The 67,520-nt window shown below is 40.1% G+C and overlaps 4 protein-coding genes across 5 annotated transcripts; 1 reads left to right on the top strand and 3 right to left on the bottom strand.

Annotated features, from left to right (window-relative positions):
- The first annotated feature begins 4,648 nt into the window (after positions 1-4,648).
- LOC143723054 (NUAK family SNF1-like kinase 1) lies at positions 4,649-12,646 on the top strand. 2 transcript variants are annotated; one of them, XM_077215040.1, is made up of 7 exons: positions 4,649-4,891; positions 8,342-8,462; positions 8,602-8,753; positions 9,701-9,766; positions 10,699-10,818; positions 11,825-11,957; positions 12,037-12,646. In XM_077215040.1, the coding sequence occupies exons 1-7, from the start codon at positions 4,697-4,699 to the stop codon at positions 12,633-12,635; spliced, it is 1,386 nt and encodes a 461-aa protein (XP_077071155.1). In that variant the 5' UTR covers positions 4,649-4,696; the 3' UTR covers positions 12,636-12,646. The 2 variants fall into 2 exon arrangements, with proteins under 2 accessions (XP_077071155.1, XP_077071156.1); XM_077215041.1 differs by lacking the exon at positions 4,649-4,891 and adding an exon at positions 6,260-6,416.
- A 2,284-nt stretch (positions 12,647-14,930) lies between these two features.
- edem2 (ER degradation enhancer, mannosidase alpha-like 2) lies at positions 14,931-26,084 on the bottom strand. The gene is made up of 11 exons (XM_077213964.1): positions 25,877-26,084; positions 25,469-25,579; positions 24,206-24,245; positions 24,009-24,114; positions 22,988-23,113; positions 21,581-21,792; positions 17,798-17,939; positions 17,387-17,511; positions 17,107-17,251; positions 15,622-15,743; positions 14,931-15,525 (listed from the first exon to the last, which is right to left on the bottom strand). Exons 1-11 carry the CDS (start codon positions 25,981-25,983, stop codon positions 15,070-15,072), a joined length of 1,692 nt encoding a protein of 563 aa, XP_077070079.1. The 5' UTR covers positions 25,984-26,084; the 3' UTR covers positions 14,931-15,069.
- A 145-nt stretch (positions 26,085-26,229) lies between these two features.
- On the bottom strand, positions 26,230-30,345 carry LOC143722576 (uncharacterized). The gene is made up of 5 exons (XM_077213965.1): positions 30,016-30,345; positions 28,546-28,677; positions 28,270-28,326; positions 27,960-28,127; positions 26,230-27,074 (listed from the first exon to the last, which is right to left on the bottom strand). The coding sequence occupies exons 1-5, from the start codon at positions 30,076-30,078 to the stop codon at positions 26,946-26,948; spliced, it is 549 nt and encodes a 182-aa protein (XP_077070080.1). The 5' UTR covers positions 30,079-30,345; the 3' UTR covers positions 26,230-26,945.
- A 1,931-nt stretch (positions 30,346-32,276) lies between these two features.
- On the bottom strand, positions 32,277-59,592 carry prpf6 (PRP6 pre-mRNA processing factor 6 homolog (S. cerevisiae)). The gene is made up of 21 exons (XM_077213967.1): positions 59,350-59,592; positions 58,748-58,910; positions 58,493-58,611; positions 58,331-58,409; positions 57,203-57,379; positions 56,355-56,495; positions 55,429-55,523; positions 55,192-55,348; positions 47,687-47,849; positions 43,062-43,180; positions 42,688-42,906; positions 42,330-42,452; positions 42,008-42,129; positions 41,662-41,800; positions 40,431-40,550; positions 38,720-38,896; positions 38,398-38,531; positions 36,468-36,559; positions 36,266-36,380; positions 35,986-36,112; positions 32,277-32,736 (listed from the first exon to the last, which is right to left on the bottom strand). Exons 1-21 carry the CDS (start codon positions 59,538-59,540, stop codon positions 32,584-32,586), a joined length of 2,925 nt encoding a protein of 974 aa, XP_077070082.1. The 5' UTR covers positions 59,541-59,592; the 3' UTR covers positions 32,277-32,583.
- Positions 59,593-67,520: the final 7,928 nt, after the last annotated feature.

Here is a 67,520-nt window from a genome sequence, read left to right on the forward strand (position 1 = left end):
TTATATATTCATATTTAACATACAGAACATAACTTAACGTCTAATATAATCCCATATTTATGAATGTGTAAATGTCTGACCAAACAATCAAAATCTTAACTATGCAAGAAAACCTTGTGCTTTGGTAATCTGAACCACTTACGTTCGTTGGCTTAAGACATAGCACGAAATACACTCTTTTTCGCCACCTGCTGGTGTATTTATGTAATACGAAGAAATTGTCACTGAACGAATCAGAACGAATAATTTTGGTGAACGAACTGAAAATGAACATATCTCTGGAAAAAATCAAAACTTCCACCACTAATATGTAGCAACGACTTAAGATATGCAAAGACGGTGCACTCGTATTACTATGAATGGGAGAAAGTGCAATGCACAATATGGCGGAATATGTCCCGCCTTATAATAAAAGAGCCAATCGCCTATTGGTAAAGTCACTGCAGCTGCCGTTAGAATATCTGGTTGCTATAGAAACAATGTTCTAAGACATCCGCTTATGACTGCACATGTGCATTGCCTGAGAGGCGTTTCAAAGATGGATGCAGAGTGAAATGACTTGCCTTAAAGGGACTTTGTAAGTTCTGTATGGAACAGAGCCACCAGACACTGGATGCGCTCATTGCGAATCATTCTTGGTAAGAAACTCTGTTCTTGCTTGATTCTCTCTTCAGGGTTGAAAGTTGAGTATCTGCACCTTGCGGTTTGGGTCCCGCAGCTGCCGAGGTGGCAGAGCGGGACCAATCATAGGAATTGTTGGCAGACCGTGGGAAGGAGTCTGCCAGGAGTTTTTCCCTTCTTGGGCTTCTCCTGCTAGCTCTCTTGCTCTCATGTCAGTTCAGTAAACTGCTCTCTCTCCCTGTTGCTGCATCCTCTTTGGAGGCTCCTGCCTTGGTAATGGCAGTAGAGCAAGCTCGGTGAGGGAGCTCCCCTCTCGCTTGACTCTTTTCTTGTGGGATGAGAGTCAAGTGTTTGCTCCTCTCAGTTAAGATCCTTCGATCGTGGTGTTGCAGGTTGGTAGAGTAGAGGCGGGTGTTATCAAATGAGTCCGCCTCCTTGCGGCTTGTGGCAAGGCAAATGTGGCCATTGGGTCTCTGCACATCATGGGATCTGCCCAATCTGCCCAATCCCCTCTCAGCAGTGCTGCCCGAGGGTGGTGTATCAGCTTACGCTGATGTTGCTTTTGTCTTCATGGACCTGTGGGAGTTTTCCTACTGAAGATATCTTCAGCTTTTAGGCTTGAAAAGAGTGTGGACACAGTTAACGTCTGCGCGCTTCTCTAGGAGAACCCAGCTTAATGCTTACATCCTGCTTTTGGCGGGGCTTAAGCACAAAGTATGGACAAATTTTAAGAGCGTGAAGTTGCAGTGAGATTATGCGATCCACTATCTTATCTTATGCTGTTGTTCAGCATTTTCCTCTGGGGCTTAAGTCCAGAGGATGGACTGATGTTAATTGAGAGTGTGAGGTCGCGGTGAGATGAGGTGATCCGCTTTCTTATCTGGTCCAGAGCAGTGCTGTTGTTTAGCATGCTCATCTGATGTAAGGCTTCTGAGGGACGCTGAAGGTGTTAGTCGCGGTGAAAAGATCACTTTTATAAGGTGCCCTCCCTCCAGTATATCTAGGGGTTAGGCAGAATGTGGCCTCGAGGAAGAGGAGGTTTGATGGATTAAAAAGCTATGGTTTACAGCACTTCCATCAGTTCCCTCTTCATCATATTCAGCAGAGAGCTGTTAGTGTAAAAACATTGTCTCAATGTTGGCATTTTTCCCAAAAGTTCTCAAGGAATGGGCAGATTAATATACTGTAGAAGACTTTTGTAAAAGTCCCACTTATTATCTGTATCCCTGTCCAGAGTAGGAGGTGATAGTGCACGCTTCCTTGGTGAACTTGCAGTGATAACAGCGTCTGTAGGGTTGAGATTTACCCTCCCCAGTCCAGTGTCTGGGATTAAAGCATGGTTGTGCTCACTGACGGATATTCTTATGAGTCCAGATAGGTGAAACTGAATGTGGTCTCTGTTCACTCTTTCATAGGCTCACCTCTCAAGGCTTGGTTAGTATACTCATGGTTTAGAGCTGAACAGACGCTAGATGAGGTGGACTAAGCCACACGAAATGGTCCACTCTCTCATCTGTCACCCTCCCCAATCTATCAGAGGACCTATTATGCCCCTTTTTACAAGATGTAATATAAGTCTCAGGTGTCCCCAGAATGTTTCTGTGAGGTTTCAGCTCAAAATACCCAAGAGATAATGTATTATAACATGCCCTAAATGCCCTTATTTGGGTGGAAGCAAAAACATTTTTAAATACAAATGAGCGTGAGCTCCCTTTCCAGAAGAGGGCACCTTATAGCTCGTAGTGCTTCGGACACTCCCACAAAAACAAAAACTAGAGAACCTCCCTCAGCAAATGTGTCAGAAATTGTCAATACAGGTGCCTAGTTGGTGTGAGTGACTTCGAATTTCATCTATGGCCTGGTTTGGCTGCTAAATGTAGTGCTATGGACTTGGCTGAGGCTATCTCTATAGTATTCCTCTTAGCTCTGCTCATAGGGGCTCTGGGCTGTCCTGTAGCTGTGGCTCGGACCAGTCTAATCTAAGAGTCTCCGTTTCATAAACTGCTGAACATAGAGGCTTCAGGGTTTTCCTGTGGTGTCACATGATGCGTCCGAATTGGTTTCTAATGCATTTAGATTTCTCCAGGTTGAGGCCCATTGAGTCCCATTGATGCCCAGTGCTTATGTCTGACAAGGTTGTGGTTGCTGTGGTGACTTTCACAGTGCACAGGCAGGCATTGGTCAGCATGGCATAGTGGGTATTACGTCCCCATAGAGTCAGCTCCTGACGAAGCGGTGAGTTCCCTTGAAAGGGAATGTCTTAGGGTTATGAATGTAACCCGGTTCCCTGAGAAGCATATTGATGCTGGGTTGTGTTCCCATGCTTAGGGTATGCCTGCGCGTCTTCCTTCAGACAATTAAAATCTGATGACGTGTAAGGCAAGCACCTTTTATACGCCCGGGCACTCCATGTGACGTCATTGGTCTGCCGCCAGCAAATAAGATTGGAGTGAATTCACACGTGCTTTAGACACCAGGTTCCGCAGGATGCGCCCCCATTGTGTCAGCTACTGACAATGCGTCTCGTTCCCTTCTCTGGGAACCAGGCTACTTATGTAACCCTATAGACCAATTTCGAGCCGACGTCACAGTTACGTCACGGCGCTAGCTGGAGGCAAAACAAAGGGAAAACTGCAGGCGGCCAATACAAACCAGCACAGATTTGGCTATATAATAAGGAGCTTAAATTATAATTATTATTATTAAATGTCATCTTGTTGTGTTGTTGGGTGCAAGAATCAATGAAAAATGAATATGCTGTATCTGGAATTTTTATTTCTAGAAAATATTCACATCATTAAAATTGCACCGTAATGTCACTTTTTACATTGTCGTCTTCTTGGCACTAGCTAGGCAGAACTGTGGATCGTACCACACAAGTCTTGTACGTGACCATTCATCACATAGTTATAGTCATCTAAAGATGTATATGCCCTCAGTTTCTCTCTACGCTTGGTTTCTCTATCGGATAGGTGTAGAAGTCAGGCCACTCAACCGGAGGTAGTCTAGCGTTAGCGTTAATCCTGTCAGATCATCCATCCATTGAGTGAGTGTGTACGGGTCGGCCAATCTGGTTCTGTCCGCTAAAATTAACTTTTGCAAATAACAATCGCGGTCCTGGACAGTGAGACTTGCACATTAAGATAAAATCGGATTTTCTCCAGTCATTGTTAAATAAACAAGCTAACAAAACTTGCAAACTAACGTTAGGGGAGCGGCCAGAGGAATCGTTCTGCAACCTAAGCTCCGCCCACAAAAACGTCATCATGTTTACCAACTGAAAAGGGTCTATAAGTTACCTTCAAAAGTTGATCTCAGCCATGATGTAGCTCAGTTTGTGCTCCTTTCTAATCACAACAATACTAATAAAAGCTCAATATTATGTTCAGTTGTATTTGTAAATGATCATAATGTCAGTCACTATGATCTTTGACATTTAGGCTACATATAGTTTTTCCCTAGTTACTTCAGCTCCAAACTGTTCATAACAGAAATGCACTGAAAGTGGAGACTTTAGACACATATAGTATAAATACATTATGCTAGACCTTTTCTCACAACTAACACTTTTCTGAGACTTTTTGCTAATTTTATGTGCAATGTTTTGGTGGAATTTTGTCTTCAAAATAAATACAATTAGTTTGATATTTTATAATCCAATGCAAAAACAGACTTCGTCGGTGTGGCCACAGTATAGAAAAATTCTTAAGCAAGAATAAATATAACGTCCTCTCTGAACACAGCAAACCATGTAAAAGGCATTTAATTGCAGTCACACTGCCTGTGGTTTTGTAGGGTTTTCTAAGGTAGGATTGAGGTCAGCAGCCCCATCCGTCAGAGTCTGGCTGCTGGCACTGATGCGCGTCATCTGATGATTGACAGATGGACTACACCCCTCCCATTCCGAGTCTCACCATCCCACCGCATAAATATTGGCAGACGATGTTTGAGACGTTCAACATAAGACAACATACAAGTGTCTTTCCTATTATTTTATCCCCGTAAATGTCAGAAAAACTATTTTTAAGTCCGTTCAAAACTTCCCAGGTGAGCGGAGCCTCCGCGCGCGGTTGCCATGGAGCGGCAGCGGGTCACTGACGCGGCCTCCACACACACACCGGAGGAGCTAGCGGAGCGCCACACTTCATGCGGAGTGAAGAAACACCATCACACACACAGACTCAAGCGCCGGTATGAAGTGCTGGAGACGCTGGGCACGGGCACGTACGGCAAAGTCAAGCGCGCGGTGGCGAGACAGTGTGGAAAGACGGTGAGCGACATTGCTGTTCTTGTAGTTTTTAATTCACATGAAACATTTCAATGATCTATCTATCTATCTATCTATCTATCTATCTATCTATCTATCTATCTATCTATCTATCTATCTATCTATCTATCTATCCTCTTTAATCTAGCTTCATCAGCAATGTAATTACATTTTTTTTACATTTATTTATTTATTTAGATTATTTGAAATTTGCAGTGCATAAAAAAATAAAAATGGAAATATCAGGGTTTTTTTTAAAAAAAAACTTGGTTTCCATAACTGTAAAAATCATGGAAAATCTTAAGGAATTATAGAAATATTCATATAATTTAATGCAATGATTACCAGCCAGAGGAACCCCATAGAGTACTTAAGGAGGTTTAGGGATTTTGATTGTGCTTTGTTAAACCTTGTGATATAGGGTAAAATAGTTTCCTTAACAAATTCAAGTTGGGCTAGGTTCAAGATTTTACATATACTTTATTAGCTGAGATTGAAATCCAGCCCTACAAAAACGGCAAATTGTTTTGCTTTTGTGAAGCATCCGATCTGGTTTTGTGAATTTGTAAATAAGTTCACTGTTAACTTACAAGAAGGTCTTTATTTGAGAAAATTTCAATATGACGTGTTAAAACAAGTGTCTCAGATGTCTCAATGAAGGGAGATGTCTCTGCAAAAGTATTATGCAGAATATGCACGGAAAATGAAGAGTTATGGAAATGTATTGACAAAAGTTCTGACAAAAACACTAAAGTATTACATTTTAAATTTAACTGAAGTAAATTCACAAGTATGCATGAATAAATAAAATCAATAAATGATTTAACTTTAAATGCTTGAGTATTCCCAAAAAAATATGGCGTTAATGTTTTTTTTCTAATTATAGTTCCTATCAATGGCTAAATTTTATGGACTTATTTAATAAAAAATGTATAAAGACTTAATTTTTCTATTTTAAAAGAGTAATATCCATTATGTTCTGGTTACAGTACCCATGTAAGTTCTGACAGCCTGTCTGTCATTCAACACAACTTTACTTAGCAATTCACCTCAGTTAATTACTCTTGGGGTCTTACTTTTGGGGTCATCCAATTGGTCCTTTGTGTGTGTGTGTGTCTACTGTAGTTAGACCTCATGTTAGCACACTTAATTAAATACTTATCACTCAGTCTGTCATTTAACAAAAACAAAGGAGATATTTCCCCCAGCCTGCTGTCTGCACTCTTTCACAGCCTGAAAACATATGAGAGCGTTAATGGAAAAAACTGTCCAATCAGATTAGAGCAGCAGCTGAGCCTCTCTCTCACTCTGTCACTCATCTGGACTCAGAGGTGAAGTATTCCGGAATCCAGGAGCCTTAGCATAGGTGGGATTCCTGCACACAAACACTAACAGCATTCAGAGGGAGTCGGGTGCTGTGTGCATGTGTGACAGGGGAGCGAGTCGTCTCTTCACATCTCCAGATTGGGGTTAGAGGTGCTTGGCAGATTCCCAGATGGCACTGCCAGTGCCGCCATGCAGACAGCAGGTTTCTGTCACCTCCGTTAGAGTTTTTTCAGTGATAAAATTTCGATATTCCACGCTGGAGACCCACTCAGAGTGGGTAGGGCCGATTACTTTGGGTGCCGTGACCCGGATGGGACGGGGTGAGGTTTGGGGGGGTGAGTGTAACAGATGTAGGCCAGTAAGAGCTGTGTATGTAAACCTCACTCCCCTGGCCTTAAGAGGCGCGCTAAGAAGAGATGTATTCAAGTTGATGTTAATTGCTGTATTCCACGCTGGAGACCCCGGTTCGAATCGCGCTCAGGGGTTTCCCGAACAACGATGTAACTCGCTGCTTAACTACTATACATGGATTTCTCGGCGACGTCATCACTGCTTGCGCGCGCAACCAGAAGGCAAAAGACCAGCGGTCTTCATACCATAGACTGTAAAAAATGCTTTGTACCGGAGTAAAGGGTTTAGGCTAGTAGCATAGTGGTGGTGTTGCATCAAAGTATTTGACGAGCTGCACATGACCACATAGCACGTAGTTGTATGCATCAAGGGATTTTTACGCTCTAATCATTTCTCTTGTATACACACTTGGTGTCTGAATTAGATAATCATATATATCAGGCCATACAATTGCTGGCCACTTCTTGTCATCCACAATCCAAAGATCGTCAGGTATTGCGTAGGGATCCGGCAAGATCTCACCATTGCTGAGAGTAAGTTTTTTAATATAATCGCCACCATAGACATCATATAGCTCTATATGATGTCTATGATCGCCACGGTCTTAGGTACTAAGGCTTCCCACATAATCCATCGTCAAATTTTTGATTTACAGTAAAGTAACGTTATATGTGTGCAGTCATGATATGTTGCAGGTCGTAAAGTAACGTAAACAAGGTTAACTTATATAAAAGCAAATTCGGGCTCTATAGAGGCTTTTACATTGCTAACTTAGTCTAACATGATAATTCATACATGCATAACAGTATGTCCGGATTTTGATTAGTAAACAGTTGGACGTTTTACATAATGTTATATTAATATGAAACACAAACAAACATATCCAACTCAGAAATTACAAACTATGTGAAATCTACGTTAATTACAGAACTGGGCATAACAGATAGCGTTTTTTTGCCTCCTGGATGCGCACGCATCCGGTATTGTTTGTATACAAGAAACCCGTGTATAGTACGATGCATCATTGAAAAAATCAACTAGCTAGTCACGACTGTTTCCTGAAACCATATTTTCGCAAATTGGTCGTTCAACCATGTTGGTTAATGACCTCACGCAGGTATTAGAGTAATAACTTCTCTTAATAAATCTGTTTGACATTGAATTAATGCTTGCTAGATGTTTTGCTATAAATTAAAATTACAGACATGACATGTATTTGAAATAAATAGATAGTACTGAATGTCAGCTAGCTTATTTGGCTCAAGATATGTATTTATTGAGTCCACATGTCATGCAAACAAGAAACTGCTTCTAACCACAGGCCGAGAGCTGTTCTTTAGACCACGCAACATTGCGATGCTGTTTGTGAATGTTCGTTAGAACAATGGTTTCGGGAAACACAGACTCGTTGAACTATGCTGATAACGACAGAACTTGGGACCACAGTTGGCTAACGATGCTTTTGGGAAACGCACCCCAGAACGGGTCGAGTAGGACTTATATGTGGTGCCGTGACCCTGATGGGAGTGATGTTTGGGGGGGGGGGGTGAGTGTGAGGGACGTAGGCCAGTAAGAGTTGTGTATGTAAACCTCACTCCCTTGGCCTCAAGAGGCACGCTAAGAAGAAATGTATTCAAGTCAATATTAATTGCATTTTCCATGTATTTTTGAATAACTTAATAAATGAGCATCACATCATTGACCCATGTTCTTACAGACATTCGTGTTTTGTTCAATGATGTGTTTGATTACAATGTGTCTGTTTGTGTGCTTCAGGTGGCTATCAAATCCATTAGAAAAGAGAGATTAAGGGATGATCTGGATAGGGCTCACATCCAGAGAGAAATTGAAATCACCGCCTCTCTTACGCACCCAAATATCATCCGTCTATACGAAGGTAAAACACAACAGTCTCACACTACGAATTAGTTTGTCAAATATCCTAATGCCAAATGCTGTATCATAGAGATTAAGATACTCTCTCTTTCCATTAACCCAACAAATGATTCACGAAATGTGTGTGGATATGTTTTCAGTGTTTGAGAGCGGGGAGAGGATTGTGATGGTGATGGAGTATGCGAGTGGAGGAGAGCTCTATGAGTACATTCAGGAGAAACAGAGACTGTCAGAGGACGAGGCCAGACACTTCTTCGGACAGATCACCTCTGCTGTGCACTACTGCCATAAAGTAAGCACATTTCTGTTCTTAAATTATCATGCCATTCATTCTACATATGAGCAGTTTTTCCTGAATAGGCTTTTTAATCATGACACTTCTCTTGAGTAGATTTAACAGCATTTTATTGATTTTCATGAAATGTAAAGGCTTAGTCTGCTACGCTGCACACAGCTAATGCTAAAACATGCACACAAATACAGGCACTAGGATATGAGCTTCTGCGAGGAAAGTAGGGAGAACCCCCTAGCAGATTTAGGCAGGTGGTGCTGGGGACGGAGAGGGGCGAGGAAAATTCCCATGCAGTTGAGCCAGTTCGGGACGGAATTAAACAAGTTACGTAGAGTGAACAAAAAGATTAATTGGGCATGCAGCCGGCGAACCAATCAGCTGCTCAAAAGAGTTAACTATGCATTTCACCTACAAATGCTACTAAATGTATCAAATGTGCACAGTCAACATTTTACTAGTCGAGTGTAACATCTTTTAATAAACAACATTCAAATTATAGATTGAAGTTCAGTTCAGTTAAGCTGACAAATTTGTTATAAGTAACTTTTATTTCTCCTAAATACACCCTAAACAAAAAAAACATCTGGTTTATTATTGTATTCATCACCTAGATAACAGTGCTGGCAATCAGAAATGCTTGGCAATCTTAGTAATATTACGAAACTGAATAACACTCAAAATACTGCAAATAGACTTTGCCTCAGCAGTTTAAAAAATTAGTACTGTATACAAATTATATATTTATATCTATAGTATATGTAAATTAGTTATATATAGTATATTTTGTATTTATATTTAGTAAGAATTTCTATCTCAACTCAGTCTGTACATTAAAATCAGCCTTGATTAGGACTACACTATAAACACATTACATTTGACAAAAAATTTGTTAATATGATTTTTTACATTTATTTAAAAAAAATAAGAAATCTCTTGTTATCCCTCAGAATGGTGTGGTTCATCGTGACCTCAAACTCGAGAATGTACTTCTGGACAAGGACTTAAATGTGAAGGTAAACAATTGCACGTTTAAATGTCAAACGTAATACACTTGGAATTTTTAAAATCATAAGTACAAAATAACAGAAACACTATATAAAATAAAGACCCTATAGGATCAGGTAGAATTATGCTTAATCATCTTCATTTTCTTCCTGGAATCTGTCAAACACACCTTTAACTCTTTTATTGGACATTAGTTATTCCGCCTATTTTTTGGATGGATGATGAAGTATTCATCGACTTGAACCCCAAACATCCCCATGAAGGTTTAAGGATGTGCAGATCTGGTGGCCATGGAATGCATTTGACTTCATCCTGGTGTTTACGAAATCACGCTTCAATTACTTTAGCACTGTTTATTGGAGCATCATCATCCTGGAATATGGGAACATTATAAGGGAACAATGTTTGCTTTATTATGCACAATAGAACAGCTTCATTCCTTGGTCATTACAAACCGTATAGAGCAATCATTGTATCAGATGACTCTTGCAAAATGCTTAAACCTCACTATGATTCATAGTTGGTAACAGACAGGTTTGAAGGTATCCTTTGTCTCCATATGTTAACTGGATGTAGGAAATATGATGAAAGATGACTTTAATTCATTATTCGTTATATAGAGCCTGCTATGAACAGTTTTTGAGAGTTACAGATGTTTAATTTAATATGTAAGCACAATTTACGTATGTCTAATTGCAAGAAATTCTGCATAAACCTTCATATCAAACATTTTGAAGTGTTTGATGGCCAGTGTAATATGATTCATCTCTGCAGCTGCATTTATGATTTTAATTCTTCAAATCAACCACCTTTCATATGAACGTCTGCTATTTGTATCCACCCTGTGTGAATCAGAAATAGATTATATTAAATAAATCAATGTAAGTCACCCATTTTAACACAGAGCTGATTTATCTATAATTGCTCTGTTTGTTTGTAGCTAGCTGACTTTGGCTTGTCCAACCGGTTCACGAGAGGCCGACGTCTGGACACTTTCTGCGGGAGTCCGCTGTATGCTTCACCAGAGATTGTCAACGGACTCCCATACCACGGCCCTGAGGTGTCGATCAGTCTCAACAGTTTCCTCACCCTTGTGAAAAGAAGTATACAAGCATACTTATAAACAGAGTACTTATTACGGAAATAATATACTTTAAAAGAATACTGTTAATAGCAGTGACATGAAAATGTATTATAGAATTTTATATTAAACGCAATTATTTAAAATTAAGAATGCTTTTTTGATTACATATTTACTGAGATTTACATTTTTGTGAGTGCATATTTACATGTAATTTCATAATTACCTCTATTGTCTTTAAAATTTGGTTTAAAGTGTGCTGCTTAATCTACTGATTATTTATGGTACATTTTATCTATTTATGGTACATTTATATTAATGTAATTTCTATTGAAATGTATTATGTTATGTATTTAAATATATTTGTAATTGCAGATTTGTAATGACAAAGTTGCATTTTAATATATTTATATAATATCAATATTTGTATCTATAATATCTATATTTGTAATATCAAACAACACACTACAGTTAAATTTTAATCAAGTACTTTACATAAGTACTTTATTTATCATCACATCAAAATAAGTACTTCTTTAAAACACAACAAAAGATTATTAAAATATAATGATTTAAAATACACTTTAAATTATTGCACTTTTTAAAAGTGAAAATTCTGTCATCATTTACTCACCCTCGTCGATCCAAACCCGTAAGACTTTCGTTCATCTTCAGAAGACAAATGAAGATATTTTAGATATAAAAGTATGGGAGATTTCTGTCCCTCCATTGACAGTCTACGCAACTACCATTTCAAGCCTCAGAAAGGTAGTAAAGACATCATGAAAGTAATCCATGACTCCAATGGTTTAACCTCAATTTTATCAAGTGATGCAGGTGCTTTGTTTGCTTAAAAAAATTTATTTAGAAAATAATAATCTCCAACGTGCTTCTTATTCACCGGGGCATTTAATACTTGAAATCCCACTGTTCGTACAGTAAACGCGTCATAAACGATTCTGCATGTGCTCCTCTTATGTCCCAGGTGGACTGTTGGTCTCTTGGTGTGCTGTTATATGCTCTGGTTTATGGCTCCATGCCTTTTGATGGCACAAGTTACAGCATCCTTAAAGAGCAGATCCGCCAGGGACGATATAATACCCCTGATATCCCATCGGGTGAGATGCATACACTTCCATATATCTGCTCTCCATCATGAGTGAGAATTTACCCTGACTCTTTCCATTCTTCTTACAGAGGCCTGTTCATTGATTGGATGGATGCTCACAGTAAAAGTAGAGGACAGAGCCACTGTGGAAGACATAACCAACCATTGGTGGCTAAACCGAAACTGTCCCAACTTCCCAGATGCTTCATTCTCAGGAGCTACAGAGAGTAAACCATGTGCTTCTACCCTAGCGAGAAAGAAACACAAGGAAAGAACATTCAGCAGCTCTTTTCTGCTGTCACCTCTTAAAGCTTCTTCCCACAACCAGCACATGAAACTGCCCAAGAAGGGCATCCTGAAGAAGCTCTACCATCCGGTTGAACACGCATCTCTCTCTGAGCACTCTGGGACCGCTGGGAACAGTAAGGCAGACACTAGTGAAGATGTGGAAAGAAATGGGACAGATACCGGGAGAAATAGGAAGGGCATTCTTAAGTGTAACGGAAAGTCCTCCGGTGTTTCTCCAATCACATCGGCTCCTACGTGGTCACACAGTTTCAGCAAAACCAGCCATGAGTCTGATGGAGGTGGACAGCCGGAGTTTGAGATCAAGATCTCCCTGTGGAAAACACACGAGTCTACAGGACTACAGCTTCCCCAGGATTGCTATTTTGATCATTCACACTGACTACAAATGTATGAATTTCTTTCTTCTGCTGAACACAAAAGATATTTTGAAGAATGTCGATAAACAGACAGTTGATGGGCCCCATTGACTTCCATAGTAGGAAAAAAATACTATGCAATAAAAAACAAAAACTATAAAATATCTTCTTTTGTGTTCAGAAATTCATACAGGTTTGAAACAACTTGAGGGAGAGAAGATGATGACAGAATTTTCATTTTGAAGTGAACTAACAGTGAACAGTCTAATTATTAATCTGAGTTAATGCTAAATATATAAATATTAATCTGAGTTAATGCTCATTAATAAACATACTATTGCTAATTGTAATTCATCTTTGTTAATAAAATTTAACTATTGTTAATGATTTAAACCTTATTGTAAAGTTTTGCCAAATATACAGTATATCAACATTCAAAGTTTTGGGGTAGTTTGTTATTTATTAAAAAAAAAACGTTTATTCAGCAAGGAGGCATTAAATTGATCAAAACTGACAGTAATAAACATTTATAATGATAACGATTTCTAGTTCAAATGAATGCTGTTCTTTTGAACTTTAAAACATTTCTGAAAATTGTCATTAGGCAGCACAACTGTTTTCAACATTGATAATTATAATAAATGTTTCTTGAGCATCATATTAGAATGATTTCTGAAGGATCATGTGACACTGAAGACTGGAGTAGTGATGCTGAAAATTCAGCTTCGATCACAGGAATAAATTACATTTGAAAATATATTACAATAGAAAACAGCTATTTTGAATAGTAATAATATTTCACAATATTACTGTTTTTATGGCAGCTTTGGTTCTAAAACATAAAAAAAACGTACCGACCCCAAACTTTTGAATGGTAGAGTATGTGCAAACACACCCAAATCTTGCCTTACATTTTGACTTTTACAAAGGTGAATCATTTGACTTGCAACCCGTTAATCTCAACAGTTGGACAAGCAGCAGAATAACTCGGAAATACCGGAGGCATTACAGCTGCTAAGATAATGTGTACTGTGTAATTGCTAATAACCCAGGTCAATTCGTTTATTTGCCTCAAAGGAAGTTAAAGCAGCAATGAATCCACTAATCCCAGCCCAAAAGAACAGGAGGCTTTGTCCAGAGCTACAGTCGTGCCATTCTCAGTTTGTGCTGGCATACACAACTAGCAATGTTCAGTATAAACTTTATGCTCTCTGGCTCTCGTTGGCTTTCTCACATGAAGAGAAAACACACTTTTTAGACTCGACGCCAGACTGATTAGCACGACACAGTAGCATTAGTATTAAAATCTCGGTTAAGCAGCAGTGTTTAGTCTTGTGTGGCCTATTAAAGGAATAGTTCATTTACAAATAAAAAATTCCAGCATCATTTACTCACTCTCAAGTTGTTTCGAACCTGTATGAATTTCTTTTGTTTTTGTTGAACTCAATGGAAGATATTTTGAAGATCGTCAGTAACCAGACAGTTGATGGACCCCATTGACTTCCATAGTAGGAAAAAAAAAATACTCTGGTAGTCAATGGGGTCCAACAACTGTTTTGTTACCGACATTTTTCAAAATATCTTCTATTGTGTTCAGCAGGGGTGTAAAAATATATCGCAATACAAAAATGCAACAATATGTATTGTGGATAGTGACAAAATGTATCGTGGATATTTCAATCAAAATACAAATTACAGAGTTTAAGTGTCAGTACTACATTAAACTACATAATGTTGAATATAATGTATAATAATACAATGCGGGGAATATTTGTGGGTCCTGATAATGCCAAATGTATTATGTTACCAGGGACCTATATTATTTTAAATGTATCTAGTCAGTGACAGAGTGCAAGCATATTCGTCTAAAATAATTCTGTTTTCAGCTTCAGAATCATGAATATTTTTATTCTGGTGTCACGATTGTCCTGTGCATTGGTTCCCAGCACCAAGCCTATTCATTTACACCCACAATAACATAAAACTTTTTATATTTTTTGTTAACCTTCTACAATATATCTTGGAGTATCGCAATAATATCGTATCGTGAGTTCAGTATCGCGATATGTATCGAATCGTGACATGAGGGTATCGTTACATCCCTAGTGTTGAAGAAAGAAATTCATCCAGGTGTGAAACAACTTGAGGGTGAGAAAATGATGATAGAATTTTAATTTTTGTCTGAACTATTCCTTTAAGTGGATATTTTTTTTCTCCTTTATTCCCCATATTGTATTTCTGAAGGGAAATGTGCAGAATTTTTGTAAAAAAAATAATTTTTTTGAGGATTTGATAAGAACTGTACTGAACACCAACACTTTTTGTTTTCTAAAACTTTTTAATAAAAAGAGTGGTGGGAAAAAATCCACACATTTTTAGAAAACATTTAATCTCTCCAAAGTTAAATTACAAAGATAATCTACATCTTTACACATTGTTAGCAGTGAGAACGTCAGTTCAAGAGTTGTCCGAGAAGACTTGACCCATGACGGCCAGTTTGGCGCTGAACGGCTGCACGGGGCAGGAGAGCGCAGGAGGTTTCCGTTTCTCTCCCGGCTTCAGTGCGATGCTCTCCGAGGCGCCCCGGTCCCCTGACGTCTCCTCTGATTGGTCTGTGGGAGGCCTGAGTGGTTTTGAGAAGCTGAGGAGTACGTCCTGTAGTTCCCTGCGCTCGTCCTGGTATCGGCTGCAGCAGTGGAGTGCGGCGGGGTCGAGCGGGTGAGCCTCCGTGTTAAAAATGTACCCCCCCGCGCTGAGAACGCAGTCCCCCTGCAGGCCGCCGAGCTCAAACTCAGTGCCCGTGTTATGAAGGAAGTTTTCAGGATCGAAGAGGAGGTAGAGGTATTTAATGGTCTCGGCCAGGAAGAAGGACTCCATGCGGTTGTCCAACTTGTGGTCCCTTACGTCCTTCACCTTTGGCGGAAATAAAAAAGACGAGTACGTTTAGAGACCGTGCTGGATTCAGTCTCAATATTGCTGAAGGTTTGAGACTCATTTTGAGACACTCACAGTGGCAAAACCACAGTTCACCCGGCTGATTTTGTCAATCGACTCGATTGCGTCCCGGCCAAGCTGCATGAATGTCGGGTCGCCGGTGGCCTTGTACAGATACATGGCGCTCTCGATCAACTCTGCACAACACAATTAGTCACTTCAAATTTCTTTTATTCATGTAAATTAATCAATCCAGATTTTACAGCAAAATGTGAATGGTACCTGTGCAGAACTTGCTGCCAACATGCCTATTATTTGCAAAGCCATTGATTGCTACGTGACTTTTAACAACAGATTGTAAAACACTAGGCATCATACACTAAAAGACTGAGGATCATACACTACTAGATTTTCAAGTTGTTACAAATACGAACACAACAAACTCACGCAGAAACATCCGCAGGGTTCGTACAGATACTTTATAATGAAATTCCAGGACTTTCAAGGACTTTTCAAGCACTATATTTGGGGTTTTCTAGGACTACAATCAAAGTATTCAATGACTGTGGCAACTCTAAATATGAGAACATGAAAGTCACAGTACTTTCCGTGCATATCCGGCTCGTTGAGTAGACGCATGACAAATGAAAACAACGCGTTTTCTAAAATCAGCTCAAAATATCAAACATGTTTGATCGCCGACGACTGGGTGGAATTAATAGTCTGAAGCTAAAAAAAATGAATAAACAATTAGCAGTTTGTGCCCGTCATAAACTGTGAGATTTTCTGTGAAATCTGTCAACTCAAATCTGAAGACTGCATTTGACTTCCGACACCTAGCGCCCCATCCAGACTGTAAATCAGGCAAAAATCTGGGAAAAAGTTTTTTGAATTGTAATGACATTTTATAACAGTACTGTTTTTACTGTATTTATGATCAAATAAATGCAACCTTAGTGAGAGACTTCTTTCAAGAACATTAAAAATCTTACCAACCCCAAACATTCAAGCGGTAGTGGAAATATTACTTTAGAATGTTTTCTAACGAAATACTCCCATAAACTAACTTTTACGATGAAAAAGATGATCAAATTTTCATGCAATGATTTGTCAATTGGTGTCAGCATAGCGAAATATCGACTTTTGCTCTGCACACCTTCCAGGCTGTAGTTCATTTGATATTCTTTATTTATATCATTTAAATTTGGTGTATAGTGTGTCTAATCATGCATTGTCATGTTTATCAACATTTGTCTCAAAAATACTGTTGTAAAATAAAATTCAGAGATGGAAAAAAAGGCATCAAATCACTTCTAAAGCCACGCTTGATATTGACCCAGAATGCAAAAAGGACTAATATATATATATATATATATATATATATAGTTATATTTATTTACAAAATTCATTTTAAAAATAAATAAACAAATAAATAAATATGTAAGTTATGTTTTTTAGAAAAGCTCTGGAATTGGATATAATGGTTTAAAAGACAACTAATCAATGGTTCGAGGACTTCCCATGCATGTATTGGCCTCTTGTGCAGTGTTTTATAGATACCTGGCCGCAGCGGGTAGCCCTCTCGCTTGTCCACCGTGTAGCCTTGAGGAATGCTGTAGAACTCTGGGAGGCCGCCGAACTGACGCCAAACACTGTAGTAGTTATGAAAGGTCTTTGTGGCACTGGAAATATCACCCATCAAACTCTGATATTAAATAAACACATGTGCATTACTAGGAGTCACAGAAATCTGCTCTTAGATGCAGATTTATAAAATGGTGTTTTTCCATTGTCTTGTGACATACTGGACTAGTGAATGGTGAAAGATCTGCTTTCTCACTTGCAGTCCAGGCCAGAACGCCTCCAGAGACTGAAACACTGGCATTGATACGGTTCCTTTATGCATCTGCACCCACAGATACCAATCATCAAACTTAGTGTAGTTCTTTATGGACTTATCAAATTCTGCAACACACATTTGAAAGTTGATAATGTTTTCACGCAAGCAAGATAAGGAAAGTAGATAAACAGCAATTAGTGGAAATTAGTTGGTGTTATGATGATTATCTAATGCTATCTAAATAAATAGCAATTTAGAAAGTTATCAATTGCACATACACTGGAACAAATTTGGTGTACAAATAGTTTTAATTTGAAACCAAGTGACACATTGAATTAAACATGAAATTTTGTAAAACTATTGTAGAATGCTTGTGTAATACAGCTGCTTTATTAATTATTTAATGTTTACCTTGAAACATTGCCAGCAGCTCCTCATCTTGCAGCAGGATGGCCCCCTTTACGAGATACTCGAAGTACGAGTCCACTCCCGCCCCGATCCCTGCGTCCTGAGCCACCCACTTAGAAGTTATGACATCTATATGATTGCCCACCTGCAAACATGAGATGGTTATGTGATAATGTTAACAAGAACAGTGAATGGTGGAGCCAATAACGGAGTCACAGCACATATTTCTATTTCAAAAATCCATATTTTTCCAGACTTCTCAATCAATTTTACAGGCCATATTTAACAACTAATGAATTATTTTAAAAGCAACATTCTGACCATGTATGCAATCAGAGCAGAGTAGACTAATCACAACAGACTGGGCCATCTGACCAATCAGAGCAAAGTAGACCAATCACAACAGACTGGGCCATCTGACCAATCAGAGCAGAGTAGACCAATCACAACAGACTGGGCCATCTGACCAATCAGAGCAGAGTAGATCAATCACAACAGACTGGGCCACCTGACCAATCAGAGCAGAGTAGATCAATCACAACAGACTGGGTCATCTGACCAATCAGAGCAGAGTAGACCAATCACAACAGACTGGGCCATCGGACCAATCAGAGCAGAGTAGACTAATCACAACAGACTGGGCCATCTGACCAATCAGAGCAAAGTAGACCAATCACAACAGACTGGGCCATCTGACCAATCAGAGCAGAGTAGACCAATCACAACAGACTGGGCCATCTGACCAATCAGAGCAGAGTAGACCAATCACAACAGACTGGGCCACCTGACCAATAAGAGCAGAGTAGATCAATCACAACAGACTGGGTCATCTGACCAATCAGAGCAGAGTAGACCAATCACAACAGACTGGGCCATCGGACAAATCAGAGCAGAGTAGATCAATCAACAACAGACTGGGTCATCTGACCAATAAGAGCAGAGTAGATCAATCACAACAGACTGGGCCACCTACCAATCAGAGCAGAGTAGACCAATAACAACAGACTGGGCCACCTTACCAATCAGAGCAGAGTAGACCAATCACAACAGACTGGGCCACCTGACCAATCAGAGCAGAGTAGACCAATCACAACAGACTGGGCCACCTGACCAATCAGTGCAGAGTAGACCAATCACAACAGACTGGGCCACCTGACCAATCAGAGCAGAGTAGACCAATCACAACAGACTGGGCCACCTGACCAATCAGAGCAGAGTAGACCAATCACAACAGACTGGGCCACCTGACCAATCAGTGCAGAGTAGACCAATCACAACAGACTGGGCCACCTGACCAATCAGAGCAGAGTAGACCAATCACAACAGACTGGGCCACCTGACCAATCAGAGCAGAGTAGACGAATCACAACAGACTGGGCCACCTGACCAATCAGTGCAGAGTAGACCAATCACAACAGACTGGGCCACCTGACCAATCAGAGCAGAGTAGACCAATCACAACAGACTGGGTCATCTGACCAATCAGAGCAGAGTATATCAATCACAACAGACTGGTTCATCTGACCAATCAGAGCAGAGTAGACCAATCACAACAGACTGGGTCATCTGACCAATCAGAGCAGAGTATATCAATCACAACAGACTGGGTCATCTGACCAATCAGTGCAGAGTAGACCAATCACAACAGACTGGGCCACCTGACCAATCAGAGCAGAGTAGACCAATCACAACAGACTGGGTCATCTGACCAATCAGAGCAGAGTATATCAATCACAACAGACTGGGTCATCTGACCAATCAAAGCAGAGTAGACCAATCACAACAGACTGGGTCATCTGACCAATCAGTGCAGAGTAGACCAATCACAACAGACTGGGCCACCTGACCAATCAGAGCAGAGTAGACCAATCACAACAGACTGGGTCATCTGACCAATCAGAGCAGAGTATATCAATCACAACAGACTGGGTCATCTGACCAATCAAAGCAGAGTAGACCAATCACAACAGAACAGACTGACCAATCAGATAAAATACTAAGCCAAATAGCATTAGTTTACATTGGACAATCATTAAACATTAAGCTTCAATTAATAACACTCTGCTTGAGTGATACATTTATTTTTGAGAATTTCTCAATTTCATATCTTAGAAAACAGAATGGGGCAATAGTCTGTAAACAGAAATATTTTTCTTATCTAGACCTAGAAATTACTTAAATTCTCATCCAAGTGGATGCTCACACTGGTGTGGTTGAGGAGAGATCCCCTGATGATTGTAAAGCGCTATGTAAGTAAACAATGTAAGTAAACAATGTATGAAAGTAAGTAAACAATGTATGAAAAAATATGAAAGCGCTATATAATTCCACTATTTAGGAACGCTGTGGTCATATAAAAAATATGTTTGCACGTGTGTGAGCTCAGCAAAAAAACATTGCTACTCATTTAACATGAAAATAGGGTTTACATTGAGGCCCTAAAGCCCCACTTAATTCTCAGGGTCAGAGAGAGGGGGGAAACTGATCACAATAAATAAATAAAATTGCAAATCAATTGCTAACATTATAAACTGATTGATTAAAAATTAAATCAAATAATATAATTAAAAATAATAGACCCTTTAAAACCAGCCTGCAAATATGTCGAGCTATGCAAAATGCTAAACTGTCCATTTAAATCAGATTTGGATCTCTGAATGCTTTATGGTTCTATTGAATACTAAATCCCAATAAACAAAACATGGATTGGGAAAATAATCTGTTTTCTGTGAACTCAAATTCTGTTGTATACAACCAATTCTCCTTGAATCACATGGAGAAACAACATAAACATAGATTTTGCCTCTTTAATCAGCAAGCCACCCTGTCCTAGCAGTTGCTGTTAAAGCGATTAACAGTCTGGTAAGAAAGCAGGGGCTAAAACATAAATATTAATGTTATTAGAGGCATTTGGTCAAAGCTTTTCAGAAGAGACATTTCTGGGTGGTTTAAGTACTACTGAGTGCGGTCAGTAGGACTGTAGTGTACGGGCAGGTCATTCATGATGCATTACACTCATTGTAGTATGGAGTAAAATGTAAAATGTGCTAGTTAATACTGCATTCTGTTAATATTGCATGTGGAGTTAACCCCAAAATTAAAATTCTCTCTTCATTTACTCACCCTCATACCATCTCGAATGTACATGACTTTATTTCTTCAGATAAATACAAACAATGACTTATAGAGTTCATTCACCCCAATGGAAAGCATATTTACACGGCCGTTCACCATGTAGTACATAGTAAATGTGTGAATAAGTGACAGATTTCAGCCACAGCTTCAGCGTCTATTTATAATGTAGGGGGCGGAGCTTCAGATTTTAGAGAGAAATTGATTGGACAGTAAATCTGATGAGAAGCTGAAGCGCAGAGTGATGTCATCAAAATCATTGACCCATATTGGAGGAAGTGAGACTGCTTACATCTTCTAAATGTGAATTTTGTCATTGTTTTTGTAGCACATAGCTTATAGATAACAGTAAGGTTAACATATTCATACTAAAAGCCAAAAAACTTTATTTTGATTTCATGGGGACTTTAAAAAGCCATGTAAACACACAGTTTACATATGCTTACTCCACGAAGATGGAAAACAGCGATACGACAAACATATGTTATGCGGCGTTGTGTTATTTTCTTAGCACAGGTGGCTAGTTCTGATAACAGAGTTCCTGTAACCACCAGGTGTGAAAGCTCTAGATCATTTTCATGTCTGGGTGAACTATCCCTTCAGAACAACATGGCTGTACTACAAACAGCTTGATCCCAGATAAAAAGATTTTACCAGGCCAATTTCTGAGCGTTTCCTCCATAAGGCCCTGAGAGCTTTGCGAGCCACGTTCTCAAACACAGGGTCTCCGGTCAGTCGGCTGAGGGTGGAGAACTCCAGGATGAAGGTGCCCACTCCAGCAGTGCAGGTGACGGGGGTCTCTGAGGGGTCCACCCCCCGCAGCAGGTTCACCGTGCCGTACGGCATCCCTGTGGGCGTCTGGAAAGCTGAGAAGGGACAGAATGGATCAAAACTGACAGCATTATTCAATTATCATGATTCTAATATATGTTTAAATGCCAGATTAGGATTAGTGCATTACATTGAAGGTGACTTAATAGAATTACAAGGTGTTTTGGATACATCCATGCATGCCTTTTGGGCAAATATTGCTCACACATCCTTACACAATTATGAAAGATGCAATTTTATGTGCCAATACTGGGATACTAGCTTAGCTAATGTTTAAAACTACATGTTTTTCTAAATTGTTCTTGTTTTCTGTGAAAACTATTAGCAGGGTAAACTAGTGATGAATGTATGTATGTATGTATGATGTACCAATTAATACTTTTTGATTTAATGGCAGGAAATACATATACTAAAAAAAATGGAGAGTTAAGACAATCATTAAATAAAAAACACTATATACACTAATTAATCTGTGTTATTTTTATATGAATGATATACTGTTAATTAATAAATAAAGTATTTTATTCATATTTTTAATAGTATAAATAGTAATAAATAGCATTTATTCATATTTTGAGTGACCTTTTATTTTGTATTTTAGTTTTCATTTTTAATTGAGTAATTTTGCTGTTTTGTCATTTTTATTAGTTTTATTTGTTTTTTGTTTCCGTTTGAGTAATTTAGTGCTAATAATTTAGAACTTATGTTATTTGCAGGGTTTTTTATCATTAAAGTCCCCAATGAAATCAAATTTGACATTTCTTATTTTTTTTATGGAATATTGCAGTAATTACTATAAATCATTTATCCGTGCACATCATTATTTTTACTTTAAATATATGTGTCCTTGTAATCTTTAATCAAAACAACACCCCTCCCTCTTGTAGCGACATCTCTCTTCTCTGATGATGCGTTTACTGGCGTGAGGGCGGGGCAACCTGTCACTCACAGGATCCACCAATAGTAAACCACAACCATCCAATCAATTCCCCATGGACAAAATCAAGTCCCACCCAACATTTCTTCTTGTTCGAGAAGCTGTTTCACTCAGATATACATCACAATAGTGAAGAAAACCTATTGCAACTTCCATTTCATGCCATCTTTAACAAAATGTATGGTTCATTTTCTGTGGTTCAATGATGAATGCAACAAACGATTCATGCTAAACATGTTTCAGATAGTGATGTAATTTGAATATGGTTTTGAAGTATCCATGCGCTCCCTCACCAGGCAGCAGTTTGCGTGCAGCGTCCTCTGCCATGCGCAGGAGGGGTCCAGAGCAGGGCCAGCCCTCCTCCACCTCCATCCCAGCACGCTTGGAGAGCAGATGGGCCGAGAGAAGCCCACCAACCACTGCAGAGAAACACATTTCATCAAGTCACCAGATTATAAACAGATGCACTGGTGAATCTACCTGAATGCCAATGATCACAGCCCCGTATTACACGATAAACAAAGAAAACATGTCCGGGTCATATGTCCCCCCAAAATCAAAATCTAAATACCAGATCTGTTTTGCATGAAGAAAGTAGTTTTCATGACAATAAAGCACATTCCATATTAAGCAGTAATGCAAAATAATTATTTAATAAAAGTATTTATGCAATTTTATAATTTCAACACACACACACACACACACACACACACACACACACACACACACACACACACACACACACACACATATACATACATATATATATATATATATAGGCCTATACACACACACATATACACTAACGTTCAAAAGTTTGGGTTTTTAATGTTATTAAAAGAAGTCTCTTCTGCTCACCAAGGCTGCATTTATTTGATAAAAACAAAAAAAAACAAAAAAACAGTAATATTGTGAAATATTATTTCAATGTAAAACAGCTGTTTTCAATGTGAATTTATAGTAAAGTGTAATTTATTCCTGTGATCAAAGCTGAATTTTCAGCATCATTATTACTCCAGTCTTCAGTGTCACATGAGCCTTCAGAAATCATTCTAATATGATTATTTGATGCTCAAGAAACTTTTAGAATTATTATCACATTTAATTAAAAAACAAATATTTTGCATTATTATAAATGTCTTTATTGTCACTTTTGATCAATTTAATGCGTCCTTTCTGAAGAAAAGTATTAATTTCTATAAAAAAAAAATCGTATTGACCCCAAACTTTTGAACGGTAGTGTACATATATATATATATATATATATACACACACACACATATACATAAATAAATAAATAAATACATGCCTTACCTCGTATATTCGTCTCAAACACAGATGCATTTACATCCGTGTCAAAATCAACCGTGTCCTGAAGCAGAGTGGCCACGCGCTGGAACTCTGTGTGGTTTCCCAATACCTGTGATCAAGAAGCAAAAACATTCTCTGCATCTGAACTACAGAAAACCACTGTATGACACCGAAGAATCTTGTTGAATTTAATTTCATACCAGCAATGTGTCCAGAGCATCAATGAGTGTGAGGGAAAAACTTGAAGGAGAAAGGGACAAATAGAGAGGTTATAATGATAGAATATGATATGATTTGATATGATAATATGATTATGTGTTCCACTATGAAAGAAAATATATTACAGACAAAGGCTTTTGCTCAAATCCACTGAAAAAAAAGAGTATTTTGTGCCAAAGCATCATTGAATGTAAGTGAGAATTTGACTGACAAAGTTCAATGAAAAGAACCCCATTGCTGTCCATTTTAATCTAGTGAAACATTATTTTTTAACGTCATGTCAGCAGCAAGGCTATCTTCATGCAGAGAACACAGTGAATGACAAAATTCTTACAAATAACAAAAAAATACATAAAACATTTAAGATTAATACAAGACAAATATTCTAATTTTAAAGTACATAATTTAAACTGATCTCTGAGTAAAATGTATTTTTGGATTAAAAACTGTGCAGTCCAGTAAAATACGTTTAACAGTGGAGTTTGACAAAGAAGGCATGTTGATAGTTCTTCACCTTTCAAGAAATAACCATGTGCAAATCTTTTATGACCTAAAATTTTGGCCGATACCGATAGCTCTATAAATCTAAATCCTATAAATCTAAATCCAGGCTGATAAATCTAAATCCAAATTTTCATATAATTTTAACCTGATTACAAAAACAAAAGTCTCACCATTAAAAGCAATGTCCCAAGCACACAATTATAATGTTCTCATTATAATTGTATATAGCCAATATGACAGACTTGCGCTGCACATGTTGCACTGAACCATATTTTACTTTTTTAAGAAATTCCAATCATATTTCAAGCAATTCAAAACCATCATGGTGAACAGTACACATCTGAAGTGTCTCAGCTGAAGGAAATAATCCATTATTTATCGGCTATAATATATCGGCCAATTTTTCTTATTGGGGCGATAACGATTACATGAAAAATTAATATATATCGGCCGATACAGATATGATGGCCGATATATCGTGCATCCCTAATTTTATTTTATTTATTTTTGGGGGGGGGATATCATGTGTTTTCATTGGTTAACTGATGTCTTGTTTGGTGGCCACACCTATTCAGATGTATGTATACATTTTAATATTTGTGACTACCTGCCGAAGAGCGAACTTGTCAAAATGTAGATTGACTCTCATTAAATACAGTTCGAGAGCGTTGTGGCAGTGCGCTGTCCTTGTGTTTTCCTTCTTATTGAAGATCAGAAATGTTTCTACTGTAAGCTCATACCTTCCCCATGTGTCCTGTCCATCACACGTCAGAGGTCTCAACTCATCATAAGGATATGCGTTTTCTAAGTAGCTGTTGTAAGCATGATAAAACATCGACTTTATTCTGTCCCTGCAAAAACAAATAAAACAGACCAAACCGATTTAAACAGGAATGATTGTCAATATTCCTAAAAGCAGTATAAGGTTAGGTATTATGACAGTGACTAGTTTACACATGACCATATGGCAAAGCCGATTGACTGACAGCAAATACCCCTTCCTGACCATAAAGGACATAGATTTATACTTATTATAGCAGTTGTAACTACTCATTGACTCTATATGGCACCCCGATCATCTGGCCCTCTTATTACACATCAATCATTAATGATGAATTTAGCGTAACGTTATCATGAATGAATCTCACCTGTAATGAGACATTTCCTGCTGAGTAAACTCTCTGCCTTTAACATGACTGATGATGGGAGACAGGTATGTGGCGCAAAAAACGGCGGAGAAAAGGAAAGTAAGCATCAAGTAACGAGATGTGAGCAGACATAAACAATACTATAATTTCAAGCGACATGGATATGCACAAATACTACAGTGACAATAGGAAGTGCACATAGTGCGCATGCGCTTGAGGGAATGCTGACGTGCAGGTAACACGCGCTGTCGATTTTAAAATAAAAGCCCTGCGATTGCTACAGAGAAAATATAAAAGTCATTGGTTAAAACAACAACAACAACAACAACAAACCTTAAACATCTATTTCACAAGTCTTTTAAAAAAGCTTTTATTTATTTATTTTTAAACCTACTTACAGTAAAAAGTGGAATAATGGAAAGAATCAACAAAACAAGACATAAATCAGCAGCACCAAAGCAGCAAAATTATGGATAAAGTGATGTCCATAATGACATTCTGAATATTGGAAGTATTGATGTGATGAAATGCCTGACAGTTTCCAAAACATTACACTATCCAATAAAACTTCAAACACTGTAATTCAGACAAATAAACACCTTCGTCTACCCAACACGTTTTAACAGATGAATCCATTGAAATAACACGAGATAAGTTACTGAGAGTATTGTTGTGTATAGTGTTAGTTAGACCCATGAGTACATGAATAACGTAGTCAGCGTTAAATTATTACAGTTGTAATGTTGGCTCAATTTGCAGCACCAGATGTGAGTGTCCATATATATGTTTATCTAACTGTGCATGTAACTGTTTAACATGAATATCATTTGAACTTGCTATGCATAAACCATATTTAGAGCTATCAAATAAAACATATACAATCAGAAGAAAGATATTCATACGATTTCTTATGAGCTTGACACAATCTTAGTTTATCATTTCACTGAAGGAGTATTATACAAAACACTTGGTGTTCTTTTTTCTTTAAGTGAAAGTGAATAAATAATGATAAAGGGAAAATGAATGTGCATACTGTTTTAAATAATGTGGAGTGGAGCTGAAGTGTGATTTAATACGCCGTCACACTCAGCAGCCTCTGCCAGCAGTTTATGAGTCTTCCCATCATTTTCATTCTCCACTGCTGTCTTCCTTTCCGCTTCTTCCCCGGCTCGCAGGATGCTTTCTTGCATCTGTTCGCCTGCGAAGTAATACATTTTTCTAAATCATCTTTTTATTTCAGATTATTAATATTCAGATTAACTTTATTTTGATTATTCAAGCCACAATCAATCAATCAATCAATCAATCAATCAATCAATCAATCAATCAATCAATCAATCAATCAATCAATCAATCAATCAATCTCTAGTAAATAAACAAATAAAATACATTTCTAAAAAAACATTTCTAGATGTTAACCTCTGTTTATTTCAGATTACGATTATTCAGTAAAAAATAATTATTCATTTGACTTTTTGATAAATAAGTAAATACATTTATTTCAGAATATAAATATTCAGATGAATGTTTTTAATTATTCAATCAACAAATAAACAAATTATTAATTCCTAGATTGTTTGTTTTAGATTATAATTAATTATTCAGATTAACTTTATTTTGATAAACAAATAAATATTTTAGATTATGTTATCTGTTGATTTCACATAATAATTCAGATTAACTTAATTTTGATTTTTAAATTAAATTAATTAATTTCTTGATCATGTAATCTTCCGTTTATTTCCAGTTACAGTAATTTAGATGAACTTTATAGTTTGATAAACAAATAAATAAAATAATCTAGATGATGTAATCCTCTGTTTATCTCACATTTTAATTATTCAGATGAGCTTTACTTTGATAAATAAATTAATCAATTTCCTGATCATGTAATCTTCCGTTTATTTCACATTACAGTTATTCAAATGAACTTTAGTTTGATAAACAAACAAACACATTTCTAGATAATGTAATCCTGTTTATTTCACATTATGATTATTAGGATTAAGTTTATTTTGATCATTCAATCAGCAAACAAACAAACAAACAAACAAACAAACAAACAAACAAACAAGCACTATACCAAGCTTTGGGGTCTGCAGCAGTTTTTTCGGATGAGCTGTGCCATCTGTCCCACCACCTTCGCCATGTCCCCGCCTCTGTCCACTCGGTCCCGCTGCTGCCTCTTGCTTTCACTCAAGCATCTGAAGATTTGGGTCATATTATAGATGTCTCGCATGATACGGTGAACCTACCGTCAAAACAGACGAGCGATTATTAAGACGCCGCCAAAAAGGAAAGCGTTCAGTATATCAACAGTCTCTAAAAAACATCACAGACAAAGTGCAGTGTATTAAAGAAACATACATGTATCTATGTACAGGTGGCTGTACCTTCTCAGAACGACAGTGGTCCTTTTCTTTCGATATGTCAAATGAACCAGTCAGATTCTGGGCCAAGAGTGAAAAGAGCAAACACATTTAATCAGTTCACCTTCTACAGATAACCAGAAGAGGGCAACAAGTGAACACATATTCATAACTAATCTTCCAGTAGTATGAGAGAATGCTTATGCAATTTGTTAAAAGATCAAACAAGAACAGCGAGTCAGATTTGCTAGTTAAACAGTCTGTTTGACGTGGATTCTGGTTATCTGACATGACACTCACCAGGTTTTGGAGCTCGACCAGGATGACTGCCCTGTAGGTGCTGATGATCACAGAATAATCACATGCGCGTTTACCGTGGGCCACTGCGAGCAGCAGCATTACAGCCACACAGACAGCAGGCCTGTTCACACACTGAGCAAAACAATCACATTATCATTAGCCGGACGCATCCCATCATTTCTCATTGATGATGGAACATTTTATTTTACGCAGAATGTTGCAACCTGATGCACCAGTATTAGATTTGAAAATATTTTCAAAATCTAGTTCAATATTTACCCAATTAATTTAATCTCACTGATAACTGTGGTAATTTTAAGTCTTAAAGGGATAGTTCACCCAAACATTTTAATTCTGTCATCATTTACTCACCCTCAGGTTGATCCAACCTGTACGTATTTCTTAGTTCTGTTGGATACATATTATATTTAGAGGAATATGGGAAACTGAACAGTTCTGGGGCACCATTGACTTCCATAGTTTTCTTCTTTTTTTTTTTTTTTCCTACTATGGAAGTCAATGTTGCCCCAAAGCGACCTGGTTACAAACTTTCTTCAAAATATCTTCTTTTGTGTTGAAAAATTCATACATGTTTGGAATAACCCGGGGGTGAGTAAATGATGACAGAATTTTCAATTTTGAGTGAACTATCCCTTTAAGTGTTTTACACAAAACAGATTATAGTGCAGACTCTTGATCTCTTGATTTTTACATGGCTGCTATAAAGTCAAATGACCACAAGCTAATGTCTGGCAAAGCTCCATAAAACATGTCATAATGCATAGGCAATAGGCCTGCAACTATATCATATTTAGAGACGATATTGTTTTTGTAATTTCAGGATTTCTCTGATCAAAGCATATACATGTCTCATTTGTGACCAGTGGGGAGTCACATTTTGAATAAACAAACTAATGCACATTAGAATTAGCCTTTTCAAAGCATTGTTACATTAAATCAAAGTAGACCTAAAAGTAAAAACTAATATGCAAATATTATCATCCCTTTTGCCTCTCAGTAGTGCCTAAAAGACTTATGAGTTGTTTTCAACTTTGTATTTGGTCTCATTGAAGAATTTGATTTATTTTACGTTTTCCACCTATATAATAGAAAAGTAAAATATACACTCTAAAAAATTGCTGGGTTGTTTCCACCCATGTTTGGGTCAAATATGGACAATTCAAATATTGGTTTATTTCTTTTTTAAACCCAGTTGGGTTTGTCCATATTTGACCCAAACATGGCTTGAAACAACCCAGCATTTATCAAAGTGTACTTTTATACCCTTCTTTATTTTATCTCTTAGAAAAGCATGCAGTGTTCACTAATTAATTCTGGGATTAAATGGGTTAATTTAGAATTTGATAACGATACTTATCTATTAGTATTAGTAATAGTATTGCAAGTTACTGAATTTTTAAGAAACAGAAGTAGCCTACAGTCGTAGTGCGCAGTGATGAGGGATCTTACCATTGACCATGGGATGAAGAGGGACTCTTGCGCGCACCAGTCAGGGCTTGGAAATGTGGACATGGTCCAGCGGCGTCCAACGCCTGTTACATGTTTCTCGCAGAACACTTCAACAACGGTCCGACCGAGAGAAAAAAAATCAACCTTAAAACCGCGTTTTTGGTCTAGTTAGAGTCGGTGGTCTGGCGAGAGGCGCGTTGATGAGGCTTAACCGCGTCCATTCCACAAATGGTGAAAGAAAAGTGTCGAGGCTCTCATGTGTCTCCGCCGTCACGGACTGCTGCTGCCATCGTGCTTCTGATTTCACCAGGTCTCTAGTCTGATCAAGTCGAGAAAACTTCCGCGATCAATCAACTTTACGCTTTGTTTCGGTTTCGGCGGGAGATTACTATAAACCTGGTGCACTGAAGGGTTTGATTCTTCACTGGACCAGGCTGTGATCAGGAAATTACTCTTTATTTCTACACTGTTCAAATTCAAAACGCCATTTATCAAAAAGTACACCCATTTCCCTAAACTATAAACACTATTCCCCTGTTTTGACACATGAGTCAGATTTGTTGAACTGTCACTGCAAAACTCTACACTCAAATACCTTCATTTCTCATCGCCTTTTCCATGTTGTCATTTAGAAAGCACTAGCATTCAATATTGTTGAGGTTGGGCTACGAGTAAGGCCAAATTTGAGACGCCTCAAATCATACGAACCTTCTGGAAGAGAAACAGGTACAGGTGATGTATTTCAGACTGGTCTGTAACTTTTGAGAGCTGCACTATGTGCTGTTAGAACACACATGTACTGTAGCTGTTGCACTATACTACTGTAATAAAAAGAAATGCATCAAATTGCCTCACATATAGATAGATTTCTGAATGCTTCCTTTATGTAAAAAGGATGTATTACAGTAATCAGTACTTCTATTTATCTAGGACACAGAGACGATGAAATGGAAGAAGCCTGCCAAATATTTCAGTTGATGTGTCTGCCACGGTTTGTTTAAATTTATTGCACCAGTGTAAGACTATGTTGTAGTGGGTGTTTGTGAGGGCTTGTGTGTGATGTCGGAGGGCAAAGTTTTTTTTTTTTAGCAAGAGTGAATGGTTTTGAGTGTAGAGCTTCATTTTGACCTGAAAATAAGATGTTTGGGTAATTGGGTGTGACGTTATGGTTTTGCGTTTACTGTTTTGAGAATACGAGGCATAGTTTCAAGATATGCGTTTAAGCAATCGAGAAAAACTGTAATGTATGGACAGACGAAAACCATCTATTTATTGTCCAAACATTTGTGTCGGGTATCAATGTGCTGAGTAGTGTGGTTTGTGTCAGGCTGATCAAATCATCACATCCTGCTTATTTTTTTTTTTAAATTGATTTGATTTTCCTGAAGGACATTCCAAAAATTAAAAGGCAGATAAATAATAGCGGTAATGGCAGGGCAGGATAATCTTCAGGGGAATGTGGTAAAGAAGGGGTCGACAATTCAGGTCCAGCTCTATTACAGTGTTTCTGAACCTTATTGAACCTATATCATCAGCTCAGCGCAATAGTAAATTAATCAAAATTTCACATCAGAGCTGCATTGCTGTAGCCATGATGCTCAACGTGTTGTTTTAAATGTACAGTAGGCCTATACTCAACACATAAGTCAGTGTGAATACTGATGGAAGAATAGACCAATCACAACTTAGAAGGCTATGCAAAATAAATGCAAGAAACAAAACTAATAATTTTTCAGTATCTAAAAATTGCTATAGCATCATAACAGTCACGGTCCAAAAAAAAAAAAAAATCTTAGAACACTTTTTCCCCCCTCCTCCTTACCTTCCCCCTTATAATCTGTGCTATTTTATAATCAAATCTTTTTCTAATCTTGACAAAACACATCATTGGAAAGGTCTGAGACTTCAACAGGGATTCATATTTGGTGAAATATAATAGAAGTTATATTGTGACAAATGTATTAATTTGTGACAGGAGAATGCATCAACAGTGTCAGCAGTGGCTATTTTTGGTATGGAGCCTAAACAAAATCGTTGCAACCTCACATTTTGTGATATCAACTTCAAATTTGGAACACAACATTGCTAACTTTTTTGATTATATAGCAATTTTACAGTCAAAATTGAGAAATGTACTGAAGGACTGTGCCAAGTTTGGTAGCTGTAGAATTGAAAAACTCTAGGAGAAGTTAAAAATAGAAAGAGTTTAGATATTTCAAACAAAACCTTAACATAAGTATCCCAAATCAACAGAACTGATATCTAAAAAAGATCAGACTTCATTTATTTTCTGATAATCAAGCAGCACATTTACACATACGCATAATGAGAATAATAATAAGAGGGTATGACATCGTTCAGGAAATTCTGACTCTCTATCAATCTCTGGGTGTGACTAGACTTAACACCCTGAACATAACAGCATGTGTAATGAAAACGGTCCTGAATTATCACTGTTCCAGAGAGACAAAACACTCTAAAAGTGGACAAATAGCCATAAAAAAAATTCCACAGACTCAAAAACAACATTATTTGCTAAACCAAACATGGTCAGATTTGTCCCACAGTTTAGAATGTGTTTTTGATCTTTGCAGCCACGAGGACCAGGATCTCTCCGATGTTCTTCTGCCAGTTGAGAATGTGCTTGGATTCGGCACACCACAGCTCGCCGTGCCGCGGTTCTGCATTCTCACAGCGTTTCTTTACCTCCTGCTGTTGCTCCTGAGGGAGAGAACACCACCAGAGTTAGGAGATGAGATCTCAAAAAAGACCTGGATTCACCAGACCAACTCCTTGGACACGCTTCGGGTTACGACTGTAACCCTTGTTCCATGAGAAGGGAACGAGACACTGTATTGGTAACGACACTTTGGGGAATGCCCCTCAGTATAACGCGTCTAAAGTACGTATGGAACTAATTCAATCCTGATTGGTGTTGTGTCATGATGCAGCGTGTGACGGCATATACAGAAGCTACAAAGGAATGCCGCCACATAACAAAGTTAGCTTCTGCGGTTGAATCAAGACGCTCCCAGTCTTTCTACGTCGCCCGACGTAGAAAGAATGTGCAGATTGTTGAACCTAGTGAAGATAAGCAGGGTAGCCCAGACAGCCACATAGCAGATCTCCTGAATGGGGGCCCCTGAGAGGACGGCTCTAGAAGATGCCATGCGTCACGTAGAATGAGCCCTCAAGGCCAAAGGTGAAGGTAAACTACGCACCTGATAGGCCAAAGCAATTACCTGAACTATCAAGTTACTAATGGTCTGCTTAGAGGCGGGGAACTCTTTTCTAAGTGACCCAAAACACACCAACTACTGATCTGACTTCCTTCATTGACATGACTTCCGATTTTGATACCCAATGCACTGACAGGGTAGAGCAGATGAAGTCTCTCTTCTTCTTACACCGCCACATGAGGTGGGGGATAGAAAGCCTGCAGAACTGTGGATCGTGCCATGCTAGAAGGGACCATAGGCACATAGCCATGTCTGGGATGCAAGATAGCTTTAACTCCACCAGGGGCAAACTCCGGACACGTTGGAGAGACAGAAAGGGCCTGGAGGTCCCCCACTCTTTTGAGGGATGTAATAGCCAGGAGAAAAGGTACCTTGAGCGTTAGGTTTTTAGTGGAAGCTGACTCCAAGGGTTCGAAAGGGGCCATTGACACGAGTCGTGGGCCTCATCCTCCATGCACCACGGAGGAACCGTTACGTACGACCAGCTGGTGCCTTCCCAAAGGCCAATCACTTAATGGAGTGTGGAAAGCCGCAATGGAAGCCACGTGCATCTTTTGTGAGACTAGCAGTCTCAAACCCTTCACTCGAGGGCTACCTGGGCATGCTGTTCTCCCAAACAGTGCACACAAAGCTCGTGTGTCCTCACCCATAATGTATCTTGAGCAGGACTAGACACAGCTTGAACTATTCACTCGCCATTATTTTTCTTTTGAAATAAATGCTGTTTTGATAAACAAAACCAAATGTAGCTTCCGTATGCCGTCACACGCTATGCCATGACGCAACACCAATCAGGATTGGATTACGGGTAGTTCCATTTCAGGAAGTACGGTTTATTAATGGATGGAAGTCTGGAGCGGAGTACGGTCTCGACTACTCCTGCTGACAGGCCGGCCTCTAGATACTGGGCCCCCTCATTGGCCAGACCCACAGTTTCCTCTGGCCAAGGGTGAAATATTGAGCCCTCTGCTTGAGAGAGCAGTTCCCTCCCATGGATGGCCAGCTAGGAGTGATATTATATCCGCAAACCATACTCAGGCCGGCCAAAACGGAGCAACTAAAAGAAGGCTGACCAGATTTCGCCAGACCCTCCCAGCGATCGGAGGAAATGCATACAGGGACCGCCTCGGGCACACCTGCACCATGGCATCCAACCCCAGCGGTGCTGGGTGTGTGAGAGAAAACCACAGTGGACAGTGTGTCGTCTCTCGATACGCAAACAGATCCACCTCCATTGGGTTGAACCTCTTGTACATTAACCTCACCACCTCGGGGTGAAGTCTCCATTCCCTGCGCCTCAGCCACTGCCTCGACAGGACGCTTGCCCCCGATTCTGGTCCCCTGGGATGTACATTGCTCTGAGAGGCAACAGTTTCCCCTGGGACTATAGGAGATCTGATGCACCTATCTGGATAGCGGCCAAAAGCTATGACATTGGACCCAACAGCCTCTGAAACTGCTTTACAGTAATGACGCTGTCTAGCTTTAACCTGGAAACCACAGCCAGAATGGACTCGATACGTGTGGGAAACATTTGTACCCGCATCGTAGTCGAGTCTTATACCACCCCCAGGAACATGGTTCTCTGAGTGGGTATCAACACAGTTTTCTTTGTGTTGAGTCTCAACCCCAAGCTCTGAATATGGCCAAGGACGACATCTCGATGCCGAACTGACAATTCTTGAGACTGTACTAGACTGAGCTAGTTGTCGATATAATTCAGCACAGGGATGCCCTGAAGCCTCAGCAGGACCAGGGTTGCATCCATGCACCTAGTAAATGTGCGAGGGGAGAGAGCTAGGCCGAACAGAAGAACACGATACTGGAACGCTTCGCCCCCCAAAGCAAACCTTAGGAACTTACTGTGAGACAGAAGGATGGAAATGTGTAAGTATGTGTCCTTGAGATCTATCGTGACAAACCAGTCCTCAGACCCCAGTCCTGCCAAACAGAGAAGAAGTGTTACGGCAGGGTTTGGTGGGCAGTGCCGGGGCTTTTTGGGATAACGTAACGTCAGGGGAGAGGTAGCTGGTAGCCTTTACCACCCACGGCATCATCCCATTGCCGTTCTCCTTCGCCCCCAAAATGTTACTATTATCCAACACTGGGGAATTAGACAAGCCAATGAATATGGCTTGTTCCATGACTTGGACAGCTCATTGTGTAAGTCAGGAAAGAACATCAGATCCAGGAGTGAAGGCTGTGACCTGTGCTGCAGGAAGCGGTCATCCAGATTACTTTTGTCACAGGGTTTCTGACCTTAATGTGGCCCACTGATGTTAAGTTTGGCTAACGCACAAGTCACAATCTCCTCGTACACAGGGGTATGAAGCAGCGATCTCTCATCAATATCCCTCATCGCGATGCTGAGCCCATCCACATCAGAATTATGCTCGAGCGGAAGAAGCAGTGGGGAATCGGAGCTGGCTGATGAGGACTGAGAAAGTGCCGAAGCAGTCTCAAACCCTTCTGCCAGCTCCAACTGCGAGCCCCACGATCTGAGCAGCACACCCTTAAAAATGTTTTCCGTTATGTTCCGCAGAAGAAAGTTAGCTACAGGTACAGGTGTGGAACGGGTGAGTAAATGACGATAGAATTTTTATTTTAGCATGAACTATTTCTTCACAATTTTTAATTTACAATCACTGCATCACCCACACACACAAAAAGATCTGAGAATAAAAAAGGCCCTGAATAACACATTAATGTAATAATACGACTGAATGCTTACTTCTGTCCCATGCTGAAGCTCAAACTTGTAAAAGAATCCCCAGGTGTCACCCAAGTCTGGTTCAATCTTTACCGTCCGTAGGAACCACTCTCTCGCTTTCGTTATCTTTCTCTCACTCCAGAACAATCTGCACACAGTACACAAACACAGATATAGCATAAATGCAACTGAAAAGGTCAGCCTGTTCTTGCAGATAAAATAAAAAAACAGGAGGATTGTGGGTGGGCAAAATGGAATTTAGGGTTGGGAAGATTTTGGCAAGAGTCAAAAGAAGTCTTACTTGGCCACAGCCAGAAGTACGTGAGGATCATGTTCACACTTTTTCAGAGCGTCAACACTCTTGGTCTTGCGCTGAGGTCTGGCCTCCAAAAACACTGCTTCGGCCCAGAGGATACCTAACAGGAAGAAGTGAGTGTTGATGTGTGATATTGTCCAGAGGCTCTTGATGAATCTGTTCAGGGGTGATGAAAGGCATGGCTTACCAGAGTTAGGACACTCCTGAAGGGCTTTGGCCATGAGTGTGTTGGCGATGTTTTTCAATCCTGCTCTGTATTCAAGTCGGACAGACTCCAGCCTAGAGAAATTTAGAATGAAATGACCAACTATTATTTTGGTGAGTCGTAAAACTATTAAGAAATTAAAATGAAACAACTGGATGTAGCCTTGAACAAAAAGTAGTTCTGCCGTTTTTCGATGAGTCTTAATTGGATCCAAGTTCATGTCTCACATGGTGCTGTGATGAGAGCTCAGCTTATGAATATCAATTGGGTAACATGATATTCACCTATTAAGTTTGAAAACTGAAAGGCCGGCATTAGTAATTAGTTGCAGTGCAGCTGTTAAACTGCTGAATCCTGCTACAGCAAAGGGATTGCTTGTAAATATTACATAGGTTTTGTGGCTAGATGCTCTCAGAATTTTAAGGCCCAGACACACCATTTAAAGATTGGTGTCAAATTGCGTCTGAATCAAAAGTTGCGTTTGAACACACTGCAAAGACTATAGTCAACGTCCAACTAGCCTGTATGTTTTACACCAGCATGAAAGGAAATAACTCTCCATACCAGCAGGTGGCAGTGGTCTAAATTCATAATTTAGTGCTTACGTTTTGAGCATGCGTGAGCTGAAATGACTCTCCATACCAGCAGGTGGCAGTGGTCTAAATTCTTATTTCAGTGCTCATGTTTTTTGCCTGTCTAAACAGAAATAACTATCCATACCAGCAGGTGGCAGTGGTCTAAATTCGTAATTAAGCGCTTACGTTTTGAGCCTGCGAGAGAGAAAATAACTCTCCATGCCAGCAGGTGACATTAGTCTCATAGATATCATATAGAGACTAGATCCCCTATTGGCCGCTGTGGCTCAAGAAATGTGGCCGTCATCTTAAACCGGTCTTACTCCTATTTGCGTTGCAAAGCAGCAGTAGATGCCAGAGCACTGTGCAGCATATTCCTGCTCAAATCGGCAGACAATCACTCTGGGATTACTTTTCACAAGTAAGATTTAACATTTAACATTACCGTACTATTGGTTGTATTTTGTGAACAAAATAATCAATGTGTCCTGTATCGTAGCTATGTGTATGACCTTTGCAGCAAAAAAACCCGCGTGAAAATCAGTTCGGTATTCAGTGAGATATGATTAATTAAATGCGCTGGCAGCTCATTGCCCTTGCCAAACAAATTAGACTGAGCAGAGCGGGTGACCGGTTTAAGATGGCGGCCCCATGGCTCGTCCGCGCCAATAGGCAGTAGCGGTCGATAGGGCGTCTATCTATATGATGTCTATGATTAGTCTATATTCGTTATTCAGCCTTTACGTTTTGAGCCTGTGAGAGAGAAAATAACTCTCCTTGCCAGCAGGTGGCAGTAGTCCATATCTGGAATTCAAAAAGGGGAAAACGGAAGAGCTAAGATACAAACAAAGCAGCACTTTTTTCATTCCAGACAACCATGTCATTGTGAAAATATTTTCATTTTGGTTAATATTCAGATGAGATGAAGTCATTTGCTTGCCTTTGTCACTTGTGTTTTCCTGAGCACTGATTCGCTATCTGAACATCCAGTCAGTGACCTCTGTCACCAACAGGCTTCGCTGCTGATATGCTTAATCATACACAAAAGCAAGACGGGGTCCAACTATTGCCAAAAAAACTGAGCTGACAAGACATTCAACAATGTCCCGAAATTGGCCTGCCTCTGGTTTGGTGTCACTCTGGCCTTTATGTGGCAACGTCAGACCAACTGAATTAATATTCATGAGCTGAGCTTTTGCCATAGTAGAATATATAATTTTGCTGCCTGCATATGAATTTGGTCAGTAACAAATCTGTAGAATCTTTATTCTTTTTTTACATTTTGATATTGCTTTGTACACTTTGTAAGAGAAAGAACCTCTGGCATGGTTTCTTACCAAAGCTCAGGGCTTTGTGGATTCTTGAGACGAGCTTTCTCCAAGATGGCTCGAGCACGTGTGAGCTGCCCAACTCTCTCTTCCAACCGAGACAGGAGGACCCATAATGACATGGAATGAGGGCACTTCTTCAGCTGCACGGATACATATAGAAGAACATTATGACAATATAGATATATATATATATATTTTTACACATTTTCACTGAAAAAACAAGTTTGTTCCTAATATTATGTGGACTTGGACTTTGCATTACTTGAAAACCTTCACTCTAAAAGGTTAAATTATGGTAAGGCATCTCCTCTAGATCGCCAAAACGTACTCCCTGGTTGTAGGCCTCTCTTGCTTTGTCGATGCTCTCTGACTGTTCCTCAATCTGGCCTCTCATCATCCAAAGTTTGGGGAAATCCTCGTAGTGCTTTAGGGCCTCTGTACACAACTCCTGTGCTGCTTCAATATTACCCAGCACCCACTCCAGCTTCACCGACTTCATAAACACCTACAAGTAACATAGAAAGCAGTTATGACAACTCATATAATGCTTTTAACAGCCTTTAAAGTCTCTCTAAGTTAGGTGTCATTTTGAAGATGACTTTTGAGGGTGTGTGAAATGCAGTGTCTGTAAGTGCAAAAAAATTGCGAATATAGGAGATTTTCATCATGCCTTTCCCGTATGAAGCTCACATGGCTAGTTTCCATAGATGCAGGAAATCATAAATTGCAGATTGTTTTTTTTTTTGATAACATTAGCACTTATGAGGAATCCTGCCAAGTGCTCGAGGTACATTTGATCCTTTGATATTTGTATAGATGCTGACACTCTTTACTGGAGCCAAAAGTTAAACAAGCCCAGGCAGGAGGCCATTCTAGCACCTTCTATTCTCTGCACAATTTACTCCCAAAAATCCCACAGTACTTCTGTGTCACATCTGCTGTGTGGTGCTTACCAATCCACTTAAAGAGCTCATTTGACACAATCCTTGGCCACATTTGTGTAGTTATCGTGTAAAAACAATACTGTGCAAGATCAACAACACTGAATCAATAAACATTCGTAAGTAGAACTGGCTTCAGCTTCATGCTTGTTGTTTCGCATCTGTCTCGCGTTTATATGTGTCTCGCATCTGTTAACTCATTTATATGCAGAGATGTTCATAACTCTCTGATGCGGAGTCCACATTTTTCTAGGCCAAGCTGAAGTCAATTCTCAACGCTTAATCTTTTATGGCAAGTTCAAGTCAAGTCTCAAACTGCTTTTGAAATGAGTCAGTGGGTAAGCAGTGTCAGCCCCTTAATCTAGCAAATCTGCATGTGATGATATATACTAAAATATAAATATATAAATGAAAATTAAAACTTAAATTTAAACAAACAAACATTTAAATAAAACAAAATATTTTTAAATTCCATTGAAATAAAATAAACATGAACAGAAATAAACATATATATATATATATATATATATATATATATATATATATATATATATATATATATATATAAATAACAGTTTTCTTCTATTTTAAGTTTAATTGAAATGTAAATCAGTCACATATTCGGCAAAGATTCAAATTAACCCTGGACATGATGCCTGACATGAGGCACGGTATCACTGGTTCTTTTTAGGTATATTCAATTACTAGGTTAAAATCTAGGTTTATTAAGTTTAACCTCATCTCGGCTGACGTGCCTTACCGATTCACTAAAATTTAGCCTACTTTCCACGCACCAACCCGTCATGCCATTGCACGCTTACAAAACAGAAAAACCCCTTTTCGTTAGCCATTCCTTTGTAAATCGTCTTCCTGCTAGTGTCACATTCAAATCCCTGTTGCACAAGCACTTTTACAGGATGATTCACCCTTCATCCACATATCATCGCTTATCTCTTTAAATCAAAATAAAAGAGAAATCACAACAATTTGCAGAACCGAAACCGTGTGTTCCCGGCAGACGGGTGTCCCCAGCATGACACAACAGCAGTTACATCGATCTGACACTCAATGGGCTGGTCTGAACACTGGGCCGCTCACCCTGGCAGTGGGGGCGCTGCTTCGGGCCTTGGCCAGCAGCCTGCGCGCTCTCTCGTACTCGTTATTCTCTGATTCCAGCTTCACGGCAGCCAGCCAGATCTCTTCACTGTTGGGGTTAGCCTAACACAAAGAGAGTGACAGAAAGAGAATGGATGAGTTTTTACTGGCCTTCATCCCAGTGAACACTTCAATACTGCAAAAAGTGGAACGATTAGTTTCAGGAAATGAGTGTGCACTCAGAGCACTGATACGCAGTTTAACTTTAGCTTTTTTTGTTGTTGTTCTGCTTCATTAATTTGAAGTTTTGTGCCCAATACTTGCAGGTTCGGTGTTCTTTCAGTTATGACTAGGCCAGTTATGACACTGAATCTGCAGTGTTTCCGCCCCACGCTTTCCAAAATGATTATTAGGAGAAATATGAAAAAACTATTTAAAAGGTTTCTTTTTAAAAAGAAAATAACACTTTCATTCAGCAAGGACACATTAAATTGATCAAAAGTGACAGTACAGACATTTACAATCTAAGAAATGATTTAAATTTCAAATAAATACTGTTCTTTTACACATTCTATTCATTAAAGAGCAATGAAAATAACAGTTTCCACAAAAATATTAAGCAGCATAATTGTTTTCAACATTGATAATAATAAATGTTTCTTGTGCATCAAATCATCATATTAGAATGATTTCTGAAGGATCATGTGACACTGAAGACTGGAGTAATGATGAAAATTCAACTTTGATCACAGGAATAAATTACATTTTAAAATATGTTAAAGTAGAAAACAGCTCTTTTAAATTATAATATTATTTCACAAAATTACAGTTTTTACAATCGAATTCTCTAATAATAATAATATTATATATATATATTTTTTTTTAAATAAACAGCCTTTATGAGAGAATTTCATAAAACATTTTTTAAATCAAATAACGGTAATATTTCTATTTATTTGTTGTCAATTAAAAATGGCTTTAAAATAAAATAAAATAAAATAAAATAAAATATAATAAAATAAATAAAGACAGTTTTGTTTGAAGATAACAGTCACCACTATTCTTTACGTATAAGTAAGTATTTAGTTAATTACTTTTGTACAAATAAGTGCATGTTGTACAGTTGCTTCATGATTAAAATGCTATGGTGTTAATTATATATAATAAAAATAATAATGATTGCCACTAATCATTTAGTGATGGATTTTGAAGAGCCGAGGGGGGCGGCACTTACCTGGAAAGCCAAAGCAAGGATACTTCTGGCTGCAGGAACGTCTCCGGCCAACCATTTAGATTTAGCACCCATGAGCCATAACACCTCAGCCTTGGGACAGTGAGCAACGGCCCTCTGCAACAGAGCCTCCAACGACTCTCTGAGAGAAAGAGATTAAAATCAGTTTAAATCAAAGTCTAATGGTCTGGAACAAATACAAGTGGACAACCACAAATAGGCCTTGCTGTCTTCCTGTCTCCATAGTGCCTTTGTGCAAACGCCCAGACAGAACCAATGAATGCTGATTGAAATTCAGTTCAGCCAGTGAGACCTGCAGAGGAATTGAGAGGAAGTGAGTATTTCTCACCGTGTACCGTTGTTCTTCTCAAAGTAAGCGGCCCTCAGCCAGACGCTCTTCTTGCTGGGGAAGACCTGAAGCGCATGAGCGTAGATGGCACGAGCACACTCTAGAGCTCCATGAGACACACACTACAGCAAAAACAACAGCCAATAAGCATCAGATATCACAGTAATCACATCCAGCTGTGAAATTTAGCCATAGTACTGCTGAAAAAGACATTAAATCTTGTGATATAGCATCATAAATGATTGGAAACGGTTGTAATAAACAAATATGTGGTGCTGATTGAAAACAGAACGTGGGCGCGTGAAGGTGAGAGGATGTTTACACTGTCTGCGTCCTCCATCCATGTGTGTTTGCAGTCCTCCTCTTCAATGCCAATTCCAATCACAGCTCTGATCACAGCCTGACATGTGGCCACGCTGCCAGCCTTATCACACTCCTCTGCATCCTGAGACGGGATCACAAAACAGACATCAGTTACAAATCAACACCCTGATATTGCATTTGAATATTTGTCTCTGATCTGGCAAAGCAGCTTAACTGAGAAATTTTACTTAATCCAGACTGAAATTACTATTTTTTTACATAAAATCATCAGATAATAGCTTTTATTGAAAAATATACATGACAAGAAGTTAGTAAAGCCAGAGAACCTCTTGAACATGAAATCTAGCTCGTCAGACCTGAATCCATTGTTCACGGTTTATCTCCACGCCGTTGGCCCTCAGAGATGTGATGGCTCTGTCGATGATCTTCTCCACCATCTGTGTGTTGCCGTTGGCCTCCTCCAGCTTGGCAGCGGTGATCCAGATATGCCGGTCAGTGGGAATGTTTTCACGGGCCTTATTCAGAACGCGACGGGCATTCTCATAGGTTTCTAATCGGGCCAGAGCCAGCCAGAGCTATGGGAGACAAGGACAACACTGTTAGAGCAATCTGATTTATGGCCCATAAAAAGGTTTGTGGGTTTTGGCTGATTAAGACCATTTGAGTGTGTGTGTGTGTGTGTGTGTGTGTGTGTGTGTGTGTGTGTGTGTGTGTGTGTGTGTGTGTGTACCTCGACACTGGTAGGACAGCACTCGACTGCTCTGCTCAACATAATTCTTGCATCCTCTGGCTCCTCCAGCTCAACAGCTGTCTTCCACAAACGCACTGACTTCGACACATTTTCCAGAGCTGTGGAGACATGCAAATATTAAATTAAAACACTACATGGATATGATTTTTTTTATTAAACAAAAAGTGCTGCTAGCTCTAAGGTTTACAAATGTAAGTCTCCTTCCACTTAAAGGGTTAGTTCACCCAAAAATGAAAATTCTGTAATTACTCACCCTCATGTTGTTCCAACCCCGTAACACCTTCGTTCATCTTCGGAACACGAATTAAGATATTTTTGATGAAATCTGAGAGCTGGATCACTCCTCCATACTAGTCCATAGGCTTGTTGAGGGATTGAAACTTGCCGGCCTCGAAAAGTTATTAAAGACATTGGTAAAATAGTCAAAGTGACTACGGTGGCTCAATATTAAGTTTATCAAGCGACGAGAATACTTTTTGTGTGCAAAAACAAACATAAATAATGACTTTATTTCAACTATTCATTTCCTTCTATTTGGGCCTCTAGTCAGTTAAACTAGTGTAATTGCGTAGAGCTACGTCACACATAGGCTCACTATTGGCCGCAATGGTCATGTGTGTGATGCGTGTGACGTACAACAACAGATAATATGCTGTTAAACTAGTAACCTGACTCGAGGCCCAGAGAGAAGGAAATGAATAGTTGAAATAAAGTCGTTATTTTTGTTTTTTCTTGCGCACAAAAAGTGTTCTCGTCGTTTGATAAACTTTAGTTTGAGCCACTGTAGTCACTTGGACTATTTTAACGATGTCTTTAATAACTTTTCAAGGGCGGCAAGTTCAATCCCTCAAGAAGCCTATGGACTAGTATGGAGGAGTGATCCAGCTCTCAGATTTCATCAAAAATATCTTAATTCGTGTTCCGAAGATGAACGAAGGTCTTACGGGGTTGGAACAACATGAGGGTGAGTAAATACTGACAGAATTTTCATTTTTGGGTGAACTATCCCTTTAATATTTTCTTTTTCTTTTTTCTTCTCATGAAATAATTTATAAACATCATTTTTTGGAAATCTGAAATGACCTTTCCATGTCAAAAGTTCAAATTATCTGATATTTTAAAATACTTTTTACTAATGACACAGTCATTAGGGTTTTGCAGGTGTCCCCTGTATGATATAATTTCCTGTTTTATTCCCCAAAACCGTTTTACTGAGGCAAATACAGGTCTAATAATGGAGCAGTTTCTACTGGTATCCCTCAGGGCTCAATTTTAGGACCCTTACTTTTTAGTCTTTATTCCTGCTTGGCCAGCTTTTATAAACTCTAGGTATTAAGTATAATTTTTATGCTGATGACACGGTATATTCTATATTCATTGTAAACATGGAAAAAATCATTGCTCACTAAATGTAAATTTCTTTGTTTAAAAGGTGAAGGAATTTAGGTTATGGTTATTTTTTCTCCTCATCAGCTGGCCAAACACCTCTTTTCATTAATGGTTCTGTACCTGAGTTCAAAAAAAATTGAGGAATCTAGAAGTGATCTTTGATTCTTCATTGACATTTGTACACAATGTTGTAAAGACTTTTCTTTTCAAAATTGCATCACATTCTATGCCTTACAGTTGCAAAAAAGTAAATGTATTAGTTTTTTAATCCTGAATTGAATATTGTGGTACTGGGGTTTCTAAGCGTACTCTAAATAAGCTACAGTATTGTCAAATTTCTGCAGCTAGAATTTTAACTAGGACCAAAAATAGATAATAATAATAATAAAAATAGCAACTCTTAAATTCTTCTTAAGAATTTCATTCTTTAAATGTGGATTTATTTCTTAATTGTGATATCAGGACTGTACACTTTGACATGTATGATTTCATGGCCCTAAAAAATATCAAAATTAATTTTAATTAAAGTTTTTTACAACAATTGCATCATAGAAGAGATTCAGATCATTGTCTGTAATATGCATGAATTGAATTAATGCATTTTTAATTATGCATAAATGAGTAAACATGATTTTCATTACACGAGAGTAGAGGTTAAACTTGCTGATTTGTACTCGGCTTTCGCCAAGATAAGCACCAACTAAGACGTAGCTTTACAGTAACCTATGCTTCTCCATCCATTTACGCTTCTTTTCATATGGTGATGTGAATCTCCTGTCTGGTGTTAAAAGTATATTTGCACACACAACGGCTGCAACCACTGTGCGGTCTCCTCATGACAACTGTCTGGATTGAGCTGAGAAGGGGACATCTCTAGGGTCTTCAAGTGGGCACCTTCCGTCCTCAGTGTTTCGTCGACTAGCCCACGGACACCTCAAGAGGGCTCGACAGTGACTCTGGCATCCCAGAGTCACCCCCCTCCGTCCCCCACTCAACTCAGCCCAGCTTACTAACCTTTACATCCCTCCTGCTGCTGAGACCTAACCACAATCTCTCCGCAACCCAACCATACGCGCCAACCCGTTTGACTAAGGCTGTCGAGCCCCACTGCCGACGTTAAAGCAGGTCAGTGGCAACGGTTCCGTATGGCATACTACCTACCGCAAAATCTGTCCAAACACCAATCCTCATTCACGCAAAATACACAGGAATGTAATAACTGTAATTACTATGCAAACTATACAAATAAACCAACAGACTCTTCAAGTTTTCAAGAATTCTTTGAAACCGTAGCATGGCGGCCTGTACACAGCCAGCCAGACTCTTTCCGTCTCAACCACAGCCAGTTGCTGCTCCTTTCTGCTGCTTCAGATAAGTTCTTTACTGTGCGACGCAACTCTTGGCCACTGAATCCGACGTCTCTGAGGAACCGGGTTGTGGAGTGTGCCACAAATCCTCGACAACCCACTTCCACTGGATAAACCTGGACTCTCCATCCTCGCTGTTCTGCTTCAGAGGCCAGATGAGCATACCGCAATTTCTTCCTCTCATATGCCTCATCCACAGCATCCACCCATGGCAGTTGAACAATGCGTGCTTATCAGTTGAACAATGCGTGCTGATCCAGACCACAAAACAATATCTGGTTGTAGGTTAGTGGTGGCAATCTCAGGTGAAAAATAAGCCGTTGATCAAGATCAGCCAGCATCTTCCAGTCCCTAGCAGCTTCCAGTTGTCCTGGGCGAGAATTGGTTTTAACACCTTTTCTTGGTGGTTGCTCGCCTGGGCGGAGGAATATTGTCTTTTGCGTGTAATGTTCTGCTAGAACAGGTGGCAACTTATTGGTCATGTTACGCTTGTCTTCCAATGCTAAAGCCAAACATCGGAGTACTTTGTCATGGCGCCAAGTAAACCGACCTTGGCTAAGAGCCACCTTACATCCTGTCAAGATGTGCCTTAATGTGGCAGGTGATGAACACAAAGGACAAGAGGGATCCTGTCCCATACAGAGGTTTAGGTTCTGTGGTGATGGGAGAACATCATATGTTGACCTGATAAGGAACCTGATCCTACTCTCTTCCATTGACCAAAGGTCTTGCCAGCCCATCTTGCGTTGTTCCACACTCTCCCAACTCATCCACTCTCCCTGCTTGGCCTGGGAAATGGCCTTTATACATCTCATTCTCTCCTCCTGCTTTCGCACCTCGTTGACTACCAGCTTCCTCCTTTGAGCTGGGCCTACCTTGTGCCATTTAGGAGGAGCTAAACTGAGCCCAAAACCCCCTCAGAGTTGACCAACAAAAGCATAATACCATTGGCTTTTATATAGATACCGATCAGTAACACAAAAAATAAGGCAGTGAAATAAAAAAATGTGTCAAGCTAAAATAAGTTCAACTTTTTCAATATTTGCCTTGAGAGTTTGCAGTGGTATAAAAACGCAGCGATGATGCACAAGATGCTGCAAAGAACACAAATTGCGAGCACAACAGTCAAAGACATCTGTCTGGTGCATACATAGAAAAACAACAGAAAAGCAATGCTTTGAAACAACACTGACCTCTACGGTAACATCCTAACCTGTAAAATGTCCTTAAAAACTATTATTTAAACAAAGTAAGAGTTCAAATAGTAAGTTGACAAAATTAATTACAAAATGTTATAACATAAATATTATAAATTATATGTTATATAATTGGTCTGAACAAGAAAAAAGAAAACGGGGTGAATGGAAATGCAAATTCACCCTCTGACAGTAGGCGGTGTTTATGGAAAAGCAGAAATACAGAGGTTACCACCTGCATGGGCAAGCAAACCTCAGACATTTTCTCCAGAAAGCACAAAATCTATTACTTTGCAAACACTATGTAAACCACATCATGAATAATCATCAAACTGGAACTAAAATGACAGCACATAGGATTTTTAATGAAACTAATTACTTCCCTTAAAGCACATTACTTTACAGAGTTAACATGATAATCACGCTAGAGACATTGATGAAGTAGAACAGCCAGCCTGTTTAGAGATATATTTTATTATAAGGGGGAGATTCAGGACGTTTTAACAAGCTGAGACTGATAGAGCTTTCAAACATAACTAACAATTCATCTGTCTCTGTCACACAGGTATGCAAGCAGAAAAAAAAGGAGGCGAATGTGGAAAGAGAAACCCGAAGAGGGATAGAAGAGTGACAGACAAAGAGACACACTGACCTTTCCTGAGCACTCGTTTCTTGGCCCTGATGTCCGTCTCCAGCTCAGCCGCTCTTATATAGATGCGCACAGATTGAGGGAGGTGACGCACCGCCTGGGCAACCACTGCCTTCGCTGTGTCTCCAGGCTGCAGCCGGGCGGCTTCTAGCCAAACATCCTCACTCTGAACAGACAACACACACAAACCACTGATTAAACACATACAGATAATACATATACAAATGCACTATATCAACCCTTTCCAGCCATTGAAGGAAATTTCTGGCTTTCCGTGTTTTCACTGTTATATGGTAGGGGGCGCTATAACGCATCTTCTGTAAGAGTACTGAATTTCCAGGCGAAAACATGTGAAAAAGGAACAGAAACAAGAGATAGAAGTATTTCTTATGCACATGAAAAATAATGCGATCATCAGACATTAAACAGCATAAATTAAAAATGGCTGAAATATCGACCTATGAAGAGTAAACAACTGTGAAGCATTGGGGGTGTGGAGGGACTCGATCTACTCCATCTATGAATTGATCATCGTTCTGAATCTGAATCCAGACATATAGCAGTCTTTGAAAAAAATGTGATTTTACTCCGCTTTTTGTTCCAAATGATGTTTAGTATGAAACGTACCCACATGCAAGTGTTGATAAAAAATACAATGCATGAAGAATAAAATGGTTAAAAAAATGGATTTAAGCAGAGGGACTGTTCTTTCTTTTGATATATTGCATGTTCAGATATTCATACAACAAAAACTTCTGGGGTCCAAGAAGGTTTTGTGAAAATTATCAAATACTGGTTTGGAGCTGGTGACTTTGTTAAAAAAAAAAAAAAAAAAAAAAGGAAGAAAAGCTGGCTGGGAAAGATTTAAAAACAGACAAAATCTCAGAAAAGATAACATCCACAGCCGGGCTCCGGTCTAAAAAAAATGATGAGGGAGCCAAAAAATGACTTTAGTTTCCAAAACGCTCCATAGAGATTCATAAAATAAAATAAAGTCTCAGAAAATATTTTGTTAAATTAAACCATTTTGTTGTTGTATTTAGTATACATTTGTTCCAATTTACATGTAAATAAAACAAAATAAAAGTCTAAACCTGTATGACTTTCTTTCTCCTGTTGAACAAAAAAGAAGATATTTTGAACAATGTTGGCAGTTTTAGTTCACATTGATTAACATAATATTTTTTTGACCATTCATTGGAATTTAATATGAACCGAAACTGATTGGTTCCCAACATTCTTCAAAATATCTTCTTTTGTGTTCCACAGAAGAAAGAAAATGTCTGTTTCCTCATGCATTTAGTAGCAGACTGGAGCCCTGCTCTGTACAAAGAATTCTGATAAAGTAGCTCACATATAAATAGTTTCTGTCCACATAACTGGAAATCACCAAAATGGTTTGTTTACCAAATTTCTACAAAATATCTTTTCATATTTTGGGTGAAATATCCCTATTCGAGGGGCCAAATTCGACACTTTTTTTTTTAAACATTTTATTATTAACGACCCATTTATAAGTTAAGGTTCTTGCACCTAAAACATCATAAAGGCCCCAACACACTCTGGCCAAATACACACTGCAGTTTAACTAAGTTGTCAGTTCCTCTTTTAGTGCTTTATCCAAGTCTGTACACACACAGTTCAGTAATATATGGAAAGGACAACCGCATTAACTCCCGAAAAATGCAGATAATGACAACCGCATTTACAAACAAATCTACACAGTGTGACAACAGACCTTTATTAACCCCCCCGAGTCGTATGGATTACTTTTTATGATAGATGGATGCTTTTTTTTGGGCTTCAAAATCAAGAGCGCAATTCAATCCCATTACAAAGCTAGGAAGAGTCAGGATATTTTATAATATAACTCTGATTGTGTTTGTCTGAAAGAAGATAGTCATATACACCTAGGATGGCTGGAGGGTGAGTAAATCATGGGATCATTTTCATATTTGGGTTAATTTCCCCTTTAAAGCGGCACTATGCAGGATTTACGTTTTTGTCAAACAGCGACCCCTAGAGTCGCTGAAGAGTACTTGTATTTAACGTTACTGTCGTAAATACAACTCACGAAGAGCGTATCTGCACTCAAGGCCTCTGCACTTTATAATAATAAAGTAGCCTACCGCGTTAGGCTTACCTGAGCCTAAATGCCAGATGACATTAATAAAGTTACATCATGTACGTCGCATTATTTTGTAACGATTTCCGTTATGATGTTGTTAGACATGATTATTGCAATTGATCATAATAGTTTGCAAATTGCGCTCTTTTACACTATTTACAACGTGTAGGCTTATTTATGTCCTGATAATTATGTGAGATATTGACAACTGTTCTCATGATAATCGCAGGAATCAACTTCGAAACTGGGACTCTTGTCCGGTTCCTCGCGCTGTCAGATTCTCGTTTCCTTTTTCTAGACTCTTCCGACCGCGCTTTCTTCGTTTTTTTTGCCATTCTGAAAACGGAGGTCCGATGTTTACTCGTGTCTGACTCCTCGCTCTTTCTCTGTTCCTCCAACAATGCTTTCATAGCTTTCTGCTTCTTATATGCCGGCTTTGCCATGGGACGATAGTTGTTCTTATAGCTAGCCGGATCCTGGATGGGGGCGTGTATGTGTGCAGTGCCGTAAAGCAATTCGTTACATCACGAGGGCTGAAATCACGCGATACTTCCTGACGCTGAGGCCGGCGGTCCGGCCCGAGACGACCACCATTCAACCCGAAAAGAGTCATAGCCATTCCAATAACTCCGAAGCTGTTCAGTTAAGCTAAAAAAAACTGCATAGTGCTGCTTTAAACTACAATCCCTAAAGAGATTATATAATAAGTGGAGCTGGCAACACTGCAAGAGTGTGCTCATATTCAAAACATGACGCCTCTGTCGACTGTGCTTTAGCTAAAATTGCTAAACACTCTTTTGTCACTGCAATATTACTTCATTCGAAATTGCAGATATCAAAACATGTGAGATGCCAGAACATTGCTATAGTTACGATGGTGTCAATCATCGCAGGTTCGGGAGTGAGTCACGTACACATGGACGGATAATTTATGGGACTCCTGAAACTTTAGTGTGTACATCGCCTTTAAGAGAAATCAAAGGATGAACTATTTCACATGTATGTAAGGAGTAAATGAGGATGAGCTGGAGAATTACACAAAAAAACAGACATGCCAAAACAGCATGTTTGTACATCACGGGCGTGTTTGACGACTGAACGTACTGATCTTGCCCAGAGATCCTGTCAAAGCGAGACCGCCAGTGTGTCACTGTTCTTCTGCTGAAATATGAAGCTGAACTTTTAACTTTGATTAACAAGCCTGCAGGAATTTCCCAACACATAATGAAGCTGTGCACACACTGAGAGCAAAGGGCCTGACACGGTTTCATTTCCAGGCCTTTCTCTCAGAGTCCAAAGTCAGTACCAGTAGACAAATTGAAGGCACAGCTTACATAAACAAGGCCTAATTCATTCACCATGACATTTTTATGTTGTTCCTGAACCATATTTGACATTTTAGGAAGTGGATTTTGCAAGCTAAATGTATCGCTATAGCAACCTGTCAACACTCCACACACACACACACACACACACACACACACACACACACACACACACACACACACACACACACACACACACACACACACACACTTTACTTTTACATGTTTAGACAGTTTAACCAAATATGAAAATTGGGTCATCAATTACTCAACCTGATGTTCTTTTAAACCTGTATGTCTTTCCATCCTCTATCGAAAATGAAGATGAGAAATTCTGACATTCTCCCTTGTAGGGTTGTAATGGTATGAGATTTTCACAGTATGATAAAGTCTCAGAAAATATCACGGTTTACAGTATTAATAAATTATTAAATAAATAAACGGTATTATTAAATTATGGTTATTATTATTATCGTCAGTTAAAATGACTGAACAAACTAACAAACTTGAAACCATTTGTTTGTTTTGTTTATTAAACTTTCAATAAAACATGCCTAATTAATTAAATTCAATAATTGATAATGAATTAGATTAACAACTTTTAACATTAATAATTTATTAAAATGTTTAAGAATAATATAGTCCAATGAAATGTATTTTATTCAGAAAATGTATGTTTCTTTTTATGATTTAATCCAAATATATTATCAAAAACGGTGGTAATCAAATGAAAATTTAAACTTGTGTCCTTTTATTTTTTGGGGAAGAGCTGCAAAAACAGATTTACTAAATTAAACAATGGACAAAAAATATATTCCTTAAATAATGTTTAAATAAATTAATTAATAAATAAATAAAACCAAACTTTTATTTTGACGGGTTGTAGTGAAGACCTGTTTTTCTCAAATAAAATGGTGAAAATGCTCATTAGGCGTTCTCTCAGAGCAGCTCTGAAATGTTCATGTATTCATGTCCTCAAATTGTTTGTGAGACGCTGAAAACAGCATGTACTTGAGTAGCCTATGTAGTAACTTAGACCAAGCGGAGCAGCTCATTCACACCGATTCACACAGAAACGCAGAACAAGCAGGTCATATATTTACATAGCAGTATTTTTGCGCTTAAATATTCACAGACCATGTCGCGATTGGAATTATTGCACAGTTCTACTTTCCATGTATTCATCCATCCATCATTTTGCCTGTTTTACGTGACATCTGCGTTATGTAAATTCCATTTTAATGACTGGATTCCGGGATTCCCTCTGCATCACGTAAATCATTCGCTTTAAGTTATAATCGGGACATACCTTTATCTGCAGATGGATGGTGTCCTATGTATCCTCCTTTTGCAGCCACTATGAGTCCACATTTTTTGCAAATTGGATATCTCCTCGAGGACAACCACACTTTTTTTCTACATCCAAAGTATTTCCATACTGGCCATAATTCGCTTCATAAGAATTCGAGGGCGCTTCGCTTTCAGCTTCAGCTGGGTCTGCGTCACCTTTTGCGTGTTTGTTCTGCCGCCCTTCAATCAATGCAGTAGTTTCCGGAGTGTGATTATTTTTTTCTCCCTTGTATTATTATTTTTTACTCAGTAACGGATATGATTTCAAATGTAGCGAGGTACAATACTTCAAACAAAACGTACTAAAGTAAAAGTAAAATTACAGATTTTAAATCTACTTAAAGTAGAAGTACACAAAAAAACGACTCAGTTACGTAACGCAAGTAAAAGTAATTTGTTACTTTCCACCTCTGCCTAAAACATTATAAAGGCCTAAATACTACAAGCAAAATCAAAGAAATAAAATTTAAAGGTGAAGTGCCTTGGAACGCGCAGTTTTGTATGATGCGTTGACAATTTCGACTGAAACAGGAAGCTAAGGCAGGACATATTGAATGGCTCCTCCCCCTTTTCAAATAGCCAATAGCGTTTAGTTTAACTCACAGACTGCATTCTAAACCAACGTAAAGTAGGAAAACGGAATAGGCTAAAACTTGAGAGTTTGAGCAACCGAACATCTCTCACCCATGCTTCGAGGCGTGTCAACGGTCACCTTGGCCATGTGGCATATTTATTGCATAGGGGGCGGAGCTTTAGATTCTAGAGAGCATGTGATTGGACAGAAGATGTGATTGGAAGCTGAAGTCCGCAGTGATGTCATAAAAATCTGTTAATCCATTTAAGCAAAAGTGAGAGACTTGACAATTCTGAATGCTTATATCTACTAAATGCGAATTTTTTCATTGTTTTGGAACGCACTAGGGATGCTAACCGATGACCGTTTGACCGATGGTTGACCGTCTCAACGTTAACCGATCAAAGTTGTCGGTAGTCGGTTAAAAAAAAAAGTGATCTCTAAATTAGGCTATTATAGACAGTGGACTAAACGCTACTACAGTTAGCCATCTCATTCCAAGATATTTTTATGTGAAGTGAACAAATCCCTCACACTCAATTTTTCATAACTCGCCTGTTTGTACTTAATAAACCAATAAAAACATTTGGCGCGAGGTCACAGCGTTTGGGTTTGCGCGCTCACAAGGTTTGTGAAAAGTAAAGGCTACAGGCTAAACCACTCGAGGTTAGAGCCAGGGCAGACCACAGGATGAAGCGTGCAAAGAAACGTAAGGTTAGTGTGTGGGACCATTTCACCAAAAAGAATGAGACAGTAAGTTGCAACTTGTGTGATACAGTGCTTAAATACAGTAGTAATACTGTAGAAATACATTACATCTACTTTTCAGTGGTAACAGATAAGGTGATGATGATCATCCTCTTTCTTTATTACTGTTAGCACTAACGTTACCTCAAACTAAAGCGGAGTCATTTGTCCTCCGATTACATACAAGCTCCTCGGCGCCGCGTTTGCGGGACTCATGTTTCGCGCTGTAGGGGATTTTAAAAAAGTGACGTGAGTGGAAGCGCGGCGCCGGGGCAGTGTGTGTGTGTGTGAGCGGGAGGCAGAGAGAGATGCGACAGAGTTGCGAAATTGCAGGCGCGGCTCGAAATGGCTGTTATTTCAAATAGCGTGGCATATTTTAAGCTAATCGGTTAACCGGTTTCAACCGGCTAACGAGGCTCGGTCGTCGGTCAAGAAAATTTTTAGTTTTCGCCATCCCTAGAACACACCAGCTTATTTATAACCTTAAGGCTAACATATTCTATACTATACTATACTAAAAGCTAAAACACATACATTTTAATTTCAGGGGGCCTTTAAGAGTTCGAAACAGCTTTCTGAAAAATTTGCTCTGCCTGGTAAACGCCTTCAAACCACCATTGGTCCGTGGCGATTATTTAATAGGAAGGCGTGGCTCTGAGGCTCTTCCTTCTTTGACTTTGAAATCTACTCTGGTTCATTGAGGTCAGACGTCCATTAAAACTTGAATACATTGGAGAGCCGCTTTATTGTAGAGCTGCATGATTAATCATAAAAAAAAAAAAAAATCGTAATCTCGATTCAAACACCCCATGTCTATTAAACCTTTGACAAACGATGAACATTCAGTGAACATTTAGATCTGCAGTTTAGAGATTCAGAACAGTTGACATGTATAGGTATGAAACAGCTTTTCAACCACACAGTATCATTACATATGTGTTGAAAAAATTCAAATTATACGGAGTTATGTATAATTATATATAAATCTATATTATTTTATGGAGTTTATAGTTCGGAAATAGAGACTTGTTTGCGGTAGTGATCAAAGCCAAAAGTAAATTGACGCTTCAATTAGCGATTGTATCGATTACATCGTTACACCAGAAGGTGGCGACAAGTGAGTGAATTAAATGTATTTTCACTGAATCATTCATTCAAGAAATTCACTTGAAAGTGTGTAGCACATATTTACATATCTAAATGTTGCTCTCAGCATCGCGGACGGCATAATAGTATATTGCCGCAAAAGGTTTGTCCAAGTTCTTTTTAGTTCTAAAAGTTATTTTTACCCCCAAGCAAAGAATGAAAAAGAACTTCACCTTGTGTATATTGATGCCTTAATTTAGTCGCACCTGACCTTTTCTGTTTTCCTTTTATCTCTCACCTTCGGACACATCTCAGTGCCTTTCATGATCAGGTTTCTGGCCACCTGCAGCTTCCCGGTCACCTCTTCCAGACGGGCAGATGCGATCCAGGCGGGGGGGTGGTGGGGGTTTGTTTCTCTCACTGACTTCAAGAGGAGACGGGCCTTCTTAATATCACTGCACACACACAGAATAACATTTACCAAATGCAATACAAACAGCCAAGATATGAGGGTCAGATGTTAAACATCAAGTACCTGATGTCTCCTCCGTGTGTGGGGATCATGGAGTTGAGATCGGTGAGATATCCTTTAGGATCGACAACAGTCTGACCGCTCACGGAGTCAGACACCTGGAGACACAAAGACATCGACTGTGTTTACATGTTCACCCATAAAGAGATTATTTACAATAATGAGAGTATGGACAGTAACACTTTATTTTACTATGTCTTTGTTGCACGTTACATGTAGTTACTGTTGTAGTAACTATAAATTTTGCATAATAACACGTAACTAACCCTAACCCTACAGTAAGTACATGTCGTTAATTATAAATGAAGTTACACTATAACACAGACACCTTCAAATAAAGTGCAACCGTAAGGACTTCATCACAGTAAGATGTGTTTAAGACATCTTCACTCAGGTTTACATGCAATTTGCATAATTCTGACTTGGTTAAGAACTGTGATTATTTTTACCGCAATTATTCACATAATATCCCACCGAACAGCATAAATGATGAACTCTGGTCACACGGATTAGTTTGACGGTTCTTTGGTATCTGGCCACAGTAATATTTTCGGGGACGCACTTAAAAATGCACCTTGATATTTGCAACCATTAATGCACTGGATTAGATTCATCTGCAACTTTGTCAACGAACTCAGCCCAAAAATGTGATGCCTTCTTTAATGCCATGTTTACGAATCTGTGCATAACTGCAAGAGCGTGACACATCATTTGTCTACGTCACAAGCAACTACAACAATTACTACGATTATGGTCGCTACGACTATGAGCTTAATCGCATCAATTTGATCGAAGTATTGTTTTTACATGAGGTAACGTTTACTCACAATACTCCCTAAATCCCATTACGAATGTAAACATAGTCACTGAAGAAACTTTTGGCTTTCTTCAAACTAATTAAGTGGAATTAAAATGCTATGGAGCGTCACCTGGCTGAGCCTCATGTCCATCAGTGTGTTCCTGGCCTGTCCGATCTTCCTCATGTCCAGCTCTCCAGCACCGGGTGTCATGCCTCCTGGGTAGGGCGTGTTCAAGCCCCCTGGGAAGGGTGTGTTTAGCCCACCAAATTGCTGAAAAAGGAAGCATCTCAATAAGAAATTGCATTTTTGTTTTGTTTTGTATGCAATGAAATGGTCAAGCGCATTGGATACTGTATCCCACAATGCAATACATTGTGCTCTGGTTATATATGCCTTACACAGTGTGAGGTCATTTAATTTTCCCAAGCATAACAAAAATGTGCATACAGTGCACATCGTGCCAACATGCAGTAAGTCTGTCTCTGCCTTACTTCGCACATTTTCATTAAAGTCCCCCTGTGGTGAAAATCAAGCTGTACATATAGTTTATGTTGTATTTTTAATATGCTTTAAGACAAACCATGTGCAAATTCATGTCAACACCAATGCTGAGTATTTTCTCTTTATAACTGCAGGGAAACAAATACAGTCTCAAAAACTCTGTTTGAACTCGCTGGAGTTCATGATGTCACAAACTACCTTGTAACCAATCAGGCTAATGTGTGATCGTAAACGAGTGGATCTCTGAGCTGGTGTGAGTGAGTGGAGGCGGGGCTCATTCGCATATTCATAGAACCACATATACTAAATGAGGCAAGGATGTCGAGTTACATTCAAGATATTTTAGGGCATGAAGACATTTTTTTCAAGGAAAAAACATTTAGATTTTGGTGATCAAAGATGAGTTTTAAGGGATACAATTATTGACTATAGGGGGACTTTAAAGTAATTGTGACAGGTGTTGGAAAGTTACTCACTCCTTGCAGTGGGTCAACAGAGGTGTGGTTCTCTCCTGTCTGGAGGTGCTTGGCGAAGAAAATGTCCGGCACAGGCGTGAGCTTCTCGTAGCGGGGATTCCTCTGACGTTTGTTCCTGGCATCACCCACCTCAGGAATACTCAACCATTCATCCTCTGTGACCTCAGAGAGCTTCCTCTGGAAGGCACAGATAATGCAACAGGGTTATAGTTGACAGCTATACTATGGTTCAAAAGTCGATTTTTTAAATGTTTTTGAAAGAAGTGCCTTGTGCTGAACAATGCTGCTTTAATGTGATCAAAAATACAGTAAAAACTGTGAAATATTCCTATTTAAATTTAATGTTTTCTACTTGAATCTATTTTAAAAAAGTATAGCTCTGTGATCAAAGCTGAATTTTCAGCATCATTACTCATTCTTCAGTGTCACATGATCCTTCAGAAATCGTTCTAATATGATTTGATGCTCAAGAAACATTTATTATTATATATGTTAAAAACAGCTGTGCTGCTTCATTCAGCTGCGTTGTGCTTTTTCCAAGAATCTTTGAATTGAAAGTTCAAAAGACCAGAATTTATATGAAATAGTAATGTTTTGTAACATTTCAAATGACTTTACTTTTGATCAATTGAATGGGTTCTTGCTAAATAAAAATTATTGAACAATAATGCATGTAAACGTGAATGCATGCAAAGGAAATGATAAACCCTAAATATGGTTTAATTTTTTTAAATTATTATTTAGTAATAAGAAACTATGCAATATTGACAATAACTTATTTAACACAGTGTATGACATGATATGATTTAGCCAGTCAGCACAGCCATCTAGTAGACAGTCTTTGCTGTACTTTAACATTATTACAAGGACACAAAAGATCACAATCTTTACGATTCGCTTGAAAAGTAAAATCTTCAGATCGCCGACTCCTATTTCTTGTGCACCTTGATCTTTAACACTTTGCAGACCTTTTAACATTCACAAACAGCTAAATCACACACGACATGAAAGGTAATACTGAAAAAAGCATAATAGTGCCACTTTGAAGATTAGTTGTAGGTTAAAGGAGGCAGGAGAACAAACAAATCATAATTCAGCAGCTCAATAACAACCAAGTTCCACACAAACCTTCAGATCTGAGAACTGTTGCTGAATCTTGGGCCGCTCCATACGGTATTTCTCAATCTCGTCTTTCTCTCGCAGCTCCCTGCAGACACAGCGATAACATGAGCCAAGAGATGCTACTGAAAAACAAACAAGCGTTGATGAGAGAAGAAAGTCAACACTGACCGTCTTTCCTTGCGCCTCTCATCCATCCGTTTATCCAGTGCGGCGTAGATGGCGTCGGCCTCCTCATCGTCTTTCTCATACGGCCCACTGGAGAAAAGACTGCCTGCGTAGCCGTTGAACTAGAGGATACAGAACAACACATTTTACAAAGCCACTAATAAATAAACATAATTTTGTATATTCGCTAAGTTGCATATTTGCATGCAATCACATCTTGCACATCAAGGCAACATGACTCCCTTCAGAATGATGTACCTCATCATAGTTAGTGTCGTTCAGATCCTCTTCTTCATCCTCCTGGTTCTTCTTCATCTGATCGCCCACCGTCCTCTTCCCAGGGGGTGCGTGCCGATCGTCCACCGGGTCATTAGCATCACGAGCGGGACCAATATCAGACCGCGTTGTGAAACCCGTAGCTCTGCAGAGCACAATACATTACAACATCCGTTTCTAAACTGGGGCTCAGAGAAAAAATTTAAAAAGTTTAGAAAAATGTAAATATGCAAATAAATGATTAAAACCAATTTTTTTATATATATATATATAAATAATTTATTATACTATTAGTTAGGAAGGGAAGGGGTTCTCTAGTAATCACAGAGTAACACAAAACAAAACATACACATTACAACATAACATTAAGAAAACGTCAAAACGACATTATAGTTAACGTTAACGTTACAGATTAACGAAACTTTATAATACAGAAGACAGCACGGCCCAACGTGCATAACGGTAAATAAATAAATCTACATCTAAAATAAATAAAATAAGAACACACAGTGTTATTCAGTCAAATAAGTAACGTTAAGTACATTGAGATCAGACTGAGGTGATTATTTGTACGGGTGTCTCACCCTCTGCCCAGACCGGGCACGTAACCCAGCGGCGCAGGCATGCCGAGGAACGGCTTCTTCTTCTTGTTCAAGCCCCCCATGAGCGGAGACGCGAGCGGCATCGCAGGAGCTCCATTCGCGGCGCCTCCGGCTCCTCCGGCCGGGGCTTTGCTCCCAGTTTTCGCAGATTGCTTCGCTGTGGCGCTCGCCATCGTTGCGCTACCGACAACACGCTTCACTTCCGGAACAACAACAGTCGCGTTTCCGGTGACGTTAAAGTGTGTTTTTAACGTGTGATTTTACTATCGTGCCACTATCGCCACCATAAGACGGGCGGTGTGAAGTAACTTGACCTAAATTCACCTGTTTTTGGATTAGGCTACAGTACATGTTTTCAAAACTGAAACTGAAAACTGAAATAAGTTGATATGTGACGGGGGAAAAAAACTTAAACATATTATGTATGACCTCAACCTTCCCTTCCATCTTAAACCATGTGTTTGATATATTTGTGACATATGGTCAAATAATAATCTTTGAAAAGATAAATTTAAATTCATATTGTAAGGTTTGTTGAATTTGATTTGAAGTTTTATTTTATGCAACTATCCTTTTGATTTCAAATTTTGATTATGATTAAATTAGCTACCCTGATCTTACTCATTTGGTGAGTTAGTTCTTTCAACAGAAAAATTAGACCTTTGGGACTAAAATTATACAACTAGGCTATATTAATAAAGCTTTGTGTCACTTAATGTTTATTGTCAGAGAATGTGTACTTATGAGATCAGTGTGAGTGTCATCTACAGAGGGCAGCAGAGGCTTGATTTCTATTTCAGGACAGCACTTAAAGGTGAAGAGTTTGTATTTTAGTATTATATTACTTACTTTTATTCCAGCTTAATATGCAGAGACACTTAAAAGTAAATCATTTGTAGCCCGTATCCCCTGAAAGGTGTAAATATGGCTCTGTTCCTGCCCATTGCAGCAACATTGGCTCAACCAATGGAGTGAGTTAGGGGCGGGGCTTTCTGTTGTTCTGAGTCTGACCAATGGAAGACCAGGAGAGAGTTTGGAAACCTGCAATTCTGTTTCATATGTTAAAAAAAGTTTTGTTAAACTTTTGTTAAAAAAAAGTTATTTTCAAGTCACCATAAAATCAAAATTGAGAATTCTTATTTTTTATGGAAAATTATTATTTATTATAAATGATGAATCCGTGTAAATCATTACTGTTTTAAATTCATGTTGCCTCGTAATCTTTAATCAAAATAACTTCCCCTCCCTCTTGCAGTGACATCTCTTCTCTTCTCTGATGATGTGCTTACTGGTGTGAGGGCGGGGCAACCTGTCACTCACAGGTGATCCACCAATAGCAAACCACAACCATCCAATCAATTCCCAAATGACAAAATCAAGTCCAGACCTACTTGGTTTCACTTGGATATATGTTACAATAGGGAAGAAATGACTACCGCAACTTCCGTTTCATGCGACTTTAATTCCTAAATACTAAAGTAAGAAACTGAAACTTTGATGTTAAAACTTTGAATGAGTAAGCAATTTTAATGGATTTTTTAACAGAGCTTCAAGAATCCATTCTTGGTGAGTGTCATATAGGCTGCATTGCACAGTATAGTTCATATTTTTCAAGTTCAATCTGTGCTTATACCTTTATGTTAAATAAAATCAATCTGTGCATGCCAGTGGAAGTAAATACCTCATTTTAAGTTAATATTTTATCAGTTGGGATCCATCAACCATCTTCGCTTTACCTCAATGCTCCTGCTATGGATTTCTCTGAAAAGACACAAATGAAAACAGACACTGTCACATCAGACTCAAGGGCTTTTGGCGGGTCAATTTAATAAATGCATCTACAACTTCAGAAAATTAAGCTGGGCTGAGTAGACAGTTCAGGAATATGAATTGAAGTTCTCTACAATCTTTTTTTATTGCCCTTGATGATGTTAATGTCAGAAGTATTGCCCAACATGAAGCTCAGCTGCCAGACTTAATTTGCATAAAACTACAGAAACGTCAGGATATTTTCCAATACCACTTGCTCTGACTGTAAGTGGTACAAACTTTCTGAACTTCTTCACATGACCCTTTTTACGTTCTCAGCCCATGATATTCTTGGATGTTTCCATGTTTGAGAAAACACATAATGGGTTACTTTTTATTAAGTTCTGCCCAGAACTTGAAATAAAAACTGACCCTTTTTACTTTTTAATGTACAATCTGGGATGCAAATGTCATTTCTTGCTGAGTTTAAGGTTCGGAATACTCTAATTCTCTTCATTTTCTAGATTGACCACATGATATACGGTAGTAGTGTTATGTTCATACAGAAATGCACTGGAGCCATGGTTTTCTATCCACACCAGAAGCTTTACAGAAAAACTATAGGCTAGTCGACTTTGTGTCTTTCAATATTGAGACACAAAGGCTTCTGCCTGGGATTCTTTCAGACTTCTGTCCTTTGTATGCCCCGCTGTGATAATCAGGACTAAAACATAATCCTGTTATCATCGCTTTTGTATTATTGTGAATAGGACTGGGAACACATCACGTGTGTGGAGCCCAAGGATTGAGCCACTGGAGGAGGTACAGGGGAGAGGAACAGGAAAGGAATTATTCTGTTTGATCTGTTCCCATGGAGCAGTTGGCTTTGGTTTTCCTCCACACATAACCTTGAACAATGAAGCAGGAAGAGAATGAAAAGAACTCCTGGGAGGAAAAGGGAGAAGACACGTAGCTGTTGGGTGAACGGGGGTCAGAAGCAGATTATACCTGAGAGAGGTTTAGTGTGTGAAATCCAAATTTCCATGGTATGGCAAAAACCTAAAGTGAAAGTTCATGAATATGTTGTGGTTTGTTCAAAGGAGCCCATGGCTGTAAAAACCACAGAAGAGGCGCTGCGTGACACCATATTCAATGGGGGCATTTCGCGCCCATTTCGTCACGTCCCGCCAGAAAGGGCGTGGTCTCGCCCTATAACTATAGCTCGATAAGGCTGGTACACTGATTTTCATCTCTTCAGCGAAGCATCACGCATCGCTGGATCCGGAGTGAGAAGCCACGCCGTCTGAGATAAGCACACAGCGGGACGAGCCATTGAGTCTGAAGTCGCTGGCATCGCCGCCTTTAGCCGCCGTACCTGCTACGCTTTCCGGCGTTATATCCTTTTCATACTGTGTGTGTGTGTTCGCCGCTGCGACACACTTTTTTTCACTGTCTCTCTCTCTGCTAAAAGAGCTGCGTCTTTTTCAAGATGCAAAGATCCTGCGGCTCGTGCCGAGCCACACTCAGCGACGGGGACTGTCATGTCATCTGCGTTTCCTGCCTGGGTGAGGATCATGCGGCTCTCGCTCTCGTCGACGGCGGATGCCCTCACTGTGAGCTACTGCCGATGGTGACTCTGAGGACTCGCTTGGCATCATTCTGAGAGCCTGCACTTCAGCCGGCTGTAGCGCCGCGCCGTAAAAGCGCCGTGCCCAGCGCGGCCCAGAGCCTTCTCCTGCCCGCCAAAGCTCGCCGGTTCGCCCGCCAGCTTCACCAGCTTCACTCGAGTCGGTCGCTGACGGACAACGGCCGCCGCGCGCCGCCGCTTCCGCCATTAATGACGACGAGATAGCTGCATCTGTAGAGAAGGCCAGCTGCTCTATCCTGGTGTCGGACAGTGAGGATTGGGCGAGCTCTGTGGACCTCCCCCTTCTGCCCGCGAGTCGTCAGGGTAACGGGCCAGCATCAAAACCGCGGCTAGCTTTCTTTACGTTATAAGAAAGCTACCCCGCCCCCGCCCCCCGTGGGCATGCGTTACCGGCGAAATGAAGAAAGAGTATATTTTTAGTCCCACCGAGGCTGGACCAATCTCCATTTCTCAAACATTTCTCAGCTCCTCTTAGTTTGAGCGGCTGAAAATGTCAATATTGCAGCAATGAGCCTGTTGTATAACACGCACGCCTGCAAACAAACGCCAACACACACAAACTGTGATGACGCTCTCTTATGTGCTCGAGCTAATTTAAGCTTTAGTCGTGTCCCCCTGTGGCTCAGTGGCGAAACCCAAAGCCTTTGCACGGGGGACCAGTGTTCGATCCCAGGTCTCGCAGCAGATAAAAATTTAGTCTTGCCTCGGCCAGACTTGCACCGAAACTTTTCGCTCGTTCAGTTCCAAGAAAATGTGACTGTTCCAGTGTATTTTGCAGTAAACAAGCCGGTACCATGGCCCGCTTGCCTGCACAAGAATGCCGTTTCCACGGCGACCCAGAAAAATCATATAAGCAGTGTATTTTCTGGTATTCCGTATTATCTGGTATTCTGGCATTATTATGAGTGTAATAAAAATGCCCACAGCCCAGTGTTCATTTCTACACACAAACACAGCCCACCACAGTGCAGGGAACGCACAAATGAGATTGACTCATGTCATTGTGCATTAAATGTAGTGAATGTGCCCACAACCCAGTGCCCACAAACACTACACACTGCATGTGCCACGTTTTCTGTAAAACGAAACCAACACACATACAGTCAGCTAAAACCCACAGAGTTTAAGTCTCGCACGGGAGACCCGTGTTCGATCCCAGGTCTCGCAGCAGATAAAAATTTAGTCTCGCCTAGGCCAGACTTGCACCGAAACTTCTCGCTCGTTCAGTTCCAAACAATGTGACTGTTACAGTGTATTTCGCAGTAAACAAGCCGGCACCACAGCCCGCTTGCCTGCACACAAATGCCATTTTTACGGCGACCCAGATAAATCCCAAAAGAGTGTATTTTCTGGTATTCCGGCCACGGCCGATGGTGTTATGAGTGTTGTAAGAATGCCCACATCTCAGTGCCCATTCCCACACAGAGACATAGCCCGCCACAGTTCAGGGCTAGCACAAATAAAATCGACTCATGTCGATTGTGCAAAAATGTAGTGAATGTGCCCACGACACAGTGCCCACAAACACTACACGATGCGTGTCCCTCGTTTTCTGTAAAAACGAAACCGACACACATTCAGTCAGCACAAGCCGACGGTGTTCTCAGTGCAGTGAATGTGCCCGCCGTCCCGCGCCCACATTCCTTCACAGACACACTCAACCCCACGGGGTTTGTCCCGCTCTCTCTCTCTCCATAACCTGTCATAGAGAATTCGAGCGCGACCAGGCTGCCCGCCGTGATCGGCGCGCCTCCCGCGTCGCACACTATAAACACAGTGTTTATGTCTCAGCACACCGAAGCTCTGCAGCCGCCGCTATGCCGCGGCCAGAGCCCGGATTTCATTCTACCCCTAGCTATTCACGCAGATGCGTGGGCAAAGCTTCCCGGGGTATCAGAATGGGTGTTGAAAACTATAAAAAGCGAAAACACTATATAAATAGCGAAACTGCTGAGCAAAGGGGCCATAGAACCTTTATCTCAGGCTCAGAGCGAAGGGGGGCTATACAGCAGATATTTTCTGGTACCGAAAAAAGACGGGGGTCTCAGACCCATTCTAGATCTGCGACAGCTGAACAGAGTGCTTATGAAGCGCCAGTTCAGAATGCTGACAACCAGGAAAATCCTCGTGCAAGTGCGGCAGGGAGACTGGTTTATGTCAATAGATCTGAAAGACGCCTATTTCCAAATACAAATAGCGTCACGTCACAGGCGATTCTTGAGATTCGCCTTCGAGGGCCAGGCATATCAATACACAGTCCTACCGTTCGGCCTATCCCTAGCACCCCGTACATTTACAAAGTGCATGGACGCGGCCCTCGCACCCCTGAGACTTCAGGGCATGCGAGTTTTGAACTACTTGGATGATTGGCTGATTCTAGCTTGATCACATTCAGAGCTCATAGAACACAGAACCACATTACTCGAGCATCTCGAGAATCTGGGTCTCACAGTCAATTGGGCGAAGAGTTCGCTGTTCCCCAGCCAGAAGATCTCTTTTCTGGGAACAGTACTGGACTCGCTGTCTATGACAGCACGTCTGTCGCCAGAGTGAGAACTGGACATTCAGCGCGCCGCGGCTCTATAGTCCCGCTCAAAGGTTTCAGAAAATGCTGGGCCTCACGGCCTTGGCATCTTCAGTACTCCAGCTGGGCCTGCTTCGCATACGCCCACTGCAGTTATGGCTGAAAGTGCGAGTTCCACCCCGGGCATGGACCTCTGGTCTGTTTCACCTCAGGGTCGACATGAAGTGCGTTTCGGCTCTGGAACCTTGGAAAATAGCCGACTGGTATCAGTCAGGCGTGAGTCTGGGGACTCCCTTGAGTGTGACGGTGGTGTCCACGGACGCCTCCACCTCGGGATGGGGAGCGCTGCTCGAGGGCAGACCGTTCTTCGGCCAGTGGTCAGAACGGGGAAAGCTCCTACGCAAATGCCAGTCGACAACGCGCTATGGCGCTTTTGTCCCCAGATAAAAGGCCGCCACATCATAGTCCGGTTGGACAACATGTCAGTGGTGGCATACATAAATCACCAGGGTGGCGTCAGGTCCCGAAACCTTACAGGCATGATGGAACACCTCCTGGTCTGGGCTCAGCACAACCTGCTTTCACTGAAAGCAGCGCATGTGCCTGGTCGCCTGAATCTGGGACCAGACCGTCTGTCCAGAAACAATGTCCAGCAGGGGAATGGTCGCTGCACCTGCAGACGATCCAACTGCTGTAGGAGACATTCGTCAGAGCGCAGGTGGACCTGTTCGCGTCTCAAGAAAACGCTCACTGTCCGAACTTTTTCTCCAAGAGCAGGGATGCGCTGGCCCACGTATGGCCCCGCTGCCCCCTCTATGTTTCCCCCCCCCTCTCGCTCCAGCCACAAGTGCCGGAACGAATCAGGGAAAACGGATGCCCAGTGCTACTCGTGGCTCCGCTCTGGACAAACCAGAATTGGTTCCCAGTCCTAATGCGGCAGACCAGCACTGCCCCGTGGCCGATACCGGTGAGGAGAGACCTCCTCTCTCAGGCAAAGGGCTCGATTTGGCATCCTCGCCCGGAATTATGGTCCCTACATGCATGGGCCATCAACGGGTACCTACTAACCTCCCAGAGGGAGTGTTAAATACAATCACGCAGGCTAGAGCCCCGTCTACTAGACGGCTCTATTCCTCAAAGTGGTCAGTGTTCTCTGCCTGGTGTCAAGCTCAGGGCTTTTCACCCGCAGACTGCGGGGTTACGGAAGTACTCTCCTTCCTTCAGGAGCTGCTGGATAAGGGCAGAACCCCATCCACGCTCAAAGTATACGTGGCGGCCATAGCGGCGCTTGCAAAGCTGACGTCTGGCCTGTCACTGGGGAAAACGACCTGGTCGTGCGATTCCTCAGGGGAGCTCGGAGGCTGAATCCTCCCAGACCCCCCTCAGTCCCTGTGTGGGACCTTTCTACGGTTTTGGAAGCCATGAAAGGTGCCCCAATCGAGCCAATCCATTTGTCAGACATAAAACATCTGTCTCTCAAAACGGTATTCCTTATGGCTTTCGCTTCAGTGAAGCGCGTAGGGGACTTGCCAGCGCTTTCGGTAAGCGCGTCATGCATGGAGTTTGGGCCTAATGAGTCAAAAGTCATACTCAAACCAAGGCACGGGTACGTGCCCACATCCCTCAACACACCGTTCAGGGCCCAGGTTATTTCCCTGTGCGCCCTCCCGGTTCGTGATGAGGAGAAGGATGCGAGTCTCCGCTGCCCTGTCAGGGCACTGAGAGCTTATGTGTCCCGCTCGTCGGTCTTCAGACAGACTGAGCAGCTCTTCGTTTTGTTTGGCGGACGCTCCAAGGGACTGGCCGCATCAAAACAGAGCCTATCCAGATGGATAAACGACGCCATAGCACTGGCTTACACTTCTCAGGGCCTGCAGTGTCCTTTGGGTGTCAGAGCGCATTCCACGAGAGGCGTGGCCTCGTCGTGGGCGTGGTATAGTGGGGTTACAGATATCTGTACGGCCGCGGGCTGGGCCTCGCCGTCTAAATTTATAAGGTTTTACGATCTAGAGGTTCCCGCCTTACAAGCCAAGCTTCTGTCGGTATAGAATTCAGTGCTATCTGCCCCGCTGTGCCGGCCCAGATGCTGAGTTTTGCCTGTGCATCGCTCACTGAGCGATAAAACAGCTCCATGGGTGTTGAATAACCCGTACTATTACCCAGTTCAGGCTGAACACGTTCACCCTGTCTGCGTGAAACACTGTTAACATAACTAGCTCCTGTAGGATGCTA

This window comes from Siphateles boraxobius, unplaced genomic scaffold (genome assembly GCF_051911475.1).
Source record: "Siphateles boraxobius isolate OS27281-9 unplaced genomic scaffold, OSU_SipBor_1 68, whole genome shotgun sequence".
NCBI lineage: Eukaryota > Metazoa > Chordata > Actinopteri > Cypriniformes > Leuciscidae > Siphateles > Siphateles boraxobius.

Coding starts and splice junctions, on each gene's coding strand:
- LOC143723054 (XM_077215040.1), top strand. CDS start 4,697: ATGGAGCGGCAGCGGGTCACTGACGCGGCCTCCACACACACACCGGAG. Junction 8,754..9,700: donor CTGTGCACTACTGCCATAAA/GTAAGCACATTT, acceptor GTTATCCCTCAG/AATGGTGTGGTTCATCGTGA. Junction 10,819..11,824: donor TCCCATACCACGGCCCTGAG/GTGTCGATCAGT, acceptor CTTATGTCCCAG/GTGGACTGTTGGTCTCTTGG.
- LOC143722576 (XM_077213965.1), bottom strand. CDS start 30,078: ATGTCCACATTTCCAAGCCCTGACTGGTGCGCGCAAGAGTCCCTCTTC. Junction 28,327..28,545: donor TGGTCGAGCTCCAAAACCTG/GTGAGTGTCATG, acceptor CTCTTGGCCCAG/AATCTGACTGGTTCATTTGA. Junction 28,128..28,269: donor ACCACTGTCGTTCTGAGAAG/GTACAGCCACCT, acceptor TTTTGACGGTAG/GTTCACCGTATCATGCGAGA.
- prpf6 (XM_077213967.1), bottom strand. CDS start 59,540: ATGGCGAGCGCCACAGCGAAGCAATCTGCGAAAACTGGGAGCAAAGCC. Junction 43,181..47,686: donor GAAACGAGTGCTCAGGAAAG/GTCAGTGTGTCT, acceptor ATGTCTCCACAG/CTCTGGAAAATGTGTCGAAG. Junction 41,801..42,007: donor GAGAAGAACAACGGTACACG/GTGAGAAATACT, acceptor TCTTTCTCTCAG/AGAGTCGTTGGAGGCTCTGT.
- edem2 (XM_077213964.1), bottom strand. CDS start 25,983: ATGCTTACTTTCCTTTTCTCCGCCGTTTTTTGCGCCACATACCTGTCT. Junction 24,115..24,205: donor ATGCTCTGGACACATTGCTG/GTATGAAATTAA, acceptor TCTTGATCACAG/GTATTGGGAAACCACACAGA. Junction 17,252..17,386: donor CGTTCTGGCCTGGACTGCAA/GTGAGAAAGCAG, acceptor ATTTAATATCAG/AGTTTGATGGGTGATATTTC.